This window comes from Ylistrum balloti, unplaced genomic scaffold (assembly GCF_031769215.1).
Source record: "Ylistrum balloti isolate Yb309-2 unplaced genomic scaffold, AGI_CSIRO_Ybal_v1 Utg370466, whole genome shotgun sequence".
Taxonomy (NCBI): domain Eukaryota; kingdom Metazoa; phylum Mollusca; class Bivalvia; order Pectinida; family Pectinidae; genus Ylistrum; species Ylistrum balloti.
Window position 1 is genome coordinate 607,424 of NW_026782307.1, and position 55,365 is coordinate 662,788.

At 35.2% G+C, this 55,365-nt stretch overlaps 2 protein-coding genes across 2 annotated transcripts in view; both read left to right on the forward strand.

Annotated features, from left to right (window-relative positions):
* Positions 1-8,142: 8,142 nt before the first annotated feature.
* LOC132555269 (solute carrier organic anion transporter family member 4A1-like) lies at positions 8,143-34,176 on the forward strand. Its single transcript, XM_060219623.1, has 11 exons — positions 8,143-8,295; positions 24,105-24,567; positions 27,832-27,928; positions 28,257-28,378; positions 28,910-29,110; positions 29,472-29,561; positions 30,147-30,354; positions 30,483-30,642; positions 31,985-32,154; positions 32,879-32,943; positions 33,716-34,176. Exons 1-11 carry the CDS (start codon positions 8,143-8,145, stop codon positions 34,174-34,176), a joined length of 2,190 nt encoding a protein of 729 aa, XP_060075606.1.
* A 16,776-nt stretch (positions 34,177-50,952) lies between these two features.
* The window catches only part of LOC132555253 (monocarboxylate transporter 12-like), a 4,775-nt gene continuing 362 nt past the window's right edge, over positions 50,953-55,365 (forward strand). Inside the window, exons 1-4 of the mRNA XM_060219603.1 lie at positions 50,953-51,077; positions 51,655-51,851; positions 52,935-53,078; positions 54,311-55,174. Of these exons, the coding sequence (XP_060075586.1) occupies positions 50,953-51,077; positions 51,655-51,851; positions 52,935-53,078; positions 54,311-55,174 (1,330 nt within the window). The remainder of the gene's footprint in view (positions 51,078-51,654; positions 51,852-52,934; positions 53,079-54,310; positions 55,175-55,365) is intronic.

A 55,365-nucleotide genomic window follows, 5' to 3' on the forward strand; every position in this document is an offset into this window, starting at 1 on the left:
CTTCAAGGAAAATTAAACATGTACGAAAAAACAAACAATCTTGTATACAGGTAAGTCCTGTTGATATTTGATTCGTTCAGTCACTGCTATCTGCTACCTGTAGATAATTTTCTACTCCACTTTCCATCTCTGTAATCGCATTTTATTTTCACAGCAACGACTGGATTTTATTTAATTTCTCTACAGACATATATACATGTATATGGTCTACAGCATTGTAGATCGCACATATCTGTCAAGACTTGAAGAATTAATTCCCAAATTCTGTTAGAATCAGACAGTTACATGCTCACTCTTTTTGTCATAAGACCAAGATATAGATGTTAGAAATTGTGTTATATCGCATTTGGAAATTGGAAGTCACATCTTAAAGTGCAATCTATATGATGCGACTCAGCTAAGTGATATGGTATGAGATAATAGTTAAATTTAATGTCTCCCAAAGTTCATGAATTAAAGAAATATTGTGTCTTCAGATAAACAAAACAAATATGTAATTTTAGTTTATAAATTTCAATGTACATCATATTATTTTCCATGTTTTGTACTAGAGTAGATCTGCATATTTGTTAATACAGACCAACTAGTGTTTGTTATTAAATACGTGTTCAAAATATTTGAATACACAATGAGATATAACACACACATTGCAAGCAATTGTATGCACTGAGCACACTTTAGCTGAAGTAAGACAAAAATATTAACTTCATTTCTTTTCAACAACTGCGAAAAAGCTATCTCTGTTTATATTATGTTGGTCAGGAGGGATTGGCACGAGGGGAAGAAACCGGAGTTAGTAACCCGGAAAAACCATATAGTCCGGTAGATAAGCCCATATACTTTTCACATCCAGGGAATCAAACCTTGGAGGTCTAGGTGAAAGGCGAATGCATAATTACAGCTGTGCTACATAGTGACCACCTGAAATTTTGAAGTTGAAGAAAGGGAGATAAATCTTAAGTATTCTGAGAATTTTCTCTGCAAATCTTTAATATGCTTTTAAGTTTATGGGAGAAACATGTTCAGTTGTTAAAGATAGTTTAACTATGCTTACAGGACCAAAGCAAAAATTGCAACTATCCAGAAGAATTTATTTTGAAGAAACGAAGGAAAGTATTCTTAAAATCTGCGAAAAAGTATTTCATTTCTCTCACATACAAAATGAAATATTTATGTAGGTCCAATGTCTTTAAGCTCACCTGGCCTCACGAGGTCCCAAGAATACTATCTATTGTAGTGTAAGGAGATTCTTTTCGCAGTTTTTATAAGAACGCTTTCACTCACATACAAAATGAAATATTTCTGTATGCCCAATGTCTTTAAGCTCACCTGGCCTCATGAGGTCACAAGAACACAATACACAGTATTGATATTCAACTTGTATGAGTACACTTAAAGCAGTCTGACTTTGACCTTATGAGGCCCCTAAAACAAGGGCAATATATATCTATAATTTTATCATAGGTAAGTCTAGAGTTTTAGAAATATTACCCATTGTGGAAAAAGGGGTATTTTTGACCTGTTTTGAGAAATTGAGACATTTCAGAAAGCCATTTGGTCAGAATTCAAAAGAGGGAAAGGATAAGGATATGACATTTATAAAGATTACAAGAATAAAATACAGCAATGTTGAGGTTAAATTGACTTATCTTTTCACATGATTTGAAAATATGCTAAGGAAAATATACTAATTAGCACTGCTGTGGGGAAAGTTTTCCATATCTTGGGGAAATTTCCGATATTTTCCAAAATTTTCAATATATAATCTTGATGGGGAATTTGTGTATATCTAGAGAGGAAGACATACATGAATGCTTGAGGAATACTACCCTTCTTGTAAAATTTGTGGAGATTTATCTCTGTCTTTAGAGCAAATTTTGATATAGTATGCAATCATGGAATTTCTTATCTTATCTTTTGATACATGTATAAATCTACATAAGTTTGACCACTGGTCAGTAGGACGTCATGCTGACCTGATAATGAAGCTTATAGGCCTATGTTGCTTTGCTAATTAATCAATTACTGGAGAGATCAATGTTGACAGAGTCCAGACACATTTAACACCCTAGGGTAGAATCCTGATGATAAGTGTCTGTTGTCGTTAACAATCAATTTTTAGGCTTTCACTGTTAAAACTCCATCAGGATACTCTCGGATCAACATGCTACATCATGTCCACAGTAATTAATGGAGATGTTCGTAATTACTGCGATAATTAAGTCAGAAGCAATTTTATTTAAAACAGACCATGCTCTCCCTTCCAAATTACAGTCATTGAATACTGAAGTATGGCTGATATTCAAAGCATCTTGGTATCTGTCAATTAGTGATTTGAACAGAAGCCATTTTACTTATAAACTTTTATCTAATTCTATTATGATGTTGAATTATCTTTATTTTGTATATGTGGAATAGTTGGCTATGGGTAGCTGGTTCAGTTAAGATGAGGATGTAGACAGGAAACTTAAGAAATTGACTGAAAGTGTGGAAGGGGAATGCTTATGTGGAAGAGGGATAATAGTGTGGAAAAGGGATGTTAGTGTGGAAGTGGGATGTTAGTGTGGAAGGGGGATGTTAGTGTGGAAGTGTGATGCTAGTGTGGAAAAGGGATGCTACTGTCAAAGGGGGTGTTAGTGTGGAAGGGGGGTGTTAGTGTGGAAGGGGGATGTTAGTGTGGAAGTGTGATGCTAGTGTGGAAGGGGGATGTTACTGTCAAATGGGGTGTTAGTGTGGAAGGGGGATGTTAGTGTGGAAGGGGGTATTAGTATGGAAGTGTGATGTTAGTGTGGAAAAGGGATGTTACTATCAAAGGGGGTGTTAGTGTGGAAAAGGGATGTTACTGTCAAAGGGGAATGTTAGTGTAGAAGGGGGATGTTAGTGTGGAAGGGTGATGCTAGTGTGGAAGGATGATGTTAGTGTGGAAGGAGAATGTTAGTGTGGAAGGGGAATGCTAGTGTGGAAGGGGGATGTTAGTGTGGAAGGGTGATGCTAGTGTGGAAGGGGGATGTTAGTGTGGAAAAGGGATGCTACTGTCAAAGAGGGTGTTAGTGTGGAAAAGGGATGCTAGTGTGGAAGGGGGATGTTAGTGTGGAAAAGGGATGCTATTGTCAAAGAGGGTGTTAGTGTGGAAAAGGGATGTTAGTGTGGAAGGGGGATGTTAGTGTGGAAGGGGGATGCTAGTGTGGAAGGAGAATGTTAGTGTGGAAGGGGGATGTTAGTGTGGAAGGGGGATGTTACTGTCAAAGAGGGTGTTAGTGTGGAAGGGGGATGTTAGTGTGGAAAGGTGATGCTAGTGTGGAAAGGGGATGTTAGTGTGGAAAAGGGATGCTACTGTCAAAGAGGGTGTTAGTGTGGAAAAGGGATGCTACTGTCAAAGAGGGTGTTAGTGTGGAAGGGGGATGCTAGTGTGGAATGGGATGTTAGTATGGAAGGGGATGTTAGTGTGGAAGGGGGTATTAGTGTGGAAGGGGGATGTTACTGTCAAACAGGGTGTTAGTGTGGAAGGGTGATGCTAGTGTGGAAGGGGGATGTTAGTGTGGAAGGGGATGTTAGTGTGGAAGGGGGATGTTAGTGTGGAAGGGGATGTTAGTGTGGAAGGGGATGTTAGTGTGGAAGGGGGATGTTAGTGTAGAAGGGAATGTTAGTGTGGAAGGGGGATGTTAGTGTGGAAGTGGGATGATAGTGTGAAAGGGGGATGTTAGTGTTAAATGGGATGTTAGTGTGGAAGGGGGATGTTGTTATGTTAGTATGGAAGGGGGATGCTAGTGTGGAATGGGATGTTAGTGTGGAAGGGAATGTTAGTGTGGAAGGGAATGTTAGTGTGGAAGGGTGATGCTAGTGTGGAAGGGGGATGCTAGTGTGGAAGGGGGATGCTAGTGTGGAAGGGGGATGTTAGTGTGGAAGGGGATGCTAGTGTGGAAGGGGGATGTTAGTGTGGAAGGGAATGTAAGGGGGATGCTAGTGTGGAAGGGGGATGTCAGTGTGGAAGGGGGATGCTAGTGTGGAAGGAGAATGTTAGTGTGGAAGGGGGATGTTAGTGTGGAAGGGGGATGTTGTTATGTTAGTATGGAAGGGGGATGCTAGTGTGGAATGGGATGTTAGTGTGGAAGGGAATGTTAGTGTGGAAGGGAATGTTAGTGTGGAAGGGTGATGCTAGTGTGGAAGGGGGATGTTAGTGTGGAAGGGGATTCTAGTGTGGAAGGGTGATGTTAGTGTGGAAGGGGGATGCTAGTGTGGAAGGGGGATGTTAGTGTGGAAGGGGGATGCTAGTGTGGAAGGAGAATGTTAGTGTGGAAGGGGGATGTTAGTGTGGAAGGGGGATGTTACTGTCAAAGAGGGTGTTAGTGTGGAAGGGGGATGTTAGTGTGGAAAGGTGATGCTAGTGTGGAAAGGGGATGTTAGTGTGGAAAAGGGATGCTACTGTCAAAGAGGGTGTTAGTGTGGAAAAGGGATGCTACTGTCAAAGAGGGTGTTAGTGTGGAAGGGGGATGCTAGTGTGGAATGGGATGTTAGTATGGAAGGGGATGTTAGTGTGGAAGGGGGTATTAGTGTGGAAGGGGGATGTTACTGTCAAACAGGGTGTTAGTGTGGAAGGGTGATGCTAGTGTGGAAGGGGGATGTTAGTGTGGAAGGGGATGTTAGTGTGGAAGGGGGATGCTAGTGTGGAAGGGGGATGTTAGTGTGGAAGGGGATGTTAGTGTGGAAGGGAATGTTAGTGTGGAAGTGGGATGTTAGTGTGAAAGGGGGATGTTAGTGTTAAATGGGATGTTAGTGTGGAAGGGGGATGTTGTTATGTTAGTATGGAAGGGGGATGCTAGTGTGGAATGGGATGTTAGTGTGGAAGGGAATGTTAGTGTGGAAGGGAATGTTAGTGTGGAAGGGTGATGCTAGTGTGGAAGGGGGATGCTAGTGTGGAAGGGGGATGCTAGTGTGGAAGGGGGATGTTAGTGTGGAAGGGGATTCTAGTGTGGAAGGGTGATGCTAGTGTGGAAGGGGGATGTTAGTGTAGAAGGGAATGTTAGTGTGGAAGGGGGATGTTAGTGTGGAAGTGGGATGTTAGTGTGAAAGGGGGATGCTAGTGTGGAAGGGGATGTTAGTGTGGAAGGGGAATGTTAGTGTAGAAGGGAATGTTAGTGTGGAAGGGGGATGTTAGTGTGGAAGTGGGATGTTAGTGTGAAAGGGGGATGCTAGTGTGGAAGGGTGATGCTAGTGTGGAAGGGGATGTTAGTGTTAAATGGGATGTTAGTGTGGAAGGGGGATGTTGTTATGTTAGTATGGAAGGGGGATGCTAGTGTGGAATGGGATGTTAGTGTGGAAGGGAATGTTAGTGTGGAAGGGAATGTTAGTGTGGAAGGGTGATGCTAGTGTGGAAGGGGGATGTTAGTGTGGAAGGGGGATGTTAGTGTGGAAGGGGGATGTTAGTGTAGAAGGGAATGTTAGTGTGGAAGGGGGATGTTAGTGTGGAAGGGGGATGTTAGTGTGAAAGGGGGATGCTAGTGTGGAAGGGTGATGCTAGTGTGGAAGGGGATGTTAGTGTTAAATGGGATGTTAGTGTGGAAGGGGGATGTTGTTATGTTAGTATGGAAGGGGGATGCTAGTGTGGAATGGGATGTTAGTGTGGAAGGGAATGTTAGTGTGGAAGGGAATGTTAGTGTGGAAGGGTGATGCTAGTGTGGAAGGGGGATGTTAGTGTGGAAGGGGATGTTAGTGTGGAAGGAGGATGTTAGTGTGGAAGGGAATGTTAGTGTGGAAGGGTGATGCTAGTGTGGAAGGGGGATGTTAGTGTGGATGGGGGATGTTAGTGTTGAAGGAGAATTCTTGTGTGGAAAAGGGTTTTATTGTGGAAGAGGGATATTAGTGTGAAAGGGGGATGTTAGTGTGGAAGGGGATGCTAGTGTGGAAGGGTGATGCTAGTGTGGATGGGGGATGTTAGTGTTGAAGGAGAATTCTTGTGTGGAAAAGGGTTTTATTGTGGAAGAGGGATATTAGTGTGAAAGGGGGATGTTAGTGTGGAAGGAGAATGCTTGTGTAGAAAGGGGTATTATTGTGGAAGGGGGTGCTACAGAGGAATGGGAGTGTTACTGTTGAAAGAGGATGTTAGTATGGAAAGAGGATGCTTGTTTGGGTGGAAGGAGGATGCTTGTGTGGGTGGAAGGAGGATGCTAATGTGGAAGGGGGATGCTTATATAGTATTAAGGTCAAAAAGGTCATTTATAAATATGTTAACTAAATCTGTAAAAAAAAAGATAATGGAAGAAATACCATAAATCAGTAAATTAGCTGTTTAGTGTCTTTAACATTTTTTGATGGTGTTTACAGTTTCATTAAGTTAGTAAAATAAGTTTAAACTTTACAATTTCATTGATTGAAATAAATTGAAAAGTTTAAAACATAATCCACCGGTTCAAGTAACCAATATTTAGACTGGATTTGATTCGTGCCATGAGATCTACTATAAATACTATTTCTATCGGTGTAAGATTTTGATCTCGTGAAAGTGACTTTATGACAATTAGAAATTATCCTGAAATAAAGGGCAATCAAACAGGTACAGTGATCAATTTACATGTGAGTCCAGGGTCATGTACTTAAAACAATTGTGAGGGCACTTGAAATATTTCAGGAAATACTTAAATTTGATGTTATAGGGACTCATTGGTTTTAGCAATAAAGTTGAAAAAGACTTTAATACAGAAGAGTGATATAATATTTGTAACACAGGAGAGTGATATGAAATTTATTTTTGTACTGAATGTATAAGTGTGCTTGTTTCTGGACATTGGGTTTTGTTGGAAAGATATGAAATGCTGTACCTGCATTAAAATCTAAAGTTACAATGTACATTATTTGCCCAAAATGTTTGCAACAGACAGATTTAATTTCTGAAGGGTAATTAATTGTTAATATATCCTGATTTAAATATCTAGTCTTCCAACTGGTGATGGTGTCAGGTTGAATGGGATTCATATTCTTCGTGTCTTGGTAAGAAGACATTTCAGTGTGATCGCACTATACAATTGTCCATACGTAACATATAATCACTCATGCATTGACAATGTCTTCATATGTTGCTACCATAAAAAATTTCAAAGAGGCATATAGTTGCCACTTAGTCCTTCTTTTGGTTTGTCAGTCCATCTTCTTCCTGTTCGTTCCTACATGTCCAGAACATAACTTTTCTTACAGTTAAGCAAGGGTCATGAAATTTTTGTATACTGTGGTCAGTCTGATGTACAGTATGCTAAATTCAGGGCCCGCAACTCTTTAATATCACAGTTATTGCCCTTTGTTAAAAATTCATTTGAACATTTTTGCTTCATATAAAATAGGATTATCAAACTAGGTGTTTATTACCATTATTATGCTAAAATGATGTCCAGTGTTCCAAATTCAGGGCCTTTGACCTTTGTTAAAATTTTGTGACCAGAGCATATCTTTGTTTTCATATAAACTAGAATAATGAGACAGTTGTATCTATTTTGGTCATACGAACAAGATGTGCCGTGTTCCAAATTCAGGGCCTGCAACTGCTCAATTACTGAGTTATTGCCTTTCGTTAAAATTTCATGTCTGCAACATACTTTTGCTTTGCTTTGACTTTTGGCGTAAACTTTAGTCATACTAAGACAATGTGCAGTGTAATAAATTCAAGGCTCGCAATATAACCCCTTAATGACAGAGGTATTGCCCAACATAACCCCTTGTGTCTATTAAATTTGTTTTTGTGGAGCATTCTGTGGCTTTACTGATACTCGTGTTTGATTTAGGATATTGGAAACAGTTAATCCAATCTGTTAATGAAGAAGAAAGTGATTGTTATCGGGTGTATAATGTTACTGGTAATTGGTTATTTGATGAGTGAGAGCAGTAAGGCTAACATACATTAGATATGTATGTGTGATTTCTAAGCTTCACAGACTTTGTTTTACCGATCCTATCAATATAATCATTGATACATCTATCTACAGATAAACTGGACCAAGAGTCTGGAGTGCAAAAATGGATTTTGCTGTGGTGATGTTGTGACGACAGTGTTATCATTCATGGTAGTTGTACAGTGCTAGCTGCTGCATCTGTTTACTACGATGTTGTGGCCGTGTCTAGTCAGTCAAAAGCTTTAAAAGTCAATACACTGAAAACATGGATGCTTCCATGAATGCCAAACATGGTGAGGATGTTGATTCACTTAATCATGAAACGTGCGGCTGGGGTCCATTCCGGCCAAGATGTTGTCAGCGGTTCCGAAGTCCTCGCTATTTACTTCTGTGCCTTTGTGGAGCTTCCTTTATACAGGTATGTAATGCCATGTTATATAATTAATGTTTTGTAAAAAAAATTTCATCCATGCAGTCCAGATACAGTATATAGAATGTACAGTAATCCTTGTCCTTTGTAGTATTTGTACATGTAAAAGATGTTAAAACTTCAGAATTTTCGTGAAACAAGCTTTTTTGCACGAGCTGTTATTGATTCACCTCAAAAGGCAATGTAAAAATAACATGAAAGTCACTGTTTCAGGTTTAGACATACACTGGTGTCTGCTATAAGATTTGTGTTATTTGATTGTGCAGCCTTGGGCCTCAAGTCTACAGAAGCTAATTAGATTGATCTGAAGGTTTGACTTGATTTATAGATGGCTATGTTTTAATTAGGTGGACTGTCTATATATATCACTCTAATCTCTGAAATTTACACTTAGATTGTTCACAAATTAATGCCTTTTTATACCGGTAAAGACAAGCTAACAGAAAAATGCACTGAAATCACAAGTGTGCGTTTAAATTTTGAATCGCTAGTCTGGATCTGTTGCAATTTTCTCTCTTTATAAAGTAATTTAAAAAAATTTCAAGTTTTCTTTTGAGAGATTTTTTTGTCTCAATCGGAGCATTTTAGGTGTCAGGAGCAGATGTTTACAAATCGTTGCTACCTTAATGTTGACGCCCGTTGCGGAACATAGAATTGTAAGAATTACTCTTCAGTGAATTTTCGGAGTCACATAAGGGTGACTCACTCAAACTCTAAAAGAACCTCTATATTTCTTAGTAGTTGGACTCATAAAAATTTTGGAAATGATGTTATTGAATGGCTTAAAAATTCCTACAGAAATTACTGACTACTATATATATCTATCTGTTGACATCAGGCAATATTAGATATCATAATTTTTCATATTAATCTAAAGTGATAATATATTATCTTCACTACACCCGTACTTTGTGATCTGTGCATTGCTATAGCCATTTTATGTGAAGGGTTTCCATGGTGCAAAATTACATATATGTGACATTCATGTAGGTAAAGTCTAACATGCATGAATGAATTTTAGCTTACCTGGTCCAAAGGACTGGTGAGCTTATGCCAAGGCACTGCGTCCAGCATCTGTATTAGGTCAATAGCTGCTAGTCATAAACAGCTGAAATGGTTGAAATAAAGCAATTGTTTTTTAAATCATACTCCTCCTGCAGGATTGATTGGATTTTGCCCGGATTTAGTCTGAAACATTCTTGGGTGAATGAGAATCAACTTTGTATAAATGGTGGGTCATTGTACCCTTGCAGGGGAGGGGGAGGGGCAGGGCCAAAAATAGGGAAATAAAGCAAATTCTTTAAAATCCCTCACCTTTTGTAGGAATGATTGGATTTTGACCAAAGTTGGGTCTGAAGCATTTTTGGGGTCATGATGAAGGGATATTTCTTATGTATAAACAATGGATATCAACCTCTTTGGACAGGATGGGAAGGGCACAATAGGGGAAAGAATTTTTTTTTATATAAAAGCATTCTTCTTCTCATGGAATGTTTAGGTTTTTTCCCAATTTGGCCTAAGACATACTTGGGTAAAAGCGAACAGTTTTGTTTAACGGTGGGTCTCTTCTTCCTGGAGCAAGAGGCATGGGGCTCATTAAGGGAAATAGTGCAAATTCTATAAAATTCTCCTTTTTTCAAATAATTCAATTTTGCCCAAATTTGATCTGAAGCATCCTTGGGGGATGATAACTTTGTTTTGTATAAACATTGCATATGACCCCTCTAAAAGCAGAGGAGATGGGCCATCTAGGGAGAAAAAAGATACTTTTCCTTTATTTGAAATGAAGCAATTTCAGTAAACTAAACCAGGTGAACGATACATGCTCTGTAGATACCAAAATGAGACATATTTAACGTACATGTCTTAATCTCCAATGACAATATTCGTATAACACAGTTTTTGGCTCCATTTCCATTGTGATCAAATAATTGCCAGATAATTTGTTCACTGATGTGAATGACGTTAGGTTTTTTAACCAGTTTTATTTGGTTATCAGTCTTTTGGTAATGGTAACCATATGTATAAACAGCTATTACTCTTCGGACAACATACTTTACAATTTGTATGTCCCTGTTCAGAATTTGCTGTAAATACAGCAAAAATTACATGTAACAGATGAAGTCTATCCTGTTGTATTGATGAAATGTTGATCTGAAATGTATTTGGAAAACTGTTGATAATATCATCCTTTCTATCTATTAGAATGATTCCTTTTGAAATATAGGTAATTTCATTAACTGATGTGTATAGCTACCTGATATGTTTCATTGTATATAACATCCTAGTGGTAATTGACAACTCTACAACACCCGAGACACAATGTAAGAAAGAGAGCCAAAGATTTGTTATACAAATTATGGATGATATACTACAAGTCTATTAGTGTGATGAAAATAGTCACTTTGATATTCAAACCCAGAACCAAGGCGCTCAAACGGAATGAGTCATCTGGTTACAACTCAATCCAATTCTTCTGCATTCTTGTGTCCTTCAGAAAGGTCTTTGATCCAGAAGATGATTTGATGTCAAAAGCTGTAGGGAAAGAATAAAAACTGATCAGATCTCAGAAGACATGGACTAATGACCTTTAAATATTTTCCAAAACACAATTTATCTGATTGAAAAGGGATCATTTTTTGTCTAATTCTAAACTGCTGATAATATCTTCCAGTTCTTTGGTGAAACATTGGCTCAAAACCAACGTACATGTATATATTGAAAATACGAATTTACTCTCAGAGCCTTTGAAGTGTGTTATATAGAGACAACAGAACAAGACTTCACAGAGTTTTGGTCACTAGAATGAGTTCACAGGTCAGAGTTTGAATCTTCATCTGGTCACATTTTTTTTTATTTGAAATTTAATCTATTAATGAACATCGTAGTGTAATTGGCCTGCATATATACCACCTAACCTCATATGAAGATCAGAGGTACATGGTTGGACACTCCCTATCTATGGCGGTTTATTTCTCAGGAAGGTGATAAATGGGCAGGTCTGTGCTGTTGTGGTTGTGTCCATGGGTAAAGCATTTTTCACTGGCTTGCATGTGATGGTCCTCTCTTATGTTGTTCAGTGAGGTAGCCAGCAACTACTACAAAGAAACCCCACCTGAAATAATTACGACCATGGCTTGTGATTAAGGCACCAAACCTGCCATTCAAACATAATTCATACCAGATATGGATTTGTAAAATCAAGTTAATTACACACTAGGATTAAACACGACTAACTGCCATGGAGAAAGTTTGGCTTAGTCATATTTTTTTTATATATGTGGGACACCATCGTGACCTATGTACATGTTTGGAAATGTGTCTTGTCTTTGGATTTTGTATGATGTAAGACATTGTCATGTCTTCAGCACAGACTTGTTATGTATTATGCATGGCTTGATAGAAATTGAAGGACAAAAGGACTTGATTTCTTGCAGTTTGATGTCTTGTCAGGGTGACATTTCATACACAACAATATTACCTGTATATGGGACCCATCTTAATTCCTTTGGCAGTCATTAAATATTATATATGTTAAAAATTGTACAAACTAACAAATAGGTAAGATATTTCAGATTTAGACTTTTGGATGCTACTGTGTATGAAACACTGTCTATGATTTAATGTTTTAAATTTACTACATGTACATTGAAAGAAGACAATTATTAGCTTGTATCCTGTCCAGACATAGAACTCCCAATCTAGTGCATCAAATTACCTAGCCAAGAAATATTTATTAACTCCCAAACCACTACTCCAATAGTGCTGATTATATACATACACATGTATCAGCTGTCAGTCTAGAAATCATAAGATTTTCTGGGGTTGAGGTGAAACTTGGCATCCCCTATAAATCTTGCTGACCATGACTCATGGCAAGCTGTATTCCAATTACTGACTTACCTAGTGAAATGGTTTGTTTAATTTCATTTCTCCATGAAAATTTCCGTGAATGATGCATATTCTCTTTTGTTGTTGATGTGGAACTCTTGTCTCATCTCTACTTGATTATGTATATGTTCATTTGTCCGTCTGATCATCTGTCTGTTTATCCTGACCTACCCTCCTGTATCTTATCCATTCCTCTATTCTGACCCAGCGTTCTATGCTTTGTCTACAATCATCTGTATTGGCCTAGCCTTCTTTGTCCAGACAAATTATCTGTCTGTATGTACTGACCTGGCCTCTTATATCATGTCTATGTCTGTCTATCCTGATGCAGGAGCTTGTGTCTTTTTCATGTGTCTATCTCTCCTTATCTGGCCTCCTAGTGTTTGTCATATTCATGTATCCTGCCCCAGCCTCCTGTGTTTTATCATGTGTCTATATATCCTGACCTGGCCTCATGTGTCTTACCATCTGTCTATATATCCTGACCTGGCTTCCTGTGTCTTGTCATTCAATCCTTGTATCCTGTCCCGGCCTACTGTGTCTTGTCCATCTGTCCATATATGCTGACCTCACCTTATGTGTCTTACCATCTGTCCATGTATCCTGACCTGGTCTCCTGTGTCTTACCTTCTGTCCATGTATCCTGATCTGGCCTCATGTGTCTTGTCATTCAATCAATGTATCTTGACCTTGCCTCATATGTCTTGTTTATCTGACCTTGTCCTGACATGGCCTCCTGTGTCTTACCTTCTGTCCATGTATCCAGACCTGGCCTCATGTGTCTTGTCATTTAATCAATGTACCTATACCTTGCCTCATATGTCTTGTTTATCTGACCTTGTCCTGACCTGGCCTCCTGTGTCTTACCATCTGTCCATGTCTCCTGACCTGGGGTCCAGTGTCTTACCATCTGTCCATGTATCCTGACCTGACCTTCTGTGTCTTACCGTCTGTCCTTGTATCTTTACCTGGCCTCCTGTGTCTTACTGTCTGTCCATGTCTCCTAACTTCGGGTCCTGTGTCTAACCGTCTGTCCGTGTATCCTGACATGGCCTCCTGTGTCTTACCGTCTGTCCATGTATCCTGACCTGGCCTCCTGTGTCTTACCGTCTGTCCATGTATGCTGACCTGGCCTCCTGTGTCTTACTGCTGTCTGTCCATGTATCCTGACCTGACCTCCTGTGTCTTACTGTCTGTCCATGTATCCGGACCTGGGGTCCATGTATCCTGACCTCATGCCCTGTGTCTTACCGTCTGTCCATGTATCCAGACCTAGCCTCCTGTGTCTTACCATCTGTCCATGTATCCTTACCTAGCCTCCTGTGTCTTACCGTCTGTCCATGTATCCAGACCTGGGGTCCTGTGTCTTACCGTCTGTCCATGTATCCTTACCTAGCCTCCTGTGTCTTACCGTCTGTCCATGTATCCTGACCTGGCCTCCTGTATCTTGTATTGAGTATCATTTCTTTGTAATTAAATGTGTTTGTTTTGTTTAGAGAATATGTTTTGTGCCTTTGTTTTGCTCTTGCCTGCAATTATTAATATCTTTCATCCATCTGTTATTCCAGTGAAAGTGACTATATAATCTGTAGTTGACAGATTATATGTATGTATACAGGGTTTTTTTCAGGATGTTTATAAGATATAATGATTGATGGTGTGATGTTAGGTGCAACAGATTCCGAAGAGAAAGCCAACTCGCGTTGCCGATTAGATCTACAGGGTCAACAAACATGTGCCGATAAAATTCTGGACATATGTCGACAGGATCGTATAGAAGCCAGACTATACATTGTAGTTGTGTTTAACATACATCATGTTTAAGGCTTTAGATGTACAATTGTTTGTTGGGCTGGAAACAATCCTACACACATTAATCAGGACTGAGACCACATGTGTTAGCTCAGTCTAGAACCATTGTTGGCCTACGTAACCTCAAGTGAAGAACTGAGATGCTTAATTCATCACTCCATTACCTATGGTAGGTTGTGTTCCTCAGAAAGCTGAAGAACAAATACATTTTTATCGAAATAGTTGTGTCTTGAGGTAAGATACTTTACTATAATTGCTTTGGATAGCATATGATGGGCCTCCAGTATGTTGTTCAGTGAGGTAGTCACCAGCTACTACAGGGTGACTCCTCCATCTCAAAGTGCTTGCATGTTGCTGTTGACAATAAACCAAGTAGATAAACCAAACATTTAAAAAAAAATCTTCCTGGTGTCTGTACTCATGTTCTTATTTTAAAAGTTAGATGCAAGTCATCTTGGCTTGATCAGACACAAAAGAATGTAACAAAGAATTTTTATATTCTGCTGAACAGGATATGGGCAACCAACGGTTGTAAGATTAATAATACAGAAATATGGGGTTACACCCATTACTGGCAAACAACCCGCCTACACATACAGGGGAGGGGGGGGGAACACAAAACACCTACACTGGGGGAACACCAAACCACTTACATACACTGCAGAAGAGGGAGGATTTACTTCAAAGTCTGGTTGTAATTCTGACAAAAACAGGAAAACTATCTTTTAGAATGGTTTTACCATTGTTCAATATTTATCAATGAAAAATGCAGAAAAATCTCTGAAAAAAAAGATAAACTATATTTGTGTGTGATTTATTAGCATCAGATAATTAGGCTATCCAAAAAGAACAGCTATAAAAATGGTTGTAAGCTTCCAAAATGTGCCAAAGTTTTCAGTGCCAGTACAACAGTTTCTGTCTTAAGATTTTAAACATATCCACCAGATATTTGCATAAAATTAACAGATCCACCAGATATTTGCATAAAGTTAACAGAGCCACCAGATATTTGCATAAAGTTAACAGATCCACCAGATATTTGCATAAAGTTAACAGATCCACCAGATATTTGCATAAAGTTAACAGATCCACCAGATATTTGCATAAAGTTAACAGATCCACCAGATATTTGCATAAAGTTAACAGATCCACCGGATATTTGCATAAAGTTAACATATCCATCTGATATTTGCATAAAGTTAACATATCCACCAGATATTTGCATAAAGTTAACAGATTCACCGGGTATTTGCATGAAGTTAACATATCCACAGGGTATTTGCTTAAAGTTAACATATCCACCAGATATTTGCATGAAATTAACAGACCCACCAGATATTTGCATAAAGTTAACAGATCCACCAGGTATTTGCATAAAGTTAACAGATCCATTGCATATTTGCATAAAGTTAACAGATCTACGGGATATTTGCGTAAAGTTAACAGATTCACCAGATATTTGCATGAAGTTAACATATCCACCAGATATTTGCATAAAGTTAACAGATTCACCGGGTATTTGCATAAAGTTAACATATCCATCGGATATTTGCATAAAGTTAACAGATCCACCAGATATTTGCATAAAGTTAACAGATCCACCAGATATTTGCATGAAGTTAACAGATCCACCAGGTATTTGCATAAAGTTAACAGATCCACCGGGTATTTGCATAAAGTTAACATATCCATTGGATATTTGCATAAAGTTAACAGAGCCACCAGATATTTGCATAAAGTTAACATATCCACCAGATATTTGCATAAAGTTAACAGATCCACCAGATATTTGCATGAAATTAACAGACCCACCAGATATTTGCATAAAGTTAACATATCCACCAGATATTTGCATAAAGTTAACATATCCACCAGATATTTGCATAAAGTTAACAGATCCACCAGATATTTGCATGAAATTAACAGACCCACCAGATATTTGCATAAAGTTAACATATCCACCAGATATTTGCATAAAGTTAACATATCCACCAGATATTTGCATAAAGTTAACAGATCCACCAGATATTTGCATGAAATTAACAGACCCACCAGATATTTGCATAAAGTTAACATATCCACCAGATATTTGCATAAAGTTAACAGATCCACCAGATATTTGCAAAAAATTAACAGATCCACCGGGTATTTGCATAGAGTTAATATATCCATTGCATATTTGCATAAAGTTAACAGATCTACGGGATATTTGGGTAAAGTTAACAGATTCACCTGATATTTGTCTAAAGATAACAGAATTTGAAACTTGTGTATTAAGACTACTTATACTAAACAGGTGTCTTCAAATATTGGTTTGGTGTTGAAGTTTTCTTATGTTGATTGCTGGTATTTCATTAGATTGATGCCAGGTTTGGCTCCTTAAACCATACCACAATGTACACAAAAGTCTGGAAACTATCAAGTAGTGAGAGCAGGCCAGGCCATTGACTTTGTACTGTATGTTGTGAAGGCCTTTCCCAGGGTCTGATATGTATCTAAGTCACCAGTGTACATCTTCTAAATGTTTATGCCCAGCAAAATGTTCTGTGCTAAATTTCTAAGCTTCATTCACAGAGTTATGGCCCTTCTTTGTTGTGTGACATAACAAATTGAGAACAATATCTCATATACCTTTTATACATAAGTGTTTCACTGCTTACATGGTTATGTGTATTTAAGATATTTTTAGTAAATAAGCAAAACAATTTAATATTCATACATATTCAGAGAGTTGTTAAAATGTTTGCAGATTTGTGGGAAACATGAAGTAAAAATAATGTATCTTACATAGAAAGAATGCATGAAAAAGACTATTTGCATGGTTCTCTCATCCAGTTTTATTTCTAAAGTATGATTTTGTTTTTGCAATTTCATTCCAAACTAAAAACAATGAAAAATAAACACTTCAAAATGATAGTGTTTCTGGTTAAGTTCAGGCAATAAAATATGGGAAAATGATGCCATTTTCTGGAAATTCGATCAAAATCATTATGAGATCTATAGCTACAGTGACAATACATTAAACAGAAAGTGTAAAATCTGGTGACACACAAGAATGTGTTTAAAAACAGCATGATGAAATTGTATACAACATACCACACTAAATTTTCACACTACTGTACTACTGGTCACTGGCCTTTTCAGCATTTAATTCTGGCCTTTAGATGTAATGACCTTTAACCTTTTGGATGCTGTAACCTCTGACCTTCTGACAGAGTGTTTGGACACTTTAGGGAAATATTATTTTATGTTATTATTATGTGTGACAGTTTGATGGCTTTCTATAATCAGAAACATATCAAAATGTCAGATCCCAGTAGACAAGCTGGTTGTTTGGATCAATTTTATCCAGGACAAGTGTCATTTAAATAATTAGTAATCATATTATGCCTACCACGGAAAATGGAAAAATTTTTAAATTGAAGTGCTGATAATTTCTAAATGTGAATATTTGATACTTTTAACCTTTATTAGTACTCAACCCTTGTCCAGTTTGATCTTTTCACAATCAATCTTGGTATGTGGGCTGTTGATGTACTTTTAATCCCTGTCAAAAAAAATAATTTTAAGCACAGTTCTTGCCCTTTGTTTGGAGATAGAAACTTATTGTAAGGCTTCGTCCTGTAGGCTAACAGAATACAACTTTACCATCAGATCCCATTTATCATTAATTATAAGCCATGGTTTGTAATTTACGTCCGAGATTCTTCTTGTTCCTTCTGCAATACATATCAGTATATTAAGGGGATATGTGGTCATGCGTTAATGTCATACCAAAATTTCTATTTGTTAAATGTGTAAAATTCTGTTCATTACTTTTCAATTTTTCAAGTGTTACCTAAAGAATCTATACAATATATATGTAACAGTATTTATTTGGAAAGGATTAAAGACTTTAAATGAAGAATTGTTCGTGGATTTTATAACCTTCTATCATCACAAGAACTGATTGTTCACCAACACTTGTAGATAAACCGCTGATTCTGAGAATCACAGATTGAGAAGTATTCCATGAATATTGGTTTTAGTGTCAATATGTATATTAGCCACAATGGATATTGGTTGCTGATGCTGGCTAACAGCTGTTGGCTCTCACTCCTGGCTATAGTGAAAATATCACTTATCGATCACACTATGACAAATAATCTGTATTACCGTATTTTCTGGTGTTTGTACATCTGATGTGGTTTTTTTTTAACTGGTGTCGACCAGCACAGTAATGGCCTGACCTATTATATATATATTGCTAGAAAGCTCAACGATTATACATCTTTTATATACACACTATATATACTGCTTTTTGGTAGATGGTTTTTGCTGAATCATCAGATTAACTTATTAAGAAAAATCAATTTCAGATCATGCTCTGGTATATACCACTGCTGTTGTCAATGGGACCGAGAGATTTCGAACCCAAATATACAATAAGAATTGTGACCAGATTTATCTCAGATCACAAGCTTGGAGTTACCGTAGAAATTCTAAATTCTGTTTAAGATTTATAAAAAAAACACCATTTATTTAGCATATTTATTTATATTTATGGGTTTTTTTCAGTATTTGTTCTGATTTACAGACTACATACTGTAGACTGGTTGGATGTATCTATCTTAGTGATCCGACTTAAAATAATATCACATGCTTCACATCAAATGTAAATACATTGAGCACAGCAGGTATGTTCATATCTCTAGGTTCTGTGTTCTGCATTTATTTGGTAGGGAACTCAGTCTATGTAAAGAACTGTAATATGATGTAGATATTAGTAATATCTGATCTTAAGATCACTCAACCATACAGAAAAATCAAAATCATATAGTTTTGTTTGGCTCAAATTTCACGGTTTTTCATATATCCTGGACTGTGTGTCATTTTTCCCGACATATAAATTTGTGGATTGTTAAAGTTACCCATGAAATCAATGAAAAAAAAACTCACAAAAATTGATTATTACACAGTAACTATATACAAGTAGATAGTTTAATCATTGAAGCATAACTCTAAAAGGTAGAAGATAAAAGCTTTCCAAAAAGAGCAGAAGTCAAATCACTCAAGCATGACAGAAAAAGGAAAATATACGCAATGCAGTTTAGGCCACAAAGCACGTACAACTTCAAAAAAAAAAAACTTCACGATATCAGCTAAAAATGTATTGGATTAAAAACTCAGTCTCGAAAAGGATATGAATAATTCAACTGTGATAGACAACAACTTCAAAAACATCAACAAACAACAGATTGTGAAAACAGCATGCACATAATTTGGGAGCTGTGCATCAGGAAAGTACTCAAATACAATAAATTGGCCTGCCACAGTTTTACATCTGTATCAAGGTTATCTGCAGTTAGCAGGATTGTACATATCATATATAGGCAGACGACATGTCTCTGGCCATTTTAGAGCGCTTCACCTACACTTAATCATACAGTCATGTGATTTGAGACAGCAGGCACTTTTGCCAATCATCCGTGCAATGCTAAATTAGGCATGATGATGTGACATACGGAGATGGCATCACATAGCGTTTTAAGTCGTTTTCTATGGTCATACAATCCAGAATCAATTTGAGACGACCAAAACCTTTAGGAATACTCTGACGACTCTCGGACACCAGCAATTTTCATGGTTGAATTGTTAAGCATGAACATCTATCTATAAGGTATACGTTATACATTCATGTATTGTGTTCACTTGCGTGTTATAAGCAGGTGATTTTCGGTGGGGATTGGAAGGGGAGAGGGAGGGTATTTATATATAAAAAATTGCTTCCTGAAGAATAATTCTGCCAGCTGGTATAGACACTTGACAAGGTCAAACCATGTGTCTGATTGATCGAGAAACAACATGGTCAAACCAGGTGTGTGCTTATCAGGAAATGATTCTGTTTTTTTACAAGGTTTGCCCAGAAAATGTAATTACGAGGTAGGAACTAATGAGCTTTTACACAATGACTAGGATCTGTCTTGACTGTCAAAGCTGATCGATGAATGAGTGTACGGAGAATCATCAGAAAATTAAGACCAAGAAAAAAACCTACTGGCACTTGATTCCTTTCATTGTCAACAAGCTCCATATTACACATGAAGAACATCCATCACATAGATATCAGTCAAGTTACAATTTATACTCCCTAAAGAATTTGTAAAGACCATGATATGAGCAGCCATTTGAACATGTAAAACAGGCAATACTCATGAAAGTGTGCATGTTCTTGCAGTAGAATATCTGATTTTTATATCAAGGATTTCAGTGCGCCAGGTTTTGGATGCAAAACTGTTAGACATCGTTCAAACTTGATTAGTTTTTTTCTATTAGACATCAGCGGACACTTTGATTGGATATTAACGTTAGCTGACCTCCAGGGTCTGATGAGAGGGGCCAAAAAAGGGGACAAATTGACTGAAATTTCAAAGATGTTCTACTATTCCGGGATGGAAAATTTTAAATGAAAACTAAAATCTTGAGAGTAATTTCTTTTCTTTAATTCAAACTTGGTAAGAAGCCTTAGCATAGGACAACAGTTAATTTATACACAATTTACATTTGCATTATCTGTGCAATAGAATTATAGTTTTATCATTTATTTCAGCAAAATTATTTCTATGACATGTTACAAGAACCATTGTGACTCGGGCGACCATTAAGGACCTTTGGGCCTCTTGTTATATTGTTGTCCCATCATAATGTTGACACAGCTGTTTTCAATTATTGAAATACACATTGAAAATTATGAAAAAAGAGGTAAATAAACAAAATTGTAATCCTGGTGTTTTCTGTCATCTTGCATAATCGGAACAATTTCGGTTGGCAGAGTCCAGCTGAGTCAGTGAGGCGTTTTAATTACATGAACATGTGACAACTCTAAGCATACATGGACTTGTAGATTGTTGCAGACGTACGATAAACACTTAATACACTGTTCTCTAGAGGGTGAAGTGTTGTTCCAGTCATTGTGACATCATGTTTTGGTGAATGATATACTTAGAAGAATTTAGTTGGAAATCTAGTTTATCACTTAAGGGCGTATCATGCAAATTAATCATCAGGAAGCTTTCAAGCTTTCACCCTTGAAGTGAGAATGTCTTGTGTACTTGATTACACGAAGGCTAGCATGTCCGACACTGTATAAGTAACGTCTACATAATTATATTAAAAAAAATATGATATGTGACTGTACAATTTTTTCTGATAAATGTGAAGCCTAGCAACAAAAAAGAAGAAAAACATGTAATATATGTAAAGGCTTAACGAGACAGGAATTTATACATGAAATGGGAATTAATAGAAAGATGTACACACTGCACTCTGGTGTGAGTTCATCGCCTACACAGTATGACACAAGGTAAATTCAATTGTTTACTTCCGATTGTTGACAAGTGTAAACAGATGACATCTTCATTATGTATTTATCGTGAACCTAAATATCATCCAGTGCAGCAATAGATGTGGGGATCCTCATTTGCCAAAACTCTGTCCACTTTTGTTGTTTTCGCTGGAATTTTATAAATGTCTTTTCAGCAAATTTTCCTCTAAGTGGCCACTGAAATTAAAAAAAACCCAAGTTGTTGGCAATTTCATTGCTACAAGTTATAATCCAAAACAATTATCACACAGTACAATAAAAACATCAGGACTGGAAAAATTAAGGTTTAAAGTCCCATAAAATGAGCAACATTTTCTAAAAAATTAAAGAGAAAAAATATTCTTTTTATATAAATTTGGCAAGAATTAACTTAACTAAAAAATACTCATTACACTATTTTGCTTGGCGTTGATATGGAAGCGAATGAAATTCTCTCCATGTATACATGCCACCATTTACGACAGTTGCCAGACAGAAGTTGGAAATTCCTTTTGGCGTTTCCATAAGAGGTCTGTATTTGATATAAACGTATATACTAAACAGCAAGCCCTTAAATGTCTATACGCCTCTATTCAACTTATGATTTAACATCACAAAAATACTTAGAGCACGGTGTGGCATGGCAATTTAACTGAAAACACTCTTACACCGAGTATATAAATTGGTGGGTTTTTTGTAAAGGCCCTTTTAACTTTGTATAACATCAGTTTGTATTTTCTGCGGGATACACTTTTGTAAAACTTCTTTGTTTCAACATCAACAACAAATGTTTCTGAATAGATCAGTTTAAGTATGTTTAAATGTTTAATATTTACATAATTATCAAGTGGAAGTTTTCTCAGAAACTATCTGTATCACGTTAACTTGTCAAATGATTTGTATATTGGAGCTTTAATGGTAATGATATACTGAATAGGTATTACAATTCATGGCCTATATTGTATATGATGTACAACACGGAAACACTGAGCGTGTTCCTTCAAAATCTGCAAGTGTGTAAAGTTCACTATGTCAACCACTCAGAAAACTTTAACAGTTTATTATCGTTGAATTAAATAGAACTGGCCATTTAATATTGTTGTGTTTTTTTACTTGTACCTTGAAATCATAATTCAAGTGGTGTCTTATTCAAGGTCTTTTGAATACAAAATTCCTACAAGGGAGATAATTCTGTCAAAAAAATTGAAATCTAAATAGTGCAACATGTAGTTTTTAAACATCTGTGACAAGTTTATGACCAAGGAAAGATTGTATTTACCTATTAAATATGTGTGTGGGATTGGTTCATAGCAGAATGACATCCTGTGATAAATCTCATTTATTTGTCTAAAAAGAATAGTTATCAGCGATTCACCAAGTCCAACTGATTTTGAATAGATGTTTATTGAATAGGAAGATAAAAACACATTTTATAATTCTGTAAAACTGATAGGCATAAAAATGATTAGAAAGCTGTTTACCAATTCGATTGTCTATTCATTTTTTGTGTTGGACATACTTCTAACTATTATTTGCTGTTGTGTTTCTTGATTTGAATTGTAAATGAATGTAATTGACTCCTATCTGGTGTTTTTACGGCCAGAATATGTCCCTTGTTGTATATTTATTGGTCGGTGTGGCTGTACTATGTACACATGACAAGATCCTCAAATTATACAATTTCCTACACATAAATATGAATACCCTGCAGACTGAGGAAGCACACTGTGAGCTTCCGTTTGATAGACAACTCTAACAGATTGTCAATATACTGGCATTTCATCATCAAGATTAGATTCCCATCAGGAAAATTAGGTTGTCTCGTTTAATCTAACAATCAAAAGATGTCAGAAGCATTCAATGATGGAACCTTTTTTTTTTAATTTAAAAAATCTTAGATGCTTGTTTACAATTCTTTTTTAACATTGGCAGAGCTATTATAACCTTGTCATCTAAAGATAAGTGAATCCTTAATTGTTAGGTAGGACGTTTCAGGCCTATGTGTAAATGAAAAATGGCTGGTTTATATGGTAGGGTGACAAACAGAATTATTGATAATCATTGATTACTGTAGTGTAAATGCATATGGAATTGATTAATTTGTACATAGAAAATGAAATATTGGTGAAAAAAGATAAACTGCGATTTGTCAGCTGATTTTTGATGTACATAATGTAACAGAGAATGCCTTATCAAATACATCTTTGAAATGCAACGGTTCTCTCTCATTTCTACATTTTTTTTTACCCTCATGATACATGTTTTGTCCAAAACAGGATCTGAACGTTGCTTATCTATTTAGAAAACCGTCGATATCTGTCATCTCTTTGATAAAGATAAAAGAAACCAAATCAAATAGACGCTACGGTATAAAGAGAGATTTTGCGAGGGTATGAATTAGTGATTTGCATTTTTTTAAGTATGTTTGCAATTTTCAAAGGACGCAGCATTACGATCGATCAGCTACCTAGAAGTGTAATTGTTAATTATGCCAGAGAATTAATTGTTAACATTAAAAAAAAATGATATTTATAGATGATTTAAGAACAGAAGTTCAGACTCTCAATTTTGATGGTCGCTTATGATGAAAGTTTTCTTTGAATAAGCCCTGCCATTTTGTGATCTTTGGATCCAGTGAGTATACAGCTAGATTGCTATGGTTGTTGTGCTACAATTAGTACTGTTCAATGCACCTGCTTGGAACCAGGCAAAAATCTATTCTCTCATTTTTTAAATTTTTGTCTCATTACAGGGGATGGTTGTGAACGGCCTCATCAGTGTAGTGATTTCCTCATTGGAGAAACGATACAGCCTCAGCAGCTCTGAATCTGGACTCATTGCTAGTTGCTATGACATCATGTCAGCAATTAGTCTCATTCCGATCAGTTATTTTGGCGGTATCGGTGTGAAATCACGATACATAAGTCTGGGTCTGATGTCCATAGCTGTTGGTTCATTTATTTTTTCATTACCACACTTTACGTCCGATGTATATAATTTTGGACGTGTCGATGATGATCAGCTTTGTCTCATTAATGGATCGTCGTCATGTTCTGCCAATTCTGCCTCGACTAGTAATCTGTCCGTCTCCGACTACAAATATGTGTTCTACCTAGCCATGCTATTAATGGGCGTAGGAAGTGTGCCTTTATTTACATTAGCACAGCCTTTTTTGGATGAAAGTGTTCCTGTTCGCTCAGCGTCCTTGTATCTAGGTAAGTCTTCCACAAAATCTATGTAAAATTCATCACCTTTCTGTACTTATTGACACTCATTGCCAACAATATCCATTTCCAGGTCCTTTTACTATCGTCAGGCATTTGTCGTTATGCCGTCTCCTGTTCGCCATGCACTAATCTGCAGTCTGTAAACTTTTCCTTTAAAATGCTACTTCTGTTTTATACCTCAATAGATTCAAACCAAATTTGGTCTGTAGCATCACTGGGGGTAAATTCAGAAAGTTTATTTGACCCTTAGGGAACTTAGAGAGCCCCAAATTGGAAGTTAGACAATCAATACAGTACTCTTCCTTAAGGCTTGAATAGATTTCATTTAGATTTTGTCTGAAACATCATTAAGGGTGAGTAATTCGTTCTTAATTCAGAAAATTGATTCAACACCTAAGGACTAAGTAAAATTAGGCAGTATTTTCCTTCAAAATGCTACTCCTGGTTGGAATTCACCCAATTTGAAGTCTGAAACATTATCAGGGAGTGGCAATGATATCAAACATGCATGAAGTGATTCTGAAATTGCCTCACCAAATCTTATGTTTTAGTTTGGTCCAAAATCTAACATTACTCATCTTGAAGAAAAATTCTGAACTACTTCTCAAGTTTAATTCACACCATTGAGAAACAATATTTGGTGGGGTTTAATTTGTTAAGAAAGAGAAACAGATATTGTTGTTTATTGTCAGTCTGATCAAAACTTCAACATGGTAACCACAGTAGTCATTTTGTAACATGATTGCACAAATGTTTTCATGAACAGAACCTGCCATTTGTGACTTTCTGATAATTTCTAGGAGAGTTCATCTGATGACCTTTAAGGGACATCGGGCCCTCTAATATAATCTACCAGCTAGCGAATCAAGAAAGAGCATGGATGTGATCAGTATACAGTCATCCATCTGTCCAGTCGTCACTGTCTGAGTAGCTAGTCATCACTTTGTCTGTCCAGTTATCCATCTGTCCAGTCGTCTCTGTCTGAGTATCAATAACTCACTCTGTCTGTCCAGTCATCACTGTCTGAGTAGCTAGTCATCACTTTGTCTGTCCAGTCATCACTTTGTCTGTCCAGTCATCATTTTGTCTGTCCAGTGATCACTTTGTCTGTCCAGTCATCACTCCGTCTGTTCATACATCACTCATCCAGTCATCACTTGTTTTGTCTGTCCATACCTCACTCTTTCTGTCCTGTCATCACTTGATCTGTCTGACCATACATCACTCTGTCCAGTCATCACTCAGTCTGTCTGTCCATACATCACTCTGTCCAGTCATCACTCAATCTGTCTGCCCATACATCACTCTGGCTGTAATGTCATTTTGTCTGTATGTCCTGTCATCACTGTCTCTTCATACACCATGCAATCAGTCCGTCCACATGTACATCACCCTGTCTTTCCATGTACCAATCTGTGTGTCCAGCCAAAACTCTGTCCATACAGGAACATCTATTTGTGTGTCTAGTCAATACTGTGTCTGTACAGGGACATCTATTTTTTGTGTGTCTAGTCAACTCAGTCTGTACAGGGACATCTATTTGTCTGTATGTCTAGACAATATTCTGTTCGTACAGGGACATCTATTTGTCTGTGTATTATTTTTATGGGGTGCACTTTCGAAGAGAGAGCCAATATTTGACTGTAAACACTCATGGTTTGGTTTTAAGAGGACAGCGTTGGTTCACCTGTCTGTAAGGAATATGTAAATACATTTTATAGGGCTATATATCCAAAGAATTATGTTGTAAAATAATTAACGCAGTAAAAATTCAGGATATCTTTTAAGTGATATGTACCCCCTGAAACAGATTTAGGTCAATTACATTTCTAGATTAAGGTTTTATCTGTCTGTTTCATCCTTCATAGATCGTGTCTAGATCTTTAAACAAAAACTGATCAGAAATTGAATGTTGTGTACTCTTTAAATCGTATATGTTCTTATGAAAAAATTGTACAAAAGACACACAAATTCAGTACATTTTCCATAATTTTGGCAGTTGAATTTTAATTTTCAGTTTTGATATCCCAAATATGATATCTTTATAGGAGTCTTTATATTTGTTCAAAGTACTGGACTCACAAACAATTACTCTACCTATAAAGAAGTTATGTTCACATAGAATATTTTTATTGTAATTAAGTTTATATTTTGAGCTGTATGTTATCGCCCATCAGCTGATCCAAATTGCTGTACACCCATATGGTACATGTAATTGCTGTTGTCTGTCTGTATGTAAAACAATTTTTATGATCATTGATCAATAATTCTAGAGAAATACTGAATGGATCTTTATCAAAATTTATGTGAATGCTCCCCTCAATTCCCAGTTGTGCTGTGTTGATTTTGGGACTCAGAGAGACAAAATGGCTGAGAGGCAACCAGTTTCGATTTTGACAATTGACATCACTATCTGTTGAGAAACACAGGATGGATCTTGTTCAAATTTTCATACATATGTTCCCATTGGTCTCGATTTTTACCCTACTAATTTTAGGACTGAAAAAAAGATGGCTGACAGGCAGACATCTTGGATTGTGACTATTTAAGTATGTCATTGTTATTTCGAAGAAATATTGGATGGATCTTTCAGAATTTATATGTATCTTCTTCTTGGATCCAAGTTGTGCCCCTTGAGACTAAAAAAACCCACCTGAAAAGACTGAAATGCAGCTACACTAGATTTCACAGTCATAGTTTGTTATTTCTTTTTCTTGAGTAATACCAGATGGAATTTCTTCTCAAATTCCATATGTAGGTTTACCTTGATCCCTGATGGGGCCCTTTTGATTTTGGGATTGATTAGGAGAATAGAATGGCGGACAGATGACCATCTTGCAATATTTGACAGTTAAAGATTATTGTTAATTTTTTCAGAGGAATTTTCACATTTTATGAAATTATGAACAAAAATGAAGGAAAGATGAGAAGTGAAAAGAAAACTTATTCAACTTTTAAAGGACATATAGAGACCAAACAATGGTGGGCACCAAAATCTCTCAGAGATATTTTGTTCTAGCACAATTTTACATACTGCTCGTCTGTGATCAAACTGTTTAAAATGACATGTTTTTCTGGTGTTAATCTTGTCAACACTCCTTAATACATTTTCATTTTACAATGATATTATATGTTATATTCAATTCTGTTAGTCCATATGTATACCAATATATTTGTTACTTTCATTTTACAGATATATATTACTGTTGTTTATTCTGTAAGTACGTAAATATGTTTGCTTTCGTTTTACAGGTATATATCATTGTTGTAATGTACTGGGTCCTGCTGCTGGCTACATCATTGGTGCTGTATCGCTGTCGTATTATGTTGACATAGACAGAATACAAACGTAAGTACAATAAAGAAATAATTTTCCTTTTTTGTTATTTACTAGTGTGTAATTAAGTTTTTTTTACAGATATCTTAAATGGCGTATGATGTTGACGTACCTGTTAAAAAATGCAGTTCACATACACCAGTAAACATTAAACACACCATGTGTACTTTCATTTTACAGATATATATCATTGTTGTTAATTCTGATATAAAACTAATATGTGTATACTTTCATTTTACAGATATATATCATGGTAGTTTATTCTGTTAGTATATGACCTTGAGAATGATTGATAAGATCAGTTTTGTAGATTAATATTGCTTTGTTCTCTCCTTTTCAGGGTGACTATAAACTCCGAGAGTTCTCGTTTTGTTGGTGCTTGGTGGGTGGGCTTCCTTTTTGGTGCTATATTGGCTGTTATTATGTCTATCCCGTTGATGGGTTTCCCCAGAATGTTACCAAGTAGGTATACATGTCCCTTAATGTCTAATCTTCAAAGAATGTTAATATTGTAAAGAATATGTTAATATTGTAAAGAATATCATTTTTTACAGTTCCCTCCCTACAACCTGTAGCAGGATATATATATATATATAAAACCTGTCTATGTAGGCCACATCTAAACAACCAATGCAATGTAAAAGACCACCTCTGTGCAGCTAAAAACTTGTTTATAAAGGTCACCTCTATACAACAAATACCTGTCTATAAAGGTCACCTCTATACAACAAATACCTGTCTATAAAGGTCACCTCTATACAACAAATACCTGTCTATAAATGACACCATTATATAGCAAACTTCCTGTATACAAAGATCCCCTCTATACAACAAATACTTGTCTATAATGATCGTTTATATTTTTTTAAAAAACCTGTCTATAAAGACCACCTCTATATAACAAAAAACTACCTACATATCTCTTTCTGTATCTGTATAATCATATATCATCTTTGTCTTTATCTGTCATAATGGTTTTACAATTATTTTCAGAGTCGACAGACTACAAGGAAGGGCGCGAGAAGGAGACATATAAGACAGGGGGTCAGTTGGACAGATCCCTTGGGGATGGAGAACGGGAGGGAGAAGGGATTGGGGAGAGAAAAACTGGGATTTTGGATGTATATAAATCTTTCAGGGTTCTCTTCATGAACCCTACATTTGTGTTCCTGACCTTGGCTGAAACAACTGAGGGTATGTGTAAAGTAATAAATGCTATTAGTGCTGACTGTTTGAACTATCATTAAGTATCAAATTTTGTATAGTAACAGTCTTATTTAGCTGACCTGCTTCCAACGAGGACCTACACGCTGATATAGATTCACACTGTCCATTTTCCATTGTTGGTGTCGTTGGTGTCATTAAGCATTGTTTGTTTGATTGATTTTGACCAAACTTTTTCTGTGGCATTCTTTACATGTCTATGAAGAGATGACAACTTTGTGTAAATAGAGAGAAAATAAAAGTTTTTTAATATTTTTTTCTATTTTTAGAAAATCTATCACTGGTTCATTGATTTCTGTCTCATTGTGATCAATTTATTTGTCTTTTTCAGGTTTTGTGCTGGCAGGGTCGTCCACATTTCTGCCCAAGTTTGCAGAGGTTCAATTCAGTTTGCCAGCCGCAACAGCAGCCCTATATGTTGGTGAGATAAACCTCTCTTAATTATAGCTCATATTTTCATGATCAGCTTTACACATAGAGACATGTTGTACAAAAAGTAACCATGAAATATGTCGTAGGTAATATATTGTAATACTGAGAAACTCATTTAATTAAAACAATTTTCTATATTAGTGTACATAGAATTATACTATGACAGAAAAGTTCTGTTATTTGCTTCCCATCTGTTATGTACTGTTTACCATAATGCAAATTCATGTATGTATCAAACTGGTCATTTGTATAATGAAAGTGACAGTTTAGTCATCAAAATGTAATTTGATTTTAATTTCAATTCTGGTTATGATATAAAACTTCAGTTTCCATGGCAACTCTAATTTCCTATTTTACTATATAATAATTGATAACACTAATATAACAGTAGCAGATTTTATATTAAACAACTAAAATGTTCAAAAGTCACAAAATATCGCTTTTAACACAGAAAATATAAATTTCTATAATATCATTTGTGATGTAATAGGACATTTGTATGAAATGAGGCTAACAAATAATTTTTTATCATAAGAAAAATGAAAACATTTTTTAACACGATCACTTTTTACAGGGGCAGCTATTATTCCGGCTGGTGGATTAAGCACGTTCATGGGTGGGTTCATTGTAAAGCGATTTAATCTGTCTGTGAGAGGAATCCTCAAACTCTGTGTTGGACTGATGTCGATGGCCACAGTCCTGGGGCTGTTTCTCCTCATTCACTGTCCCAGCGTACCCTTTGCTGGTGTCAATATCGAGTACGGTGTACCTAGCTCCTCAGGGTAGGTATTACCTATATTGAGAACTTATGAATCATTTCAATAATTTTTCTGTAGAAATCATATTCTTTTTGGTTAAAGTCTTTAAAATCTTGATTGACAAATAAAAATGAATAATGATTTTATTTCAGGACCAAATTCCTGGGTAGTTTTCGCTCTGACAGTTGTTACCAGAACTGTAGCTGTACCCAAGCTGATAACTACAATCCTGTATGTGGTGTTGATGGAATCACTTTCTACTCCCCGTGTTATGCTGGCTGCTATAACATTGACAAAACGACATCTCCCTGGGTCAGTAGAATTATACCTAAAATTACCTCCCCCTTGATCATTAGAAGTTATACAAATGATTTCTTCTGGCCAGTAGAATTATACTTCATGGAATAGTAAAATACTTAAGATTACCTCCCCTTGGATCATAAGAAGTTATATAAATACCTTCTCCTGGTCAGTAGAAATATATATGAAATTACCTTCCCCTGGATCAGCAGACATTATATAAATACCTTCTCTTGTTCAGCAGAATTATACCTAAAATTATCTCCCCCTTGATCAGTAGAAGTTATATAAATATGTTTTCCTGGTCAGTAGAATTATACCTAAAATTACCTCCCCTCGATCATTTGAAGTTATACAAATAATTCCTTCTGGTCAGTATATTTATATATATAATTACCCCTACTGTGTGTTTTCCTCCACAAAGGGAAATTGAAGAGACCTGAATAGATATTCTGCCCCCATTACAACACTTGAAATCATGCTTTTCAGATCATCTGACCTCAGGATGAGTTATAATCAGCATGTCTGCTGTCTGCCAGACCTACAGTTTTTACATTGTAAACTTCTTAAGTTTTACCTGTGGGATTAAGCTGAAACTTACCTAAAATGACCCTGAGATTGTCCTGACCAAATGTTATTTTTGAGGTCGGTCCAAAATTCAGTATGGCAGCCGTCTTGAAAAACACATTTTAAATTTCTTTTCATTTCCCATTGAGCTGAAAATTTGTGAGAATGAATGTTATGGAAGGGAAGCTAACAAAGTGTTGCCATCTTTAGGTTATGTCAAAAGTTCTACATTGTAGCCATGGTGGCCAGATGGTATTATGATTTCCAAATCCTGTTTTCCATGAATCATATATATTTGAAACTATTTCTCCAGTTCTACCATTGGGACATTTTGAAGCTTCTTCCATAGTTCCACTGATGCCACTATTCAGAAATTATATGGAAATGTTGAGAAAAAGAAGGGAAGATTATTTTTCCCCTTACTGGTAAAAGAGCTGTCTATTGCTAAAGCTGTTTTATATGCAAATGATTGTTCCCACTATTGCTGTTACCTGTGTGTCATATATCTGTTGTACTAGCCAGATGACTGTCAAGGTGAATGTTAAGGCCCCATGGGCCTCTTGTTTCCTTTTATTTCCTGTATTGCTGTTTTTTTTTTGTCGTTAATTTTCAACTCTTGATTTCCCTCATGACATTGTACCTTATATGACCCTAGCTATTGTAAGAATATTTAACCCTGTAAAAACAAATAAAAAATGTGCATAATTACCTCCCTTTCTGTCATTAGTTCACTGTACTTTCCCTTTCTGTCGTTATATGTGGTAACTTGTTCTGAATCTTTTTGCAGTCATATCGTAACTGTTCCTGTGTGGAGGCTGTAGGATCAGCAGTGTTTGAGGCTCAACAGGGCACATGTGAGAGTACATGTACACTTCTGTCTCCATTTCTCATCCTCAGTACCATCTTTGTACTTACCAAGTTCATGGTCGCCATACCAGCTCTGACTGCAACTCTACGGTAAACGAAAGATAATACTTTTTTCACTTTTAATAAATATCTTTGTGTACTCATAAATTTTAAGTCATAAAAATGCTAAATATGAAGCTGTTCGTTTCTTCTCTGTGGAAGTAAATTGAAAATTGATGTCGATTTGTATAAATAGAAACGAAAAGTGAATAATTGAATAAAGACTTCCTCTTTCTTTCACTGCAATTATGGAATTTTAGCTGATGTAAATTCTTACTTTTATTGTCAGTTATAGCTGGTTTAATTCAGAAGGGACTACAAACATTTGTAAGCTGTGCCTTAGTTACAAGTAGTTATTGTAATGCTTTTTTAGAAATTTTCTAAATGAGTAAATGTTGTTGATTTTTGATATTAAAGGACATTTGGAAGTGTCAAATGAAAATGCATATATGATTTCAGTATTGTTAGGTCCAGGACAAATTTTCCATTGATGTGTACTGAGCGATTCTGTCTTCAGTTTGTCAGCGGTATAATGTAAATTGTCAACATTTGATGAGCTGAAAGATGTCTTTCCCAGAACTGCTTGACACATTTTCACTAATTTTTATTTTATGTTGTCTTGATGTCACAAGTAAATCTAAGTGTTAAGATTATAATCAAAATGAGTTGCACAAAATTGTATAAGATAGTAGATGATCACAGAGGTATTTATCTCACAGTTATGTCCCCTTTTTTATGTAACTTCATCGTTGAATATCTTTATAATGTTTTGTAGATGTGTGCCTCACAAGCAGAGAGCATTTTCTCTGGGAATTCAGTGGACAGTATCCAGATGCCTTGGTAAGTTGACTATTGTGAAATATGCTATTTAGGTAATGGTCCTTTCAGTTAGAATTTTGTTTACCTTTAACAGGAGCATCAACACTTTCCATGGTTCCAAAGATAGATTTGTCTTTCCCAAGGATAAGACAACTCACTATGCAGATGTGTTGTTGGCACTTTATGTGAGAGTTTGGTGTCACAAAAAGATTTTAAACATCATCAATTTTGATATTCCATGGGTCACCAAATGTTATGGTGACACAGTTCACAATAACTTCCAAGATATTGCTGTTGAATATTGTGTTATAATCCACCACTCACATCATCGTATTCTGAACAAATTTTTCTCGAGACATCTGTATCTAGACTTACACTGGTGTAAGGTTACAGAGGAAAATTCTCCTTTTATACCTCTATGACATCACATCAAGAATGCAAAGCATTTCACATAATGAAATTGAAATAATTAGGTTTTATATGTTTGGTTTCTATGGTAACGTCACTAATTAATTTCTACCTGGCATCACTAAAGGTCACATGTGTTGATATGAAAAATATTAAATGACATGGGTATATTCACTGAACAATACAGCATTTTATAAATCCCTGAATGTTTCATTTCTAAACAAAACTGTGTTAAAGGTGTGTACACAAAAGATTTACAAGGAAATAGCTACTTTAAATACAAATTACAAACTAGGTACATTGTAGACAAAATTACATTCAGCTTAAATACATTTGCCTGCAAGGAGACACATATTTTACAAACTGCACTTTTTTGTTTTTTCAGGGTTTATCCCAGGGCCTATCGTATTCGGGAAGTTGATTGACCTGGCTTGTCTGTTGTGGCAGACGGATTGCGAGAATGAGGGATCATGTTTCTTCTACAACAACGAGAAGATGAGTTACTTGGCTATGGCTATCATGTTATGTGCGAACGTGGTCACAGCATTCTTTATCTTTCTTTCCTTACGTCTGTATCGCACTACGTCAGCAAAGATTGCTACAGATCAGAATAAGCCAGCTGACAGTAGCTTCAGAGAAGTGGATACCAACATGTCAGCAGAGTGTAAAAAAGAGTCCATTTTGAATGGAGAAAATATTGTTGCTGAAATGAACAGTGGAAATTATTTCTCTGACAACTGTCACAAGTTGTCAATGAGCGGTATAAAAAAATGTGACCTTGAAAGTCCTGAATCAAGGGCAGAGAGTCTAGATAACTCCAATAACACATTGACAACTTCATTATAGTGTATACATGGTGCCTGTTAGTCCTCGTCGCCTTGACAACAACAGCTTCATTATAGGCTGTATAAGGTTCATGTTTAGTCCTTGTAGCCTCGACACCAAAATCATGTTAGCATCACATACTTTGCTTTAAAAGTTTTTTTTTTTTTTTTTTTCAATGATTCAAATTTCAAATCTGTTTTTTTTATTTATTTTTCTCATTCTTTCACCCTCAAAATGGATGCTACGCGTCGGGATGGGGAAAGGCAGCAAATTTGGTTGACTGTCTGTTTAGTCCACTTATCACTTTCTGTCCAAGATGAGATGACTCATTCAGGATTTGAAAATAGTCTTCTTTGAAATTGTAATGGTTTGCCATGTAAGAAAGACAACTCCTATTCAATCCCCAGATGAAGCCCACAGTTCTGGACGTAACCGGTTGACGATTCATAAATAATTTATCTTAACTTACTACAAGCTTGTTGCAATTGTCCCCCTACTTAGCTTGTCCCTATTTTCCAATCGCCCTGCATACCTGATAGATATTCAAGTGAGGAGTGACATCCTGAACCAGTATGAAAGTAACAGCACTGATCAATTTCTTGGGTTGTATGTTAGCATATTCTTGTGATGAAAAAGGGGGAAAAGGCAAAATTAAATATCACATAATGCTGATGTTTGCGTAAGTAATCCTTAAAAACCCACAGGTCAGATTCCATTTGGGTACTGAATGTAAAAGGGGTTAAAGAACAGATTTTGTTTGTTTGTTTGTTTGTTTGTTTGTTTTTGCCCATATCATTAAATCAAATTACCCTCTGAAGAATTTGTTGACCACAAATTAAGAAAACAATATGCAAAGATTTTTGTAAATGTGATATAAATGATTTTGTATGCATGAACCAAATTTTAGCAAAATGTTGAATCTAGATTATTCAACACCCTTAAATTATCGGGAATAGAGAATAAAGCAAGACATAGGGAATGTTCATGATACTTCCTTGAAGACAACATACTTAAGTGTGAACTGAATTTAATTACTTTTCCATTGCATGTGCTAATTCATAACTTCTGAAGGTCATTCTCATACTATTGCAACTTCTGAAGGTCATTCTCATACTATTGCAATATATGTGTCAAATTGCTGGAAATAATATATGTAGCCCCCGTCCAGTTTATCAGTCGTGTTCAATAATGTATGAACAGAAGGATTAGTTTTAATGTTAACACTATATAGGGACCATCACTATTGTATGAATGTTGAACGCAAGCATTGATTATGGTAAAGGAGCTTCTGTTTATCATTTTTTTTTAGATTGAAATAAATGTTTGAATGTTCACGATACATTTCTTGATTAATTGTATCAAAAATAAGCACATTTCAAGAAATATATTGAACTGAGTAAAATGCAAGTGTATAATGTATCATACATAACCTTTTTGAAATATATGACACACATTATGGATTGCAAAACAGCAATTATTAGAATCAGTCGTAACTGTATCGAAGGTGAAATTGCCTATTTGTATGCATTATTGTCGAGTGCCAATTTATTGTTTTGTTGTTCAGTTCGAAGATCTGATGTTTACAGATCTGTGTGTCATATTTCATGTTGATCCTGACTTGAAATGGTCAGGGATATATTTCATTTAATCCTGGAATTAATCTTTGTGCTTAGAGGACAAGTGTCTGAATAATGTTTGTTCGACCATTATTTTACTAATCACTACTGTCTGATACACAAGTTTAAATGTTACTTGTCATCATAGGCTCTGTGTCGTATTGGCTAAAACATAGGTGTATTTAGACTACAATTAGATATAGCAAGTTAGAAATGAAAATAAAATCTGCTATGTAATACTACAACTACTGTTGAAAACATTATGTTTTTACATACGTGAAATAAAACATTTAAAAATGCTCATACAAAATACTAAATGGATAATGTAATAAATTACATTAATCTGTGTAAAATGTATAGCATTTTTTTTTGGGGGGGGGGGATAATGTATGATGGCATATTGTTTATGATACATTGAAAAAAAAAATTGAAGAATTTCATTATCATTTCAGAAAATAGTAATAGAAGTTCTCACTATAAATGCATTGCTTGTGTAAAATAATTAACTCATTTTTATAAGATAGTGTTTGTAAATCAGATAAACTTCTATGATATTGTCCATATTGAAATCACAAACAATATGGGTACTGTAAATGAAAGATTCTATATACACATGTTTCATGGTTTTCTTAGTAAAACATCAGTCCTTCCACAGAACTCAAGGTTTTGTTTAGGGCTATTCCAGTAAAATATCTGTCTCACCCCAGGACTCTAGGTTTTGTTTAGGGCTATTCCAGTAAAACATCTATCCCGCCCCAGGACTCTAGGTTTTGTTTAGGACTATTCCAGTAAAACATCTGTCCCACCCCAGGACTCTAGGTTTTGTTTAGGGCTGTTCTAGTCAATTATCTACCCCACCCCATGACTTCAGGTTTTGTTTAGGGTTATTCCAGTAAAACATCTGTCCCTCCCCGGACTCCAGGTTTTGTTTTGGGCTATTCTAGTAAATTATCTATCCCACCCTAGGGCTCCATTAATTACTTAGAGGCAATAAGGAAGAGTCCAAACCATGCTTAGAAGTGATTTATTTTGGAGTTCTGGAGGCAAGAAGATTTTGTACTGGAATTTTTCTTGGGATGTTTGTTTTCGTTTGTTAATGTAATGTCAATTATCCTGATGATAATTGATGGCCATAATACATAAATATATATAAACATGCAAGTCCTGCAATATGTTGATTTTAAAACATTCATCAATTTTATGTTTTACACACATAGTTATGGATGGGATGAAATTATTTGTAAATAAATTGGTGGATGTAATAGAATACTGAAATATATACTGTTATATATTTTTTTTTCCTAAAACATATGTTTTTGTTGATAAATCTTGATCACAATATTCACTTGTAATAGTATTATAATCCATGTCTACTTTCATTTTTTATCATTTTGTGGACATATAAATTCATGGATTATGAGTACCCAAAAATTCAATGAAAATAAATTCCCCACGAAAATTAATGGTTTTGCAGTATTTAACAAAAATTGGAAACATCTTGGAAATGATAAATGATCTTAATCCTGAGTTATAGCCAAACAACTTTTAACATTGATGTTATGTTTTATCATATTTTATGTACCTGTAACGTCCACTACAGTGCCTGGTGGTCTTAGATCATCTAATTAGGTTATTAGTCACTAATTGTATAAATTAGTTTCTGATTGTGTAAATAAGGTTGATTTTTTTTTTTTTTGCATGCAAACATATGTCATGATGATGCCTTCTTTTCATTTCAAATTGCCGGAGCATTTGATTTTAAAGACTTCATGAGAGTTAAAATTACCGGAGACCCTTCACATTATATTGTGTGTCATGATTTGAAGAGTTTACATAAATTATGTTTTGAAAAGAATATTTTAATCTGTACATGTATCGTACAAAATGAACATAAATATGCTTTTTATTGTCCTACTTGTATTCTTGTTATATTGATAATACTGAATCTCAGGAAAACAGTTGCAGAATCATGTCCTATGTTGTATTTTGCAAGCATGTTTTCTTTTATTATAAAGTATTCATATTTTGTATTTTATTTTTGAACAATAATTACGGATATTGATGCATTTGTTTCTAGTCATACTGTTTGTAAATATATTCCCAATGTGAAGCGCTTCAGTCTATTGAGGCTGGAATGTCATGAAGCTCTTCGGTCTATTGAGGTTGGAATGTCATGAAGCTCTTCGGTCTATTGAGGTTGGAATGTCATGAAGCTCTTCAGTCTATTGAGGTTGGAATGTCATGAAGCTCTTCAGTCTATTGAGGTTGGAATGTCAACATAGGATTTGCTATGGTCAAGGCTATTATTACATATTGTCTTTTTTTAAGAGTACTGTCAAACCTGTCTAGAGAGACTTTTCAATGTATCAGAGAAAAAAGGCCTCTATACACAGTTGACCTTTATATAGAGGCTCAATAACTATGAATTTCATTACATAGGGAACCAAAAAAGTGGCTTCTATAGACAGGTGGCCGATGTATAAAAGTGGTCGTGAAGACAGGTTTGACTATTCTGTAAGGAGATCATAAGAGATTTTCATTCTATGTAATGTATATATGTCTCGTGATTAACATGTAAGAGGATCAATTGATAAGGAGAAATGTTATTTGTAAGAAAATTTTCTTTACAAATGTGTCATGTTTATGGAGACAGGATGCATGAATTCATAATGTATTCAGTATTATCATGTGAAGATATTCAGTACAGTTATGTCATGTTTAAAGATCCTTGTATTTTTACGGCCATTTGAAAAAAAACAGTATAAATTTGTAAGCAGGAGATATAAAGAAACATACAGTATATATTGTCATGTTAAGAGAGTCTTGTCAGTGATATGATTTCCAGTTAAATTCAGTAAAATTATGTCATTTCGAAATATATGTCTTTGTGAAGGAGATTTTAAGTATTATTCAGTATATATGTCGTGTTTAAAGAGATTTGGTCACAGTTTAGGAGATTTGATGAGATGTACAGATTTGTCAGGAGATTTGAAGAGTTATTCAGTATAAATATGTCATGTTTTAAGAGATTTGTCATAGTTTAGGAGATTACAAGAGAAATTCAGTATAAATATATCATATTTTAAGAGATTTGTCATATTGTAGGGTTTGAAGTGAAATTCTGTATAAATGTGTCATGTTCTAAGAGATTTGTCATGTTTTAGGAGATTATAAGAGAAATTCAGTATAAATATGTCAAATTTTAAGAGAATGTTGTGTTTTAAGAGATTTGTCATATTGTAGGGTTTGAAGTGAAATTCTGTATAAATGTGTCATGTTCTAAGAGATTTGTCATGGTTTAGGAGATTTGAAGAGAAATTCAGTATAAATATATCATATTTTAAGAGATTTGTCATGTTGTGTGGTTTGAAGAGAAATTCAGTATAGATAGGTCATATTTTAAAAGATTTGTCATGTTGTTGGAGATTTTAACAAATTGCAATATAAATGTCATGTTTTGAGATATTTGTCATTGTAAAGGAGATTTGATGAAATATTCAGTATAAATATATGATAATTAGAGTCTTTTGTTATAATTATGGAAATCTGAAGAGGTATTCAGATAAATATCATATTTATATAAACATTCATCATCAATAAACAACTAATGTTTATTGAAGGAAGGAGTGCTTTGTTTGTAAGAGTAATGTATATTTGACGATGAAATTCAATTTCAAAAGAAATAGGACAATACTTAGCAGAATCCTTTATATTCATTATATCCATATTATAGGGGGAATGGTCACTTTGTCTGTGCGAAACAGAAAGCACTTGTACAAGATATTTTCTTTACAGACATATTTCTTTTTCACATAACATTATTACAATATCAAGTTCTACATCTGGTTAAATGTTTTACCATATTGTTGGTTGTCTGTCAAGGTTTAAAGGTCAAAAGTCACACTTTATGTTTCTTGAAATAAAATAAACTATGGTATATGTCTATATGGGATGAATCAGGGGTAGGAGTCTATATATATATAGGGATTTGCAGTGGAGAGTATACATATCTATCTGGGGAAAAAAGTAAGGTTTTGGGCGTGAGGGATAGGAGGTTTATATGGAAGGATTAGGAAGTGGGGCATACATCTATGTGGGAAAAATATTGGGGATGGGAGTATACATCTATTTGGAAAAAAGATTTTGGAAAGAGGGGATTGCCAATATGACAAAGATCGGGGAGTGGGGTTTATACATATGATTACTCTGCTGGTGGAGATTTCTTGTGTAAAATATTTACAATGATATTGATATTTGTTTTGATGTTTAATTATGAAATTGAAAAAAGAGAGATGTACTCTATTGATACCGGTCTTTACTATTAAAAGTGTCCTTATTTTAGCATTTTTAGCTTAAACAATCGTCAGTCAAAATAACTGAGTGTCAAGATCTGTAACTGTAAAGTTACAAATATAGAGAGGTGTTGTTTGTACTGTCAAAGATTGTTACCGTAAAGTTACAAATATAGAGAGGTGTTGTTTGTATTGTCAAGGATTGTTACTGTAAAGTTACAAATGGAGAGAAGTGTTGTTTACATTGTCAAGGATTGTTACCGTGAAGGTACAAATGGAGAGAGGTGTTGTTATGTTACAAATATAGAGAGGTGTTGTTAACATTGTCAAGGATTGTTACTGTAAAGTTAAAACTATAGAGAGATGTTGTTTCTACTGTCAAGGATTGTTACCGTAAAGTTAAAAATGGCAGGAAGTGTTGTTTCTACTGTCAAGGATTATAACTGTAAAGTTACAAATGGGGAGAGGCGTTGTTTACGCTGTCAAGGATTGTTACTGTAAAGTTACAAATGCAGAGAGGTGTTGTTAAGTTACAAATATAGAGAGGTGTTGTTAACATTGTCAAGGATTGTTACCGTAAAGTTAAAAATGGCGAGATGTGTCATTTCTAGAGTCAATGATTGTTACGGTATAGTCACAAATGGATAGAGGGGTTGTTTATACTGTCATGTATTGTTACTGTAAAGTTACAAATAAAGAGAGGTGTTGTTTTTACGGTCAAGGATTGTTACTGTAAAGTTACAAATGGAGAGATATGTAATTTCTACAGTCCAGGATTGTTACTGTAAAGTTTCAAATGGAGAGAAGTGTCATTTCTACAGTCCAGGATTGTTACTTAAATGAAGAGATGTGTTTGCAGCTGTTCTTGGTATGATACCTTCATCAAGAACAGTATCCTGTCTGCTATCTAGGTTTTTATATTCTAGGTTACAACTCCATGATAAAAAGGTCAAATAGCTGTTGTTTTCTGTGATGCTTTAATGGACTTGGTACTTAATTATACCATGTGGTCAGGTTAAATCTACAACTGTTATTGTTTACAACTGTTGTTTTGTAGATGAGTATGTGATTTTATGATCTGTTTTATTTTACTTCCCACTGACAATTAATGTCACTTAAGGGTAAAAATTTGTACCTGAGGAATTCTTATTGAAATCATTTAATCTTTATCATACAATTAACTCATATTTTTTTTAAATTATAATTTTCCATTAGTTTTATGAAAATGTATACATATTCATACTTGCCAACTGTTTTAGAATCAACATGAGGAATATTTTACATTACATATTTCAAGACTAAAAATATATTGATAAATTCATATAAATATATATACCATTTAGCAAAGAAATAAGACCTGTAAATGGCGTCTTTTGTGTTGTCCATTCAAAAGAAATCGTTAGATCTTAGAATATGATATTTTAGTAAAAACAATTCTTGAAAATAGAAAAATTAGAAATATAAAATCAGGAGGCTCGTTATATATAAGAATGGTTGGCAGGTATGCATGTTTAGTTATTTTAATTTGTGTAAATAGTAACTTGTACCAAACAGTATAATTGTTATTTTGTACCCAGAAGAACGGTATACTCATTTATTTTTTCATTTCAAGAGCATGTAATCTTATTTGCTGGCTGATATTCTGTAAAATAAAATCTCATTTGAGGGGAAAGCCAACAATGAGATGTTACAGAATGTCAGCTGGAGCCTCGAACATACACTGGTAATAAATGTTTTCCTTATAAATGATAGTCATAATTGCATAGCCATTGTCTATTTGTATTTCAAAAATCTTTGAATCATGTAAATGATTTTACCACTTGGTTATATATGTACATCAGGAAGAAAATCGGATAAGATGCCATTTTGCAAAATATTTCGTGGCCAGCAGATCTGACGAGACAGAATAAAGCAATTTGTAGCGAACGAGATTTTGATCCCAGTTTCATGAACGAAATGCAGAGCTTCTGATAAAGTCAAACGTTTGCTTCCATTGAATAGATTTGCTCCATGTACTGAGTGATAAATTATTTGCATAATCCAAGTGTACAATTTAAGTTTGTCTTTATTATTTGCTGAGTTGATGAATTAACCTAGTGAAATAAAAGTATTATCAAGTTTGATAATCATATTGTAGTTTCATCAATCAAAACTTAATTCTTTGGTGCCAATTTTTACCACAACAGGCCAAAATGAGAACTCAAAATCTTTACAGTATATACACATTTAGTTAGTGTTTTCATACTTGAGCTTAAGATTTGAAAAAAAACAAATTGCAGTCGACTTTGCAAAAATATGAATATAAAAAATGATCTGGTGAATGCCTTAATAAACTCTCATGATATTATCACCTATTTGTATCCCAGATTATACATGTATGTCTCTTTGCTTCTGTTTCTCTGTTTTGTATGGCAGACATGGTGCTATAAACACCAATGATTTTACGATGTATGATAAGTTCATTGGTTGATAATCATATTTATAATTTGTTTTGTCTTTTGTATTGAAGTGTAGCTATATTCCAGATGAAATTTTGCCCGATCAGAATTCATTATGATCATATCACTTGCTTCATAAATATAATCTTTTGTCACACCACATGCATGAACAGCTTTCAATGGTTTGATTTTTATTCTGTTTTAGTTAGCGGAAAGTTGCAATTTGATATCATATTTGACATAAATTCCCACAGAGAAATAAGGAAGATCGAATCCATAACAGTCTATCATTCTTTTACTGTACAGAATTTTAGTCAATCTGACCACTTTTCAGGTTTAAGGTTTAATGCAAATCTTTCATTGTTCGCTTACTATGACATTGATGGGATGCGTTTGACCGCCCTAACCACTAGCCCTCCACCTCTGGATCATGGGTTCTAGGCCTACGTTGGACAGTTGCCAAGTACTGGCTGAATTTTTTCTCCCAGAACTCAGATTTCCTTCACCACTGAAACTTGCCACATCCTGAAATGACCTGGCTGTTAATAGGAGGTAAAACAAAAATAAATTAACAATGACATTGACAGGTCTTTGGAATTTTCTATATCTCTGTTGTTTCCATCGTCTTTTAATCGTGGAAGTCCTCATATACGCAATAATCACGCTTCTGTTATTGATTTTTAAAATCTATTTTGTGGCGGTTGTCTCCCTTTTGCAATACTCTTAATGATCTCTACAAACCGTTATTATAACTATCTTTAAAAGTTTGTGTAGAGTAATATGCATTAAATCTATATGAAATATTAAGCTGATAGAAATAAATGTACATTCCAACCGTCTGTATTTCAGCAATTTTCAAATGGTTACAAGGTAAATTCCTTAAAACACATTCAAGGTTATCTCCATTAATCAACTAGAGATGTTTTCTACAGTTAGAAGGGATACTGAACAAGAGACAGACCTCAGATTTCAAAACAAGTTTCATATTCTTTATCTTTTGATAAGGACATCTCTGTGATTTTGGAAAATCGATTTGGAAAATAAATGGTATTTTTCACATGCTTGATAGCAAATGTTTAGCCATGCGATTTGAAAACTTGTTATGTTGGCATTCGGCTTGGAGTACATTTGTATGTATGTATCATCGGTAAATGTATATATATTCAAACACGCTTGCATGACTTTTTTCTGATTGCTGTATTCGTCCTGTAATTGGTGCCTTATCGTATATGTTTAATTGGACTCAAATCTATTTTCATACATTCATAGGTTGCCATGGTAACAGTGTACTAAATAGTCACCAACCCAACTGATCATTTCAGTCCAGTCTGATATGAATTATATTAATTAAGGCCTGCTTAGACTGTGAAATAAATGTTGAAATCAGATTACCTTACATTTAAAATGTCACAATCAGGAATCATATTTAAATCCATTATATAAATAACCACATAATGTTTCATTAAAAGCTAAATGTACAATCTGGCATCGTTATTTCATTATTTGAATAGCCACTTTATCATTTAAATAGATCTGATAAAAATGAAGTGAAAATAATCAAAATGGTGTTTAAATATATACATTGTTATGTTGAAAGTCATACCAGAGGAAAACAAAATCACAATGATAGGATCTTTTGATTTTGATAAGTGTGAGCAGATATTTCACTTGTAACCAAATTGCAGTATCTCAATCCCAGTATATATGCTTCACTCACATCACCAAACATTCACAGGAATCATAATATATGAAAGTTCATATTTTTTTTTATCATCTAGGCACTTGTTTTCATTTTAAGATTTTTTTGTATGGAATTATTTGAATTTGCAATATGATAACAAAAAATTGTATATCGTTTGTTTGTATATAAAGATCTTTGTATTTTTGTAATGTTTTAAGTCTCTTTATGCAAAGCCACTCGCTGTCTTATCATTAAGTGAAAATTCATGTTTAATTCTGTTTGATAAGTTTCAGGGACAATCAAATTAAATTATTTTAACTATCTGCTGTTAATTAAGTATAACAAAATGAAACTGTTGCTTAATCAAAATCTCTACCAGAGTTGTCGTTCCTTAACAGTCACAATACCGCAATGCATTCTGGGAGAGATTGGTATAATTATTGTTGTTTTCAATATTGCCAAAAACATACAATGTGAAATTTTATCCAACTGTGTCCATCAAATTCAAAACACAATACAAAATTGGGTTGGCAGACCTCGATTCCGTTATGGTCAGGTAAACTTGATTGCTAAATGTTTGATATAAATTTTGTGAGTTTTTAGTGTATGGCTTATTTTATTTGGTCAGTGAATGTTTTAAGATGTGGTTTTGAATGAAGAATATTAAGAGCAGGAAATTTGATGTGTAGACAACTATTTGATTAGTATAAAACATGTTTATACTTATTTGTTAATGTTACATATTCTAGATTAACATGTTACTACTGTAGGGGTTTCCTTTATCACAGATGGTGTAGCTAGTATATTCAGATTTGGTTGATAACGAACCTTTTATAAACTCAGTCGATACCATGGTAAGAGATTAAGTGTATTCCTGATTTCTACACTCGATACCCGACAGATATTTTTGGTGCGTGGACAGTGGTCAATCTTCCTTTATTTTATTAATTAATTAGTGTAAACCGTTTTTTTTCCTCGATTGATGATCCATTTTACTAATGAACTGTGCCAATATTCATTTTATAAGGCACTGCGATCAGATTTCTAACTGTGTGACGTAGACAATTCTTTCTCTATAATGGTTAGCATATGTCACTTTTACCTATTGTACAAGTCACAGATTTGGAATACAGGTGAAACCCGTATCACTTCAAGCGGCTAAAACGCGTGAATCCAAATTGACACGATTTGTGGACAGCGCTAGAAAAGTACCATCCTGATATATAGGATTTTGAGACAGTGTTCTAAGAATATCATGTTTTCTTGTTACGATGTACATTTAATGTTAAATGGTCTTTGTAGCTGCAAGGATTCCCTTATTTTAGATGGGTGAAGTGAGATGGGTAATACCTTAAAGCTGAAAAGTTATCTTTTCTGTTTCATTCATATTCTAACATAAGAAAAAGATAGATCCATGCAGCCATATGATTAGACCATATCAAGAGGCAAATATTCACATAGGTTATGTTTGTTGTAATGTTACATACATGTAGTGATAACTTCAGGATTGTTGTATGTAGTTAACCCACTAACACAGGGACATATATGTATTATACATCCCTGATACGAGGATATCAGTAGAAATGGAAATCACTCAAAGGTAATCATTCTACATGTACATGTAAATATATTGAATGAAATTTTACAAATTTATGCCAGTATCAATACAAAATCTAAGTCCACATTGTCATGATGCTTTATCAACTTTCGTGTAATGATATAAGTATTTTGTACCGGCATTATCTGCTAACTGCTTACTTATATTTCGAGTGTGTTTTTTTCGCGTTAATATGCAAGAAAAGTCAGTCACGAAAATCAAATCCCTCACGATTATTTATACAAAAACCATTCTTGATCACACCCATGCTGATTCGATTTCCGATATCGGAGGATATATAGCTAATACCTGATCATTCTTGAATTTAAAGCGATTTCTAGGTAACAGTTCATGAAATCATGCATTCTCGAATATGTTTGAAGAGATAAGTTTGCGAAATGAAATATTTACAAAATCTAAATGATTTACTGTAAATGCTACATGACGGTGGAATATAGCAATATTGTCTGGAAACAACATTACTGTACTCCTATGATAAACTATTTCTGTTGTATTGATGATATAAGTTTGTCTGGAAATGCAACGTTACTGTATTCTTGTGGTAAAATATTTCTGTTTTAATTCTATCTGTTGTTACAAATTGTACGAGAAGTCATTGTTTTTTTTGCAATATCCTTTGCTAGGGATCGAATTTGTCTATTGTTTTGTTGTAATGAGCCGGAATGGAAGATTTCTTTTGATTCTAAGGATAGGTTTGATAATAATAATATTGGACTACTTATTTCTGTTGTAATAAATACATATATTTTGATGTTGGAATATTTCTGTCTGATGAAAGTCTACTTTGGTAGACTAATTGATTGTTTTGTTGTTGCAAATGAAAAATAAATAAATACAATTATGATCTATGCTTTGTCCTCATTTGTATGAAGTCTTGTCCTGATGACCTCCATAAGATCTAGTGTTTCTGCTGTTTTCTGATTGTACAGAAATACACAAGTGAATAGTACCTTTGAATACAAATTTTAAGTTAGATACAGTAGAGCAAAACTATGAATGCAACTGTATCAAACAGCTGTTTCATCCTTTTATGATTCGTCAGTGATTCCAAGGGCCTACATTTTGAAGCTTAGGAGGCGACTGAGGAAAATCCAGAGTTATCAAAGTCTAACTCTACGTAAGGGGGTGCACTAGCCCCATAATTCAATAAATTTCGTGATTTTCATACATGTGTATGTTCTGAACCGTGCAGCTGCTCAAGTGGGTTAAATGTAACATACAGAGTCACGTCTTCTTGAGTGTACATGTTAATGGTTGCTCTCGTCTTCCTGGTGTCTTCATCTGTCGGTATGTTGGAGGTCGCTCTATGTATCATTTCCCTTTTGTGCGAGTCACCTATCGTTTCACAATCGCCTGTTTATTCTCTTTTTGTCTTTCGGTTCACTGACAGTATAAATCTTTATGAAAAAAACCTTCATTTGATAGTCGTCTTTTTCTATTTCGATTTGGGTTTTTTATGTCTGACATCTCTTCTTTCTTTGACAATCTCACTATTTCACTGTCTTCGAAAGGCTGTTGGCGCTGTTCGATATTTGTGGTTTTCTAAAAACCTCTCTTGACAATCTGTCAGTATAGGGTTCACGAAATAACTGCTCCTCTAAGAAGTGGTTGACGAGGGATGTGTAGCCAGACTAGCATGCATATGGATGCATATTTGCTGTTAGAAACGCCCGCCGTTTCGCCAAGCAGCCGAGGACTCGAGCTCACAAGGAGATTCCGGAGGCATGCTTCCCGGATTGTTTTTGTAACTTGACAATTCGGCGAATTACATTCCACATCTTACCGAGATGAACGAATACCCCATGTAAAAAAGTCCCGTGATTAGTACACCTAGTGAAGAAGATAGGGCTCGGATAAACTGGATGTGGATATACACACGATAGACACCGACATCTTCTCTACATTACCTTATAGAGTTGCAAACGGATATGGAATGAAGACAAAAACACTGTCCGTCGGATGGGACTTAAAACGGTGGCCCATGTGGGAATGTTCAACTGTAACATTTTGTTCACCACTGTCTCTATCACACTGTTGTAATATAAACTAGGTACAAAAGTACAAAACTATAGAGATTACATTTGCATGGTTCCCCTGAGAATCAATTATTTCACGAGTATGAAAGAACATCAATCTCCTAGGAATCACTTCCACAAAAAAGTGTTACAATGTCCAAATTATCATTGACTTTAATTAAATATAATTTACAATTTAAGAGCGATATGCCTAAACGTGACATGTAGTAATTAACTAAGAATATTGGTCCACCCGTCTTCAAATTTAACAGATGATGTCTTCATTAGGGCGCCATGAAATAGGGTACTCTATTGTACAAAAAGTTGAAATAACAGCAGCTGTCATACCAATCCCTAATATTGTGAGTGTCCTCCTCGGAAAGCTATAAAGTCTAATTCTGTGTGTCATAGAATTCATAAGGAAATTAACTGTCCAAAGAGGAATATTATTTTCTCGGAAAGTGCGTTGGCGAAATGGTGGAAGTTAATTGGAATGTTAGCTTGATTCCGACCTCTTCTTCCTATTGTATCCCACGAGCGTTCGATTGGGGACAAATCAGTGTTATATGGAGGCCAATCATGGGGATGATAATTTGGGTCGCAGGACAGTCCTTTTAGACTCTTGAAATGTATGGCCTAAAGTTCTTAAAACTATGGTCTCGAGTTATGTTTAAAGGCCAAATGGTGCCTTATTATAAAAGGCACAACAGGAGACCTCAGGGTATCACCTCGATAGCATAACCGCCGTTAAATTCCCGTTAATGATCACTAAAAGCGTTCTTAAACAATGTGAAATTCCTCCTCATACCATATCCGATTCGTCCGCAAACCTTTAGTTCTCCAAGTCACAACCATCTGCAACAAACTCTCCTCGACGCCGGTACACACGTCGACGGCCATCTGTTGGAAATAACGCGAATTCTTCCGAGAAGAGCATGGTACTCCAGCGCCTCATAGGAAAATGTTAGGTGTCAGTGGCAGACCAACGCACTACTAGGTTTTCCATATATATATCATTTTTGCTTTAAATGGGAGTGCGATACCGTGGGATGCATTTTTGACGTGTAACGGGTATAAATGAAATGGAGATTTCGAAACATACCTACACCCAGTTTACTAATGCGAAAGCGATATCTGAACGATGGCAAATCGACCTCATCGAAATGCGGCGTCAAAATGAAGGCAATGGCAAAACTTATCATTACATCCTATCTGTATTTCATGTTTTTACCAGGTATTTATTTCAAACTTTATTTATTTTACAGCAATTGCGAAACAAGTTCCATCATCTTATACAAATCAATCTTGTTGACCCGGATGTAAGCGTGCGAGGGAGTCTTATTGTGGGAGGAAATCGAAGCACTCGGGGAAAACCCACGAGGTCGGGCAGGTGGAAGAAGAGAAATGTGTACTCTTAATGCACATATTGGACAAAAGACAGCTTAACGGTTACAGAAGATTGTTACCAAAGCTGATAAAAGATGTGACATGCGCAGGATACAAAGCCCAAAAGTGTAATTTATATGTATTTAATGTAGAAGGTAAAGCATGTGTCTGATATCCAAGTGATATATTTAGTCACCTCTTATTGATCATGTCACAGGTTTTCCTATGCCTTACATTGACCTTGTGCGATTCTTTAAATTTATGGTGTCATGTTAGATGCGATGCAGGGGCATGTCTAGTCTGGACTTCATTTACAGCCGAAAAAGTAAACTTTTATGCCAGGGTACTGACAATAGTCAACTTCATGATCGGATGCATCGAGTCTTAATATGAACATAGACATAAAATTGATCTGCGCTTGATAGTCATGTACACATTTCCCAGAAGTGTTATTCATTATGAATGTAATACTATGTTAACTGTGATACGCTATGAACCTTATATATGAAAATCAGTTTTATTTTCAAATATCAGAGCAATGTTCAGTTTTGCAAAAGTCCATGTTCATGTTACCAAATGTCGTATGTCAAGGTTATACAAAAGGCACACAAGTGAAAAACACATTTTGATACAAATTATTGTTAGATACAGTAGAGCCAAATATTAAACTGATCTGCACCATTTAGCTGTTATATGAAGCTGAACGTATTTGATGCTCGTTAGTTTGCCTGTTGGTTCCGTTGTTGTATACCTTGTTCTCATTTTGAGAACGTGACATAACTTACTTGGATTGAGCAAGGTTTACATATTTGGTGTACACAATTAAGCCAAAGACACTTACTCTTCCGCAAGACCTGATCTTATTCTCCTTCTGCGTTTTCAAGAGTCTCCAAGTAAATCTTTCTTTTGTTCATATTTTGCCCTAGTTTTATGGCATTTGAGCTTGGATTATGATTATGTTGCCATGTTGGTATTTTCTTTATTGTCCTTCTATGACACCTTATTGACGCTAAGGTCCTAGATATTGAAGGCTAGGAGGAATTCCCAAAGTGATCGAAAGAATGGCCAATATGTCGGTGGGCTGGTATATCAGCCCCATTATTGAAATTTTTATATGTGGTGTACAGCATATACTGCATTTATTCATCACTTCAAAAGGTATGCGTTTCATTTACAAATTAATAGGTAGTAAAGAAATATAGAAAAAACAAAAGTAAATAGTATAGATAAAATATAAATAAAATCGTGCACAGATTAATGTAGACACACGTTCAATGTTTAAGTCAAGAACTATTAAAGGTCAACAATTCTTCGATGTCACATACATGTATTAACACCATGAATATCGGAGTCTAGTTAGTTGCGACCCAGTTACGTTTGACCCATGTGTTAATAGGCATGTCTCATGTTTCAACCGATGTTTTATGCAAGGTTGTGTCTGGATCAGACCAGATTCATTTAACCTTCCAGGGAATGGAACAGCCAGCAAACCGTCCAATTACTGCTTTCTAAAGTGTAAAATTTCAACCAACGGTTCTTATCTCAAACAACACAACATTTCTCCTAAAAATGGTTTTACTATCATATTTAACACCACCTATTATTTTCCATAACTTTTTCTTACATTTGAAATGTCACTTTTATTAGCATACTGATTTATTCAAAGGCAGTGAAAGTAGGCGTGGCTGAAAAGCTTGTTTAGCATGTTGCATCGTTAGGCAAACTCATGGATGTGTCCTCAGACAAGCAAAATGGCTGTAGATGAAAAGAATAACACACAAACAATAAGGTTTGGCAGCAAAACTGTTGAAATTGGCGGATCACCTCCTGAGCAAGTTGAACTTGTGAAAAGTGATGTGGTGGCGATAAAGGAAAGGTACATGGTGATATTTTATATTTTCATTCGATATTTTATCATTTAAACGGTTTGTTGAGTATTAAAAGAGACGCGCTACAAGTAAGAATATATGAATGCATTGATCATATTTATACTAGACGTAACCATGTTTGATTTTATAATCAGAATAGGTCAAGTATTAATTCAAGTGTATCAAATAATATCATATTTCTTTTTTTTTCAAATGCATTATAAATACTTCGTTGAATATCATTAGTGAAAAAAAAAAACAAATCGAATATGCAAATACATTCTAACACCAAAGTACAACGCAATCAACTTCAGTCGGTAAAATTATTGCAGCAGATCTACTTTATGTCCAAATATAATGAGAAAATATAGTGGATATACAACTCTTTATTTATATCATCTAATATTCAGCGTTATTCTTCTACAACGGCTATATCTGATATGGCTGCTATATACAAAGCGGGACGTAAACTATTTCAAGATGTAATTATCATACCATGTAAAATACATATTTCCTACACAGATTTCTCTCTTGGTTTAGCTATCTTACTCACTGAAATTAATTACCGAATTTGATTTCACGAAGGATACCGATGGCAGGTGACGACGATTATTCATACAGGAAGTGGTTTGTGCTAGTTGCTGGTTTTTATGGCAACATGTGTAACGCATTTGTGTTCAATATGGCTGTTTTAAACACATCTTTCCTCGTGGAGTTCGGCAAAAGTAAAGCGGAAACAGCTCTTGTACAGTCAACTACGGCAGGAATGTTCTTAACCGCAGGTAAATGAAAAGCAAAAATCGAATTGCCATATTTTTCTACAATCTGTAATGTGTGTTCGTGATATTAACTGGGTTGTTTTGGTGTAAGGGCGATATAGGTGCTCAAACAAATGAAGGTAACTCCATAATTATATATTTATCATGTATTTATTCTTCAATTTCGACAAAACATCTAAAGTTAGAAAGGTAGATGCAAGACATAAATATACTCAACAAAAAAGAAAGGTTAACATGTTTCCTTGGCGAATACCTGTAAATGAGTGAAAACAAAATGACGTTTGTGCAATATTAGAAAAGGGTAATGTTTTACATTACAAAATGCAAGAGGGTTACCAAAATCATTCAAGCGTGAAAGTCTGTATTAGCGAAAGAGCTGCACGAGGTTTTCTGCGACTAACTTGTATCTTCGCTTGAATTTCATAAACATTCAAACTGACAACTGTTCCTTAGATCCTTAGGACTTAGAAATCACCGTCTTGCTATCTATCAACTTTATCATTATGCCCCGGCATTTTTCAACAGGATAACGCACCAGCGCACACCAGTCGCGTCAGTAAAACTTTCTTGCAGCAGAATAACGTACAGGTGGTAGATTGGCCATCTAAATCACCTGATTTGTCACCGATTGAGCATGTCTGAGACGTTCTTGTGCGACGCGTGAGGGAACGTCAAAATCAGCCGTCAAACTTGCAGGAGCTGGACCAAGCCTTGATCGCTGAATGGAACAACATCTCTCCTCGAATTATCCGCCGGTTTACGATTTCCATGCGACGACGCTGCAATGCTGTTTACTTCGCAAATGGTGGCCATACCCGTGACTAATGGTGTTACCTTTGAAATTGACCCCAACGTCCTTTACAGTCGAATAAAATCAACTGAACGCAAAGTTTTATAATGAACCATGACTGCAGTTTTATCAGAATTGATCAATTACTTTATTCGTACATGATTGGTAAGGATTTATGAAGGGGTTGATTAATTAATCACAGAATAAAGTAGTGTTACCTTTCTTTTTTTTCGTTTAGTATATATGCATCTTCTTAATAAGTATATGTGTACATTTATAGGGTACAATCTTTTCAGGAGTAATCGTGGGATCGTTTGTATCTAGATATGGTGCGAGGAAAGTAGGCATGGCCGGAGGAATGCTTGCTTGTCTTGGTACCATCGCCTCGTTCTTTGCGTCATCTGTTCCATTCCTTGTTGTCACTTTGGGCATTTTCACAGGTAAACATCTTACTAAATAAAGCAACACTTTGTTAAAATGAAAACAATATCCAGACATTCAGTTAAATAAACATAAACCTAATGCCAAGACAAGTATTTCATAAATTTAATCTAATATTAGGCAGTTATTTCATAAATATAACCTAATGCCAAGACAAGAATTTCATAAATATAACATAATATCCTGTCAGGTATTTCATGAATATAACCGAATGCCACGACAGGTATTTCATAAATATAACTTAATGCCAAGACAGGTATTCCATGAATTTAACCTAATACCAAGACAGGTATTTCATAAATTTAACATAATGCCCTGTCAGGTATTTCATAAATATAACCTAATGCCAAGACAACTTTTTATGAATTTAACCTAATGCCAAGACAGGTATTTCATGAATTTAACCTAATGCCAAGACAGGTATTTCATAAATATAACCTAATGTCCAGACAGGTGTTTCTATTAGTTAGAAGTAATTTGTGTATACCATCCATCGGAAGCTAAACTACGACGTAAATACAATGTTTTATGATTAAAGGTGATTCTGCAAGTTAAAATGTTGTCAAATTTTTATTTTAAAAAATTGAAAGATGTTAGTTATCAACATGCTTATTGGAAACTGCTGGATCTGCATATCTTTCGGTCATCGCAACTAAGGAAGAACCGGCATTTCATTCTCAGCCTTGCATGGAAATAACTGTAAAAACTGCAACTTGGTTCAATATTTTTTAAAACTGAATATGACTTTTAAAATCTGACCCTCAGCTTCAGATACATTATCTGGTAAAGCCTTAATAATCTTGTATTGATTCATGTAATGTCTTTAAATACTTTCGTATATAATGTTTTGCTCATTTTACCATTGCTGACCGAGGTGTAAGTATATGCAAATTCACAGGGAATTTGAATATGTATCATCTAATGTATTCATGCATGAAAGAGTGATAATGAGACGTTGATGATTTCGTTATAGAAGAGAGATATATATGTAATGTATTACACTTCTGGCTGTAGAAACGTAACATAACATTTTGTGCTCATTTTTAAGACTTGAATTAAGTTGTGAATAAGGCTTTACGGAAAGCAGATTAAGCATTTAGTTGAAAAGTATTTTAACCTTTATGAGTTTAACTTACTGATATTTCATCATGTTATGGTATATGAAATTATGCCGTAGTTCCATTATATATTTTTAATTCTCTTAAATTGTGTCCATTGTTCTATATAACAGGCACTGGACTGTCCGCTTGTTACATTGCTGCTCATACAAGTGTTGGGGAATACTTCGATGGAAAATCGAGACTCTTGGCTTTGTCGCTAGTATCGTTTGGTGCCGGATGTGGGAATATTCTATACCCTTATTTCCTCGATGTTCTGACAAGAGAATTCGGGTTTAGAGGATGTTTGTTAATACTCGGAGGGCTAATGATGAATATTATTCCATGTTTCGCAGTATGTAAACCCCAAATTGTCTCTGCTTTGAAGTCGACATTTACTGACATCGACAAGAAAACTATTAGCAGTAAATACCACTGCACTCAAACAAATTGCAAATGGTTTACACTTAAAAGACACAAACTCGAAAAAAAATCCGAATCAACGTTAAAAAGATACCATTCAGTAAAAAGAAGATTTCAGACACTTATTCAAAACAAGAATTTTGTTTTGTTTACACTGGCTATCGTTACTGCTATACCCTCTTGCGATTCCATAATTATTTTTCTCATCAACTTTCTCCAAATGAAAGGCTTTGATCACTCAAAGGCGATATCGATTTATTTTTGTCAGAATCTCTCGAATGCCATGTCTCGTTTTTTACCCGGCATCTTGGATTTAATACCACATTTGAGTGTTTTGTTAATTCCGTCTTTTTTGACAAGTATCGCGGCCATATCCTGTGGTCTCCTACCAACCGCTACCTCTTACGTACAGCACATTGTACTACTGGGATGTTTAGGCATGGCACGAGGGGCAATCTCGACCTGTATGCCCGTAACAACAATGAAGTTGGTTGGAAAAGATCTGTATTCCACTGGCCTTGGGGTCTGTTTAACAGTCGTGGGTATTAGCTGGATGTTGTCTGGACCTATCACAGGTAATTGATCAAAATGTTGCAAGTATTACCTTCTTGGGGGAAAAATGAAAAATTTCATAAGGTAAAAATGTATTTTGTTAGATAAAAACAAATTGCAAATTTTCAAATAATTTTGCATACATAAAGTCATATATTTACTGATGTACAGATACGCACATACCCTTTTTTTGAGAGGTTTAGATCTTCAGTAG

Excerpts from the sequence above, each read along its gene's own strand:
- LOC132555269 (XM_060219623.1), top strand. The coding sequence starts at position 8,143 with ATGGATGCTTCCATGAATGCCAAACATGGTGAGGATGTTGATTCACTT. Across the intron at positions 8,296-24,104 it reads GTGGAGCTTCCTTTATACAG|GGGATGGTTGTGAACGGCCT; the intron begins GTATGTAATGCC and ends GTCTCATTACAG. Across the intron at positions 27,929-28,256 it reads GACATAGACAGAATACAAAC|GGTGACTATAAACTCCGAGA; the intron begins GTAAGTACAATA and ends TCTCCTTTTCAG.